Below are 72089 nucleotides of genomic sequence, written 5' to 3' on the forward strand. Positions count from 1 at the left end.
ACTAGGAAATCTTCCTGCCGGCAGTGTTGCCAGATACTGCTGACGTTTTCCAGCCCAAAATAAATTATGTTCAAACCCGCCAAAATGCACTTAAAACCGCTCAATCTGGCAACACTGCCCGGAAGTTCCTTTCAGCAGCGAGATGTCGCCTGGGATTGGTTGGCGAGTGCATGACGTTATTGTTTTTTTTTACCCTTAGGCAGCCTCTCCCGTTACTGCCTGAGGGACAGGGAGAAAAACACCAGAAAAGGTTTTAAACAAACACGAAACAAACGCAAGTCGGCAGATGACCATAAAATACTCGATAGTTAAGATATAATAATTTTATGTATCTCTCACATAATTTTCGGAGATATATCGAGTATATTCGATATAACGCACAGCCCTAGTCTGAATCTTCACTTCATATATATTTTTTATTTTCAACTAGCCAGCCAGGCTGCCTAGTGACAGGAATTACCCATCAAATGACAAATTAAATCGCCTCGGGCAACCGGACCACCGCGAATTTCGAGCCCTGCAGTTAGACACATAACCAGCGTTCTGTTCCAGCCCTTCTAACAGAATGACACCAGGCACTGATACACCTTTAGGACCAACTGGAAGAAGTCTGAGGCGTGAAAGAAGGACACTTACCCTTAATGAAGAGACGCACGTCACAGACCTCTGAAGCCTCACACTGACAGGTGTATATCCCTCTCGCAGTGTAATCAGCCGCAGCGATGGTGAGATATGGTTTCCCCTCCAGGTACTGATCATGGGAGAGATTAAATCCCTTCTCGGACCTGCAGGATGTCTGATCACACTGAGCCAGAACATGACCTGGTAGATGAAACCGGGTCCATTTAACCAAACCAGAACATTTCCAGTCACAGGGGAGAGTAGCGGCCTGATGAAGTTCAGCCGTTACAGGACACTGACTGAACACAGAGGGAGGAACTGAAAAGAGAAACAAGAAAAAGAAAGCATTAACTAAAAACCCATTCTTTAAATATCGGTGCGGGGGCGTGGTCAAGCGCCAGTCTGTGACTGGAGGGTGGAGTCAGGGAAGGTAAGTGGCAGAATCACTACACCTGATGTCAATTAACCTGTGTTTGTGTGTCTTCCCAGTGACCACGCCCTATATAAAGGGAGAGAGAGCAGAGAAAGTGAGCTCTCTCCTGAACAAGACGCCTTGTGTGTGTATGTATGGGAGTTATTTTTGTGTCTGAAAAGAACAAATAAACCATAAGTTATGGAACTTTATTCTGGCCTGCCGTCTTTCTGTGCTCCTCCCCCTCCTACGAACTGCCACAGTGGTGCCGAAACCCGGGACGGAGCACAGGAAAAGAACAACGCCATGGAGTCCTCCCCCTTCGCAGACCTGGTCCACACCCTCGCCACGGCCCAGCAGAGCCAGCACCAGGTGCTAGTCACCCTCCGGAAGGAGCAAGAGCGCCGGTTTGAGGCCCTGGTGCTGGCGCAGCAAGAAGATCGACAGGCGTTCCGGCACCACCTCGCATCGGCGGGGTCCACAATCTCCACCACCGCGGGCCCTTCTTCCCTCACCCTAGCCAAGATGGGCCCGCAGGACGACCCCGAGGCCTTCCTCACGCTCTTCGAGCAGACAGCAGAGGCCTCGGGCTGGCCGGTGGAACAGCAAGCGGTGCGCATCCTTCCCCTGCTAACGGGCAAGGCGCAGCTGGCCGCGCTACAGCTCCCCGCCGACTGCCGGCTGGCCTACGCGGACCTTCGCCGGGCCGTCCTCCAGTGGGTGGGGCGCACCCCCAAACAACAGCGACAGCGCTTCCACGCTCTGCGGCTGGAGGAAGTCGGCCGGCCGTTTGTGTTTGGCCAGCAGCTCTGGGACGCCTGCTGGCGGTGGTTGAGGGCCAACAGCGGTGACGCTGAGGGAATCCTTGATCAGGTGGTGCTGGAGCAGTTCATCGGCCGCCTGCCAGAGGGAACCGTGGAGTGGGTCCAGTGCCACTGCCTGGCGTCGCTGGATCAGGCCATCGAGTTGGCGGAAGACTATTTGGCGGCTGTTCCGACGGCAGGACAGCGGACATCCTCTTCTCTCCTCTCTCTCTCTCTCTCTCTCCTCCTGTCTCTCGTCCTTGCCCCGTTCCCCCACCGCGGAGGCAGGGGCTGGCCCCACCCCAGCCCGTCGCACCCGCGGTGCCCTCCCATTTTTCCCTTCTGTGTCTGTCTCTCTCCCCCCCCCCCCCCCCCCCCCCCCAGGTGAGTGAGCCCCAGGGTGCCGGTGCAGAGAGGAAGCCTGGGCCAGTTTGCTGGCGCTGCGGGGAGCCGGGCCACCTCCAACAGCAGTGTTTGGCAATGGAAGTGGGCGCGGTGGTTCGGATCCCCGACGTGCCAGGAGCTCCCCTCGATCGGGCCAGAGCGTATCGCATACCGGTGAGTATCCAAGGGGATACATATCAGGCGTTGGTGGATTCTGGTTGTAATCAGACCTCAATTCACCAAAGCCTGGTGCAAGATGAGGCATTGGGGGGAGCACAGGGGGTGAAGGTGTTGTGTGTGCACGGGGATGTTCACAGCTTCCCTTTGGTGTTGGGCCGCATTTTTTTCGAGGGGAAAAATTTATAGTTAAGGCGGCGGTTAATCCTCGCCTCACCCACTCGATAATTTTGGGGACTGATTGGCCAGGATTCGGGGAGTTGATGAGTCATTTAGTGAGGAGTGGGTCCTGCCGTTGTTCAGCAGGGGGAGGTCCTGGTGTCTCCTTGGCGGGAGCAGCTGTCACAGAGCCATCTACGTCATCTCCGCGTCAGAGTGAGGAGCCACAGGCTCCTCCTCCCTCTCTCAGGGAATCCCTGGCGGATTTCCCGTTAGAGCAATCGCGAGATGAGACTCTACGGCATGCGTTTGACCAAGTGAGAGTAATCGATGGTCAACCGCTCCAGCCAAACGCCACCCCGTCCTTCCCCTATTTTTCTATTATGAAAGATAGATTTTACCGAGTGACGCAGGACACTCAGACGAAAGAGCAAATCACACAGCTTTTGATTCCAAAAAGCCGCCAGGAATTGGTATTCCAGGCGGCTCACTTTAATCCCATGGCTGGACACTTAGGGCAGGATAAGACACTAGCCCGAATAATGGCCCGATTCTATTAGCCGGGGATTCATGGCAATGTCCGTAGGTGGTGTATGGCGTGCCGTGAATGCCAGTTAGTAAATCCAGTGGCCATTCCAAAAGCACCTTTGCGCCCTCTAGCATTAATCAAGACCCTGTTCGAACGAATTGGGATGGATCTCGTTGGGCCATTAGATCGGTCAACACGAGGGAACCACTTTATATTAGTTCTGGTGGACTATGCAACGCGATACCCGGAAGCAGTGCCTCTCCGCAATATCTCAGCACACAGTATTGCGGAGGCACTCTTCCGCGTCATCTCCCGAGTTGGAATCCCGAAAGAGATTCTGACTGATCAAGGTACCTCATTTATGTCACGAACACTGAACAAACTGTATGGGTTATTGGGGATTAAGCCGATCCGCACCAGCGTGCATCACCCACAAACACGGTTTAGTTGAACGGTTCAATCGCACCCTCAAGAATATAATTAAAAAATTCGTAAGTGAGGACGCACGTAACTGGGATAAATGGCTTGAACCCTTGTTATTTGCAGTGCAAGAGGTCCCCCAAGCCTCCACGGGGTTCTCCCCGTTTGAATTTTTATATGGGCGTAAGCTGCGCAGCATTTTAGATGTGCTGCGAGAAAATTGGGAGGAGGGACCTTTACCAAGTAAAAATGAAATTCAATACGTTATTGACCTGCACGCAAAACTCCACACATTCACACACCTAACCCAGGAGAATTTGCAGCAGGCCCAAGAACGGCAAACCCGCCTGTACGACAGGGGTACGTGCCTTAGGGAGTTCGCACCGGGAGATAAAGAACTTGCACTGTTGCCCACATCGAGCTCCAAATTGATCGCCAATTGGCAAGGACCCTTTGAGGTCACACGGCGAGTCGGGGACGTCGACTATGAGGTGAGGCGAACGGACAGGGGTGGGGCGCTACAGATTTACCACCTCAATCTACTCAAACTCTGGAACGAGGAGGTCCCCGTAGCATTGGTGTCGGTGGGTCTGGAGAAGGCAGAGCTGGGGCCGGAGGTTCAAAAGGGAACATTGGCATCGCATACCTCTCCGGTCCCCTGCGGAGACCACCTCTCCCCGACCCAACTCGCGGAGGTTGCCCAGTTGCAGACCGAGTTTTCGGATGTGTTCTCGCCCCTGCCCGGCTGTACCGACCTCATAGAGCACCACATTGAGACACCCCCGGGGGTGGTAGTGCATAGCCGCCCTTACAGGCTACCCGAACACAAGAAAAAAGTGGTTCGGGAAGAACTCGAGGCCATGCTCGAGATGGGCATTGTCGAATAGTCCCACAGTGACTGGAGCAGCCCAGTGGTCTTGGTTCCCAAGACCGACGGGTCGGTCCGGTTCTGTGTGGACTATAGGAAAGTCAACGCGGTGTCTAAATTCAATGCGTACTCAATGCCTCGTATTGACGAGTTGCTCGATCAGCTAGGCATGGCTCGCTTTTACTCAACGCTGGATTTGACAAAGGGTTATTGGCAGATCCCCTTGACTCCATTATCCCGAGAAAAAACGGCCTTTTCCACACTGTTCGGCTTACACCAGTTTGTCACACTTCCTTTTGGGCTGTTTGGGGCGCCCACTACATTTCAGCGGCTGATGGACAGGGTCCTCCACCCCCACGCCACCTATGCGGCCGCATACCTCGACGATATCATTATTTATAGTAATGACTGGCAGCAGCACCTACAACACCTGAGGGCCGTCCTTAGGTCGCTGAGGCGAGCGGGTCTCACAGCCAACCCAAAGAAGTGTGCGATTGGGCGGGTGGAAGTACAGTATCTGGGCTTCCACTTGGGCAATGGGCAGGTGCATCCCCAAATTAACAAGACAGCAGCAATTGCGGCCTGCCCGAGGCCCAAGACCAAAAAGGGGGTGAGACAGTTCCTGGGGCTGGCTGGCTACTATCGTAGGTTTATACCTAATTATTCGGACGTCACCAGCCCACTGACTGATCTCACTAAAAAGGGGGCACCAGATCCGGTCCAGTGGACGGAGCAATGCCAGCACGCTTTCTCTGAGGTAAAGGCTGCACTGTGCGGGGGGCCACCGTTACACTCCCCTGACTTTTCTCTCCCTTTTATGTTACAGACGGATGCGTCGGACAGGGGGCTGGGGGCCGTGTTGTCCCAGGAGGTGGAGGGGGAGGACCGTCCAGTGCTGTACATCAGCAGAAAGCTGTCAGTACGCGAAGGGCGCTACAGCACGATCGAAAAGGAGTGCCTCGCGATCAATTGGGCGGTCCTCGCCCTCTGCTACTACCTGCTGGGGCACCCTTTCACCCTCTGTTCGGACCACGCGCCCCTCCAGTGGCTCCACCGCATGAAGGATGCCAACGCGCGGATTACCCGTTGGTATCTGGCACTCCAACCCTTCAACTTCAAGGTGATTCATCGGCCGGGGGTGCAGATGGTGGCGGACTTTCTCTCCCGTCGGGGGGGGGTTGGCTGCAGGCCGGACTGCTGCCCGGCCTGAGTCGGGCGGTGGGGGTATGTGGCAGCGGGGGCGTGGTCAAACGCTGGTCTGTGACAGGAGAGCGGAGTCAGGGAAGGTAAGTGGCAGAATCACTACACCTGATGTCAATTAACCTGTGTTTGTGTGTCTTCCCAGTGACCGCGCCCTATATAAAGAGAGAGAGAGAGCAGAGGAAGTGAGCTCTCTCCTGAATGAGATGCCTTGTGTGTGTGTGTCTGTGTGTAAGACTGGGAGAGTTATTTTGTGTCTGAAAAGAACAAATAAACCATAAGTTATGGAACTTTTATTCTGGCCTGGCGTTTTTCTGTGCTCCTCCCCTTCCTACGAACTGCCATAATCGGCTATTAACCCAAACCAGCGGTTCGGTTCTGCTAACACACACCAACAGCCTGTCACAGGAACATCAATAAAAAAACAGAAAGTTAATTAGCGTAAAGACAATGACAGAAGAGTAAATCAGCAGATAGATCTGTGTGTGTGTGTGTGTGTGTGAGCACAGTGATGGTTGGAGGGTTAATACAGACTGTCAGAGTCCTGATTCTGTGCAGAAAACGTGTACGTGGTACTACAGAGAAAGAAAAACGTACTGGTGAGAACCTGCAGCGTGAACAGAAGGGCGTGGCTCTACATGGCTGCAGAAACACAGAACACACACACAGTTAATAATAATATAATAAGTTAAATTTATATAGCGCCTTTCACGAAACCCAAGGACGCTTTACAATTATAGACAAGGAAAAAATAAATAATTTAAAAAAAAAAAGTCCACCAAGTAAGGGTCAGGATGTAATTCCCATGGTGTAGCAGCCACAGTCCCACCAAGAGGCGCACAAAACCGAGTCCCACATCTCCAGCACTGCCGCCGTGACGCCGTCAGCAACATCACTCAGAACATCATGCCAAGCATTAAAGCACAGAGCGCTAGGCAACCACAATGTAAAATGAGCAACGAGCTCACTGCAGTCCATAGCTGGGAGCACAGGCATCACCCACAGGGAACCAAGGCCCGGAGCTACACTAAAACCAGCGGACAAAACCTTCAAACAAACATCAAACTACTCAAACACACAAAAAAAAATGAAAATAGAGAAAAAAATAAAATAAGTTCTGGTGAGAAGTGGCAGCCAGAACGTGCACGACGTACTCTCAACCGGAAACGAAAAAAAAAAAATCATTCACATTACACATTCACATTACACATCATTCACATTAAAACACCAGCTAACTCATTTCTGTCTCCATCAACTGAAAAAGAAAGAATTCTGCTCTTTCAGTTCTCAGATTTTATCATTCCTTTTCTCTCATATATCCTGAGCAGTGGGAGATGATTGGAGATTATAGAATATAGAAATATAGAACACAGGGAGATACACGTTCTAGCAGTAATCTTCATTCAAGTCCAAAGTCAACGCAGCGTCTCCCAGGAGATTTTACAGCTCTTCATGCTTCCATCTGCTGATGAGATTTATGGAGATGCTGATTTCCTTTTCCAGCAGGACTCAGCACCTGCCCATGGTGCCAAAACTTGTACCAAATGGTTTGCTGACTGTGATATTACTGGGCTTGATTGGCCAGGCAACTCGTCTGAGCTGAAGCCCAAACCCCTGAACCTTTCAAACTCTCCTTTAGACTCCTTTTCAATTTATCCTTCAATAAACCTTTTCAGAAAAATCCTTTATTAAATGTGTTGAATTATGAAATATGAACTGAAATAAGCTTTGTAATAAATTGAAAGATTTATTGGAGGATATATTTATGGATTTATTGATGGATCTACTGACAAATAATTAAAGAAAAGTCACAAAAACCCTCCATCTGCTTCCCCTAAAGTAAAATGTGCAGGATGAATTTTATTGTGAATGAAACCTCAGCCCTGGTTTCTGCTGTGCCACAGAGGGAACTGAACCCAGCACCTTCAGCAGAGGAACCTGAGGAGTAGTGGTGTCGTTAGGCCCTATCGCTCAGGGCTATATCCCTGGGCATTCTGAGTCTAACCCTGGGCATTCTCACCCTCAAAAAAAAGTGAGAGAGCGATAGAAAACAACTGGAACAGATCGGAACTTGACTTGCAGCGTCCAAAGACGGGGGGAGGGGGGACATAACCGAGCGCTGCACAATCAAACTGTTGGTAACCGCCAACAGAAGAACATTCAGAACTGACTGGAAGACGACTTCAAAAAACAATCCATTATTGTTGGGTTTTTGAAGATGTAAACAGATGGTAAGTCATCGAGCGTGTGTGTACGTGGGCGTGTGTACACGTGGGTGTGTTCAGACTATCAACAGAGTAACCTGTCAAACTGTTGCTGCACAGAATCCGCTCCGTGTAGCTGGTTCTGTTGGATTTACAGTGTCGGGTCTGTATGATTAGTGAGCCAGGCGAGCTCAAAAGTTCCGGTGAATATCTACAGCGGGGGTCTGTTTACCCCGACGGAGTTTTTGAATGTTGTAATATAATAATGAAGTTTAGAATGTGTCTTTGTGGTCCTAAAGGAGAGAGGTGTGAGTCAGAAATGAGATTTATTAAACTGATGATAAACTTCATTAATGATATTTAAGTCCATTGACACACACCTCAGTTTCCTGAGACCTTCTGGGTGATGATAATAACTTAATAGTAAAGAGACAGAAACTGAAGTGAGTGATGTACATTTAAAAAGAGCAGTGCAAAATCATAAAGGTGCCATAACCTGTGAATGTGTGTGGGTGATAATATTATCATGCAAAGTTAGATATATCCTCCCCAACCAATCGATACCCATCTCCCTTAAAAATACAGCCCCAGGAGAACTGAACTGAGCCCCTGGTGTTTTCAGTAGCTAGAAATGGGGGTATTTTACACTTTACTGAAACGCGCATTCAGAAATGTCAAGCGGTAAATGAACCACTTCTCTTTGTATTCATGTGCAGACATTCCCTCGATTCGAACAATTCACTAGATAAATCCCAAGTTAATTCACTTAATAAATTAAATAAAGTGCAATGCGACCTACTTTATATCTATAATCAAAAGGTTCAGTAGGCTGGGGACTGCTGGTTGTATGCTCGGCGCCTGTCATTTCTGTGATGGCACCTCGGGAGTCTCCCTTGATTTACGAGGATATTTTCCAAATTTGTTCCACTCGGGAAAGATCACACGGATGGTTCAGGTACAAAGGATTACTGGGGGACTTTTGTGGTGATGTACCCTTTTCTTTTTGCAAATTTTGATTCATCAATTTCAACTATGTGTCCTGGTCCACCAGTTGGTTCAGAATCCCTCTCCAAAATAACGACACGCACACTCCTGTGGCAAAACGGTCCCGGTCCACGATAGTCGCGTTGGAGACGATCCTTGGTTCCCTTTGAACAAACTGTTCTGAACAGCAGTGTACCCAATAATGTGGAAGCTTTACAATCTGCACAATATCCAGGTGAACCAGCTTCCTTCACGAACGGACACTTTGTGATGGCAGGAGTGACAGACAGCACCACACGAACCCGTCCTTCGGGTAACTTCTGTCTTTGATTAGACCCAAACCTTCTGCTCCACACTTACCACAAACCTCAGCACAGGGAGACTCCTGGCAGGTACCGAGCACACAGGCAGCATGGACTCACTCTACACACTGGAGAAGCAGTTTGGCACAGGCTCGGTTGGTCCAGCGGTACAGTAAAGTGTAAAATACCAGAAACGGGCCTGAGGAGGAACTGAGGAGGAACCTGAGGAGCTTCAACACTCTCAGCTCAACACTCAGCCAGGAAAGGCTCAGACTCACCCACACCAGGCTCAGTAAATCCGACCCGGGATGATATTATACTTATTATTCCCAGAGCACAGTTTGAGGAGAGAGTTCCTTTGTTTATGTAATTGTTTTCACAGCGCTGCAGTTCAGTGATGGAGCCGCGAACCTCATCTTCCTCCTTCAGGACCAAACTCACGGACAGGCTTGGACAGGACAGGATAAGACAGGACAGGATAGACTAGGCTAGGACAGGATAAGACAGGACAGGATAGGCTAGGCTAGGACAGGATAAGATAGGACATGATAAGATAGGCTAGGACAGGATAGGCTAGGACATGATAAGATAGCCTAGGACAGGATAGGCTAGGCTAGGACAGGATAAGACAGGACAGGATAAGATAGGCTAGGACAGGATAGGCTAGGACAGGATAAGATAGGCTAGGAAAGGATAGGCTAGGACAGGATAGGCTAGGCTAGGACAGGATAAGACAGGACAGGATAAGATAGGCTAGGACAGGATAAAATAGGCTAGGAAAGGATAGGCTAGGACAGGATAGGCTAGGGCAGGATAAGATAGGCTAGGACAGGATAAGCTAATTAAAACACAACTGCTCTACACTGTGCAGCTGTGTGAAAATGTGGAAATGAACGAGTCCGTAAATTAACTTCATCACCCCAATATAGCGAGTGAGTGTTTTCAGAGCTGCCCTGAGTCTCAGAGTCACTCGGGAAGAGAAAAATAAACTCAACACTGCGGCCCTGATACACACCCTCAACCCAACGCACACAGGAGGGGCGGGACTAGGACAGAGCGGCCAATCAAAACCTGCTTCTGACACAACTCGGGGGCCGCACGTGCTGTGGGGGTGTGGTTGTGTGCGTTTTGCTCCCTTTTCACCAGCATGCCATTAACAGACAGGCCACACGTTCAGACAGATGAATGGATGGATGGATGGATGGATGGATGGATGGATGGATGGATGGATGATGTTGATCTCTGACGTGAAGATAGTTTGAGGTTATTGCTCAGACACTCAGTGGGGATCCAGCAGCGGCTTCCTGCTGAGTTTCAGAGAACACGTTCTTCTCCTGGGCTCCTTCACAGCTTCACTTCAAACTCCTCAGTCTTTCACACAACGCCCAGTGTTTTACAACAAATGTTAAATTAAATCTAATAATCACTTTTGTGGCGGTACCAAGTGCACTTGTGTACAGTTTCCAGCTGAGTGTGTATTATTGCACACCTTGGTGTATAATGGCTGAATATTAAAAATAAATAAACAGATCAGCTCTTTGTATCGAAGCGAATCAGATCCAGTGTGATGAGTGGAACAGGTGGCACTACGTTCAGTCTGAGCACGTGGACACCAAACAACTCCAAAAGGCCACGAAAAGAAACTGGACCTGTGCTGAGTGTGAATAAACACAGTGTAAACACTGGGCGTTGTGTGAAAGACTGAGGAGTTTGAAGTGAAGCTGTGAAGGAGCCCAGGAGAAGAACGTGTTCTCTCAAACTCAGCAGGAAGCCGCTGCTGTCTGAGCAATAACCTCAAACTATCTTCACCTCGCTCACTTTCATGTAGCATTTCATTTCTGTTTGTTTGCAGAAAATAAATGAGTCATTAAAAGCACTTTTTCAAAGTCATTTTGCTGAGGAGAGTGCAGGAGCAGAGAGGAGAGAAGAGGAGAAGACTGGAGAGGAAGTGATGTAAGAAGAACAGATAAAACTAGAGTTGAGGAGAGGGATGGGTGATACCACCGATTCTTCTCGATCCCATACCAAGTAAAGCTAAGGCCAGAATCCTGCTTCCAATGCTGATGCTTTAAAAAGTCTTATTTACAAACAAAAAGGACATCTTTGATTTCTACAGTGAAAATTATTAAACGCAGACATCAAAAGTTGTATTTGAAAGCTTTAGGACTAGAGCGGCGGCTACAATTATCGACAGTCCATAATTATCGACACCTTTTCAGATTTACCAATAAAAAACAAAGGTGAGTTTCAGTTACAACAGTTATTACTGGTTAATTAACCGGAAGACACGCCCTGCCCACCCTTTGATCTTGTTGTCTGATGGCACAGCTCATTACCTGAGATGGAATTCAGATTCACCGGTATTTCATGATCTCCTCATCGAAACCTACTTTGCTTCTTACTCTTTCATTTGACAGCCGCCATTTTGTATCTAAACGCGCGTTTGAGAGTCACGTGAGGCGTCAATAATAGTGATCACTTTCACTGGTGTCCACCATTATTGACACCCTGGGGAATTAAGTGACATTTACAACTGTTATGGATCGATCTTTGTGTAATGTTGTTGAAGTCGATGAAGTACTTTAAAACAAATGAAAGTGCTGTGATTTATAATAATTTTTTTTCTGATTGATAACAGAATGGAATGTTTATAGAGTATATTACAATAAATAGAATTAGACCAGAATTACAACCCCGATTCCAAAAAAGTTGGGACAAAGTACAAATTGTAAATAAAAACGGAATGCAATAATTTACAAATCTCAAAAACTGATATTGTATTCACAATAGAACATAGACAACATATCAACTGTCGAAAGTGAGACATTTTGAAATTTCATGCCAAATATTGGCTCATTTGAAATTTCATGACAGCAACACATCTCAAAAAAGTTGGGACAGGGGCAATAAGAGGCTGGAAAAGTTAAAGGTACAAAAAAGGAACAGCTGGAGGACCAAATTGCAACTCATTAGGTCAATTGGCAATAGGTCATTAACATGACTGGGTATAAAAAGAGCATCTTGGAGTGGCAGCGGCTCTCAGAAGTAAAGATGGGAAGAGGATCACCAATCCCCCTAATTCTGCGCTGACAAATAGTGGAGCAATATCAGAAAGGAGTTCGACAGTGTAAAATTGGCAAGAGTTTGAACATATCATCATCTACAGTGCATAATATCATCAAAAGATTCAGAGAATCTGGAAGAATCTCTGTGCGTAAGGGTCAAGGCCGGAAAACCATACTGGGTGCCCGTGATCTTCGGGCCCTTAGACGGCACTGCATCACATACAGGCATGCTTCTGTATTGGAAATCACAAAATGGGCTCAGGAATATTTCCAGAGAACATTATCTGTGAACACAATTCACCGTGCCATCCGCTGTTGCCAGTTAAAACTCTATAGTTCAAAGAAGAAGCCGTATCTAAACACGATCCAGAAGCGCAGACGTCTTCTCTGGGCCAAGGGTCATTTTAAATGGACTGTGGCAAAGTGGAAAACTGTTCTGTGGTCAGACGAATCAAAATGTGAAGTTCTTTATGGAAATCAGGGATGCCGTGTCATTCGGACTAAAGAGGAGAAGGACGACCCAAGTTGTTATCAGCGCTCAGTTGAGAAGCCTGCATCTCTGATGGTATGGGGTTGCATTAGTGCGTGTGGCATGGGCAACTTACACATCTGGAAAGACACCATCAATGCTGAAAGATATATCCAGGTTCTAGAGCAACATATGCTCCCATCCAGACGACGTCTCTTTCAGGGAAGACCTTGCATTTTCCAACATGACAATGCCAAACCACATACTGCATCAATTACAGCATCATGGCTGCGTAGAAGAAGGGTCCGGGTACTGAACTGGCCAGCCTGCAGTCCAGATCTTTCACCCATAGAAAACATTTGGCGCATCATAAAACGGAAGATACGACAAAAAAAACCTAAGACAGTTGAGCAACTAGAATCCTACATTAGACAAGAATGGGTTAACATTCCTATCCCTAAACTTGAGCAACTTGTCTCCTCAGTCCCCAGACGTTTACAGACTGTTGTAAAGAGAAAAGGGGATGTCTCACAGTGGGAAGCATGGCCTTGTCCCAACTTTTTTGAGATGTGTTGTTGTCATGAAATTTAAAATCACCTAATTTTTCTCTTTAAATGATACATTTTCTCAGTTTAAACATTTGATATGCCATCTATGTTCTATTCTGAATAAAATATGGAATTTGAAACTTCCACATCATTGCATTCTGCTTTAATTTACAATTTGTACTTTGTCCCAACTTTTTTGGAATCGGGGTTGTAATAGGAACACATGTATGCGCAGTGTGCGACTGTTACACTCTTACATTCTTACAGCACGATGGCGTTGTGGCTAATGCCTCTATATCTTGACCTTTTTGATGACCTTGACCAGACAACTCCCAAAATGTTGGAGGTTCTGTTTGAGACTGTAGCAGTTCGGATGGGTGGGTGGAGCACAGAAGGACGGCAGGCCAGAACTGAGTTCACAAAACTCTTTTATTTTCACTTTTCAGCGTACTTTCACTCTCTCAGCCACACACGCACGCACACACTCCAGTCGTCTGGTTGGGGAGAGAGCTCCCTCTGCTCTCTCTCTCTCTCTCCTTAAATAGGGTGCGGTCACTGGGGAAGACACACAAACACATTAATTAACCTCAAGTGCAGTGATTCTGCCACTTACCTTCCCTGACTCCGCTCACAGACCGACGGTTGGCCACGCCCCCACTGCCACATACCCCCACCGCCTGACTCAGGCCGGGCAGCCGTCCGGCCTGCAGCCGACTCCCCCCCCTTGACAGGAGAGGAAATCCGCCACGACCATCTGCACCCCCGGCCTGTGGATCACCTTGAAGTTGAAGGGTTGGAGTGCCAGATACCAATGGGTGATCCGTGCGTTGGCATCCTTCATGCGGTGGAGCCACTGGAGGGGCGCGTGGTCCGAACAGAGGGTGAAAGGGCATCCCAGCAGGTAGTAACAGAGGGCGAGGACCGCCCAATTGATCGCGAGGCACTCCTTTTCAATGGTGCTGTAGCGCCCCTCATGCACCGACAGCTTCCTACTGATATACAACACTGGGCAGTCCTCCCCCTCCACCTCCTGGGACAAAACAGCCCCCAGCCCTCTGTCCGACGCATCCGTCTGTAACATAAAGGGGATAGAAAAGTCAGGGGAGTGTAAAAGTGGCCCCCACACAGTGCAGCCTTTACCTCAGAAAAAGCCCGCTGGCATTGCTCCATCCACTGGACCAGATCTGGTGCCCCCATTTTAGTCAGATCAGTCAGCGGGCTGGTGACATCCGAATAATTAGGTATAAACCTACGATAACAGCCAGCCAGCCCCGTCTTGGTCTTGGGCCTCGGGCAGGCCGCAATTGCCGCTATCTTGGTAATTTGGGGACGCACCTGCCCATTGCCCAAGTGGAAGCCCAGATACCATACTTCCACCCGCCCAATCGCACACTTCTTTGGGTTGGCTGTGAGACCCGCTCGCCTCAGCGACCTAAGGACGGCCCTCAGATGTTGGAGATGCCTCGGCCAGTCATTACTATAGATAATGACGTCGTCGAGGTAGGCGGCCGCATAGGTGGCGTCGGGGCGGAGGACCCTATCCATCAGCTGCTGAAATGTAGCGGGCGCCCCAAACAGCCCAAAAGGAAGTGTGACAAACTGGTGTAAGCCGAACGGTGTGGAAAAGGCCGTTTTTTCTCGGGATAATGGAGTCAAGGGGATCTGCCAATAACCCTTTGTTAAATCCAGTGTTGAGTAAAAGTGAGCTGTGCCTACTCGATCGAGCAACTCATCAATAAGAGGCATTGGGTACGCGTCGAATTTAGACACGGCGTTGACTTTCCTATAGTCTACACAGAACCGGACCGACCTGTCGGCCTTGGGTACCAAGACCACCGGACTGCTCCAGTCACTGTGGGACTCCTCGATGATGCCCATTTCAAGCATGGCCTCAAGTTCTTCCCGAACCACTTTTTTCTTGTGTTCGGGTAGCCTGTAAGGGCGGCTATGCACTAGGGATGTTAACCGATGACCGTTTGACTGATGGTTGACCGAATCAATGTCAACCGGTTAATTTTTTTTTTGGTTGTCGGTTAAAAAAAAAAATCAGTCGTTTTGAAGCTGCCGATTTTGGAGCGGAGAACCTGGAATTCTGTGTTGTAAATGCTTGGGGCATGCCATGCGGTGTAAGGACAACAGCTGACAAATCAGAAACACCCATTCAGTCATGTCACACCCTCCCACGCCAGTTGAAGACAGCTGCCACTCGGCAAAAGAAAAGTCTCAGTGTTGGATTACATTTTACTACGATGTTAACCAGGTACGTACAGTAACATCAAGGAAATTCTTGACTATCAAAGAAACAAGAACACGGCGCGTGAATGAAGTTGATGGTTGATTAGTCTGGTGAATATTAATGTCAACGTAATAATAATACACAAGATCTGAACTAAAACCTGGTTACTCACTGATGATACTTAGCATCAGACAGTTGCTATATTAGCTTAGCGGCTAATCAGCTCAGCTCCAGCTATCCCATTCCCAATGGCTGTACACAATTAGCAGTCATGTAACCGTAATATCAGTAGCTGCAAAACAATTGCAGTATGAGGTCTCTGTGTCTCACTTCGAAGAAAAGTGCCTAGTCCATAGCAGTATGCAATATCAACACACAGATTACTGCAGTTAACTGTAAAACACCAGGGGCCGTATTGCTAAAATGTCCTATCTTCAATGAAAAGTTAAGATGGGACAAGTGTATGATAGGATTGTTTTCAATAGGCTACTCAATGCAAGCACCGGTAGTGACTGAGCTAAAGCTTGCCGCTTAGAAAATGATGGCAATTTATTGAGAACATGTTCACACTGATATTTTTAATGCCAAGTTGCAACTTAACAAAAGTGCGTGCCCCTTGCAGACACGGCCATTTGTCCTCCGTTCCAATACAAACCCCTCGACATCAGTGCCGCGTTTGACTAAATGTTTCGTGCTGTAGAAAAGGTAATGTGAGTGGAGGGCAGCGACTGGGACTGAATGTGCAGATGCTCGCGGTTAGATTTAGAATAGATTCTAATAATTCCAATTCTAGAATTTTAAACTCATAGGTTAACCAACTTTAACCGGCTAATGAGGCTCGGTGGTTGGTCAAGATTTTTTTTAGTTTTCACCATCCCTACTACGCACTACCACCCCTGGGGGCGTCTCAATGTGGTGCTCTATGAGGTTGGTGCAGCTGGGCAGGGGCGAGAACATGTCCGAAAACTTGGTCTGCAACTGGGCAACCTCCGCGAGTTGGGTCGGGGAGAGGTGGTCTCCACAGGGGACCGGAGAGGTACGTGATGCCAATGTTCCCTTTTGAACCTCCGGCCCCAGCTCCACCTTTTCCGGAACCACCGACACCAATGCCATGGGGACCTCCTCGTTCCAGAGTTTGAGCAGATTGAGGTGGTAAACCTGTAGCGCCCCACCCCTGTCCGTTCGTCTCACCTCATAGTCAACATCCCCGACTCGCCGTGTGACCTCAAAGGGTCCTTGCCACTTGGCAACTAATTTGGAGCTCGATGTGGGCAACAGTACGAGTATATCTGTGAAGAATCTCAGTCATCCAGGTACATAGTAATCTGTGGTTGGTTGAAGAGAGCAACTGGACTTGCTTGAAGATTCTTGAAAACGCCTCTCATCCTAAAGGCTTCCTCAGTTCTGTCTGACTACTAGGGAGTATCCAGTATTTATCCTCTCATGGATCATCATAGAATCCGAATCAGAATGCTGATGGCTGCATTGTAGGTGGCTGATAAAAGATGTCATAGACACCCACCTCTGTTCAATGATGGTCGTTCCAGGTTGACGTTTTCAAGAATCTTCAAGCAAGTCCAGTTGCTCTCTTCAACCAACCACAGATTACTATGTACCTGGATGACTGAGATTCGTCACAGATATGTTTCTATGCACTTTGGGATGAGATCCCTTCGACTGGTACGGGAGTATGAGAGGACTTCCAGAAAACTGACAGACATCTTAGCCAGAGAGGATCCTTCATTTTTGTCAACCTGGAACGACCGTCATTGAACAGAGGTGGGTGTCTATGACATCTTTTATCAGCCACCTACAGTGCAGCCATCAGCATTCTGATTCGGATTCTATGATGATCCATGAGAGGATAAATACTGGATACTCCCTAGTAGTCAGACAGAACTGAGGATGCCTTTACAATGAGAGGCGAAACGTTTTCAAGAATCTTCAAGCAAGTCCAGTTGCTCTCTTCAACCAACAGTACAAGTACTTTATCTCCCGGTGCGAACTCCCTGAGGTGCATACCCTTGTCGTACAGGCGGTTTTGTCATTCTTGGGCCTGCTGCAAATTCTCCTGGGTTAGGTGGGTGAGTGTGTGGAGTTTTGCGCACAGGTCAATAACATATTGGATTTCATTTTTACTTGGTGAAGGTCCCTCCTCCCAATTTTCCCGCAGCACATCTAGAATGCCGCGTGGCTTACGCCCATATAAAATTCAAACGGGGAGAACCCCGTGGAGGCTTGGGGGACCTCTTGCACTGAAAACAAGGATTCAAGCCACTTATCCCAACGTGCGTCCTCACTTATGAATTTTTTAATTATATTCTTGAGGGTGCAATTGAACCATTTAACTAAACCATCCATTTGTGGGTGATACACGCTGGTGCGGATCGGCTTAATACCCAACAACCCATACAGTTCATTTAGTGTACGTGACATAAACGAGGTGCCTTGGTCAGTCAGAATCTCTTTCGGGATTCCAACTCGGGAGATAACTCGGAAGTGTGCCTCCACAATACTGCGTGCTGAGATATTGTGAAGAGGCACCGCTTCCGGGTATTGCGTTGCATAGTCCACCAGAACTAATATAAAGCGGTACCCTCGTGTTGACTGATTTAATGGCCCGATGAGATCCATCCCAATTCTTTCGAACAGGGTCTCGATTAATGGGAGAGGGTGCAAAGGCGCTTTTGGAATGGCCGCTGGATTTACTAACTGGCATTGGCGGCACGCCGTACACCACCTACGGACATCGCCGCGAATCCCCGGCCAATAGAACTGGGCCATTATTCAGGCTAGTGTTTTATCCTGCCCTAAGTGTCCAGCCATGGGATTAAAGTGAGCCGCCTGGAATACCAATTCCCGGCGGCTCTTCGGAATCAACAGCTGCGTGACTTGATCTTTAGTTTGAGTGTCCTGCGTCACTCGGTATAATCTAGCCTTCAAAATTGCGAAGTAGGGAAAGGACGGGGTGGCGTTTGGCTGGAGCGTTTGACCATCGATTACTCTCACTTGGTCAAATGCATGCCGCAGAGTCTTGTCTCGTGACTACTCTAATGGAAAATCCACGAGGGATTCCCCAATAGAGAGAGGAGGAGCCAGCAGCTCCTCACTCTGACGCGGAGATGACGTAGACGGCTCTGTGTCAGCTGCTCCTACCAACGCGACACCAGGACCTCCCCTTATCAAACTACAGCAGGACCCACTCTTCACTAGATGACTCATTAATTCCCAAAATCCCAGCCAATCCGTCCCCAAAATTATCGAGTGGGTAAGGCGAGGATTAACCGCTGCCTTCACTATAAATTTTTCCCCTCGAAAAAAAATGTGGACTGACACTAAAGGGTAGTTGTGAACATCCCCGTGCACACACAACACCTTCACCAATTGTGCTCCCCCCAATGCCTCGTCTTGCACCAGGTTTTGGTGGATTGAGGTCTGATTACAACCAGAATCCACCAACGCCTGATGTGTATCCCCTTAGATACTCACCGGTATGCGATACGCTCCGGCCCGATCGAGGGTGGCTCCTGGCACGTCGGGGATCCGAACCACCGTGCCCACCTCCATTACTGAGCACTGCTGTTGGAGGTGGCCCGGCTCCCTGCAGCGCCAGCAAACTGGCCCAGGCTTCCTCTCCGCACTGGTGCTCTGGGGCTCACTCACCTGAGGGGGGGGGGGGGGGGGGAGACAGACACAGAAGGGAGAAATGGGAGGGCACCGCGGGTGCTGCGGGCCGGCTGGGGTGGGGACGGCCCCCACCTCCGCGGTGGGGGAACGGGGTGAGGATGAGACACAGGAGGAGAGGGAGGGAGAGAGAGAGAGGGAGAGGAGAGGGGAGAAGAGGTTGTCTGCTGTCCTGCCATCGGGACAGCCGCCAAATGGTCCTCCGCCAGCTCGATTGCCTGATCCAGGAACGCCGGGCGGTGGCACTGGACCCACTCTGCAGCTCAGGATGGTAGGCGCGCGATGAATTGCTCCAGTACCACCTGGTTGATGATCACCTTGGCGTCGCGGTTGTCGGCTCTCAACCACCGCCTGCAGGCATCCCGGAGTTGCTAGCCAAACGCAAACAGCTGGCCGACTTCCTCCAAGCACAAAGCGCAGAAGCGCTGCCGTTGTTGCTCGGGGGTGCGCCCCACACGCTGGAGGACAGCCCGGCGAAGGTCCGCGTAGGCCAGCCGGCGGTTGGCGGGGAGCTGTAGTGTGGCCAGCTGTGCCTCTCCCGTTAGCAGGGGGAGGAGGCGCACCGCGCGCTGTTCCACCGGCCACCCCGAGGTCTCTGCTACCTACTCAAAGAGCGTGAGGAAGGCCTCGGGGTCGTCCTGTGGGCCCATCTTCGTCAGGGTGAGGGGGGACGGGCCCGCGGTGGTGGACCCCATCAACGCGAGGAGGTGCCGGAACGCCTGTCGCTCTTCCTGATGAGCCAACACCAGGGCCTCGAACCGCTGTTCCTGCTCCTTCCGGAGGGCAACTAGCGCCTGGTACTGGCTTTGCTGGGCCGTGGCGAGGGCGTGGACCAGGTCGGCGAAAGGGGAGGACTCCATGGGGCTGTTCTGCTTCTGCGCTCCAAGTCCCGGGTTTCAGCACCACTGTAGCAGTTTGGATGGGTGGGTGGAGCACAGAAGGACGGCAGGCCAGAACTGAGTTCACAAAACTCTTTTATTTTCACTTTTCAGCGTACTTTCACTCTCTCAGCCACACACGCACGCACGTACGCACACACTCCAGTCATCTGGTTGGGGAGAGAGCTCCCTCTGCTCTCGCTCTCTCTCCTTAAATAGGGCGCGGTCACTGGGGAAGACACACAAACACATTAATTAACCTCAAGTGCAATGATTCTGCCACTAACCTTCTCTGACTCTGCCCTCTGGTCACAGACCGACGCTTGGCCACGCCCCCACTGCCACAGAGACCAATGACCATCTATCCTGAAAGTTTCATGAAGACTGATCCAGCTGTTTTCCTGTAATATTGTAAACAAAGAAACCCCACCGAAAACAATATCTCACCTCCTGGTGGACTCTGTCCCAGGCCAGGTAATAAAATAATTAAAAAATATATATATTTAGCACTGCATAGATCACTCATATACATCCGGAGATATTTATTATGAATGGAGGTTACTGAGAAGATTGCAGCCTCATTACCATGTGCCAGTAATCATTTACAGAGAGTATTGTGACATTAAACATGGACCATGTTTTTATTGTGGAGGCTTCCAAATATTGCCACTGTTTGTGTTTATAAATGAACATTTACGAATAAGCCATGACAAAAATCCTTTCAGGGCGGCACGGTGGTGTAGTGGTTAGCGCTGTCGCCTCACAGCAAGAAGGTCCGGGTTCAAGCCCCATGGCCGGCGAGGGCCTTTCTGTGCGGAGTTTGCATGTTCTCCCCGTGTCCGCGTGGGTTTCCTCCGGGTGCTCCGGTTTCCCCCACAGTCCAAAGACATGCAGGTTAGGTTAACTGGTGACTCTAAATTGAGCGTAGGTGTGAGTGTGAGTGTGAATGGTTGTCTGTATCTATGTGTCAGCCCTGTGATGACCTGGCGACTTGTCCAGGGTGAAGCCCGCCTTTCGCCCGTAGTCAGCTGGGATAGGCTCCAGCTCGCCTGCAACCCTGTAGAACAGGATAAAGCGGCTACAGATAATGAGATGAGATGAAAAATCCTTTCAAAAATCCTGCCAGGTTAGCTTACAGTGCACCCCCAGTGTCAAGCAACATGGAACGATAAAAAGAGACCATAGATCAAGTTTCAGATCAATAGCATAATGCAAGCTGTCTGAAATGTCTGCCGAAATCTAACTGGCTGATGGCAGCCATGTTTCTAAAGTCATTCAGTCATCATTAAAAATCCACATACAGTGGTGCTTGAAAGTTTGTGAACCCTTTAGAATTTTCTATATTTCTGCATAAGTATGACCTAAAACATCATCAGATTTTCACACAAGTCCTAAAAGTAGATTTTTTTTAAAATTGGATTTCATCTACTCACTTTACACGATACAATAATAAAAACAAGAGACAGAGACATACAATAAAAAACTAACAAAACTTAAATATGCGCATAGATGAGGGGCGAACTAACGGACTTGAGGTCCCATAAGGTAAGCCCATAAAGATAAAAAGAACCCAGTTAAACAAATAAGAGAAAAATATTATACTTGGTCATTTATTTATTGAGGAAAATGATCCAATATTAGGCAGCACAGTGGTGTAGTGGTTAGCGCTGTCGCCTCACAGCAAGAAGGTCCGGGTTCGAGCCCCGTGGCCGGCGAGGGCCTTTCTGTGCGGAGTTTGCATGTTCTCCCCGTGTCCGCGTGGGTTTCCTCCGGGTGCTCCGGTTTCCCCCACAGTCCAAAGACATGCAGGTTAGGTTAACTGGTGACTCTAAATTGAGCGTAGGTGTGAATGTGAGTGTGAATGGTTGTCTGTGTCTATGTGCAGCCCTGTGATGACCTGGCGACTTGTCCAGGGTGAACCCCGCCTTTTGCCCATAGTCAGCTGGGATAGGATCCAGCTCGCCTGCGACCCTGTAGAAGGATAAAGCGGCTACAGATAATGAGATGAGATGAGATAATAATAATAATAATAATCCTGTCACATGCCTGCAGTTCACACTGCAAAAAATGAAAATCTGTACAAGTCTAATTTACTTGAATTCAGCATTTTAATCTCATTAAACCTGTTTTTGAATGTATTTTCTTAGTAAGACTGAATATTGTAAAGATTATTTGACTTGTTTCAAGAAAATTCATCTTGTAGCATCCTACCTAGATAATACAACTAATTCTGAGCAGCTTTTTTCTTAAAATTGGCCACATTGGTGACGGAGTTGTTTTAACGTTTAGACTGTAAGTACATTTTTACTTGTTTCAAGAGAATACGACAAGCCATATTAACCTGTTTTAGGAATTGACCCCATCTCATTAAGATATTCAGGCTAATCAGCTTTGATTGCATACAAATTCAGAATAGGGTCATTGAGACTGGTCAGTCATGATTTATAACTTTCATCTTGAGATTCTGAAGCATCTAGAGCTCATAGGCCCAACAGTGGCCCATTCACTGTTTGCAGAAAAAAACTCAACTACATCATAAGATTGCTATAACACTCTTTAGTAACAACAACTTCAAACAATCATGACCGTATTGGTAACAACAAGCTAATAGAAGCTCTTAAGCTAATAGAAGCTCTTAAGCTAATAGAAGCTCTTGACCAAACAACGGCCTTTAAACGTGCCAAAGCTGACCGGGAAGCCTTTCTTAGCTAGTGCAAGTGAGTGAGGTGTGCGTGCCCGAGACATTTATTGTGTGAAACAGAACAAAATTTGTTTTAACCACGGCCTTTAAACGTGCCAAAGCTGACTAGGCCTTTCTTAGCTAGTGCATGTGAGTGAGGTGTGCGTGCCTGAGACATTCATTGTGTGAAACAGAACAAAGTTTTATTTTTGTGTTCATTGAAGGCCCTCTTCTAATTCCTTGCTACCCCATAGCCTGCTATGCCCCTCATGCCAACTTGTGTTTTGCAGCATTTTGTTGATATAATAAAAATAAAAATGCAGATCTGAAGTTCTTGTCAAGTTTATTTTTCCCCTACATTCATCACACCTAAACAAGAAATTTATTCTAGATAAGAAAATAAGTATTCTAGCTAAGAAAAACAAACTTGTTTTGAGCCTTTAAATAAGCTGGAATCGAGCACATTTGCCTTGTTTTTAAGCCTATTAAATGCTTATTTTGAGCAATATTTGCTCAGATGAAATTGGTTTCTAAGCAATAATTACTGAAAATCAGAAGGAATGGCTTAGAATAAGAGAGAAAATCTTAACAAGTAAAATAAAAACTAGCTTTTTATGCTTAATTTAAGATTTTTGGTATGCTTACTACTTGCATATTTTTTTCTTGTTTTAAGAAATCTTACCAAGTCCCATTATCTTGCTGCACTGGCAGATTATTTTGCTTAAAATAAGTGATTTCCCCCCTAAATAAAAACCCTTTTTGTATCACTACCCTTCTAATACACAACATGGGTCAAAAACGACCTGCATTCTTTTTCCAGGTTATTTCATGTATGGCTGAGTGTTTCTATCATATACTTTTGAAATAAATTCATTTTGTCATTTACTTTTCCAAATATGCAGTAAATATCTTGTTTTTGTTTAGCACAAATCATCATTTTTATTTTTCCTTTCTTAAAGTTATGAACAAGCACAGCTTTTGTAATTCTACATCAAGTTTACACACATGGGTCAGAACCGACCCGCATGCATTTACTCCAGCGTTTGGTGGGAACTGTGAATTGTGCTTGTGTCGGACATTTCACAGCTCAGCCCGGCGCCCTTTGCCCATCTCATACATGCAAGTAATGTTTTTCAATTGTTCTAACATTACCTTAGAAAAAAATTGATTATGTTTAGGTTCCCTTGAGAGTGAGTAGATTACTTGTCAGAAAGTTACAGTAATTACTATTAGCTACCGAGCTGTTGACATATTCTACTTTAGTTAGCTAATTTTATTGTAGTTGGCTTAGCTAACTACATAGTTAATAAATAAATAATTGGCCCCATTCACTGCTAAAGTAATTACTTGAAACAAATTACTATTATAGTATTAAGACATTTAATTTTAAATCACACTTGGATGACCCATGTGTAGTAATATAAAAAGTATTTTTGTTCATAAAGTAGGAAAGAAAAAATTAAATTAATGATTTGTGGTAATTAAAAACAAGATATTTAAAGAATACTTGGAATATTCAATCATAAAATAAATTGATTTCAAAAGATAGAGCAAAGAAAAACTCAGTCAGCATGAAATAACCTGGAAAATGAATGCGGGTCATTGTTGACCCATGTTGTGCATTAGAAGGGGTGTGCATATGTTTTGCATCAAAGGGTTAAAGACCTGGGGATTGGTGAAACAGGACAGATCACGGCTCGCTGTAACCGCACGGCCGGGGAAGCAGTTTCGTGCTGATAACTAGTGAGCTCTGCTTTTGTGTTTCTGTGGATCGTCTCAATTATCTTCTCTCTAGTTCAGTGTAGGAGCTCAGTCTACATCATCGTCCCTGTAAAGATCACTCAGACATCCTGATAAATAAAGTGAAAACATACGCGCTAGTTTACAATATGGAGACCACGATCAAAGAGTAAACAAAAACACGTCTGAGGACCGAAGCTTCTCCTGAACTTCAAAACATCACGGAATAATAGAAAATGGTGAGAAAAGTGATTTGTGAATCCAAACGAAATAAATCCGAGGAATTTACAAACCTTTCCCGAAGCGACTGCTGCAGACTCGAGTGTTCTTCGACTCGGCTCCCTTCCGTCACAGCGAAAGGTTCAAGACCCACCTTTCTCACCGTCTTTTGGTCAAATCCTTTGCTCTTTCCTTTTTTATCACTTCACGGGGAATCCGGAAGAAACTTTTATCAGTTTCACGGTTTGTTTGATTCGAGCAGCGCAAAACAATGCAAGCGTAGAGCATTTTAACGACGAGCAAGGAGCCGCAGTGATAGTAACGCTTTGTGAACAGTGAGTTCAGCTGACCACCACTTCATGTCTCATATAGCTGATGAGGAGGACGTGATGTCAGATGCAGCCCAGCCATTGTACCTGACTAAAAATGAGGCTCAACTTGAAAAAACTTTGTGGCCCACTAGATGGCGCTTGGCCAAGTGGTTGAGAAACACTGTCATAACGCCTGGGTCTCAAGAGTGCGCACAATGCACTCCGTGAGCGACCGTGGCCACTCGAGCTGCACCAGGCTCGAGCGTGTGAAGGTGTGACAGCCAAGTGTTCACCTGCTGTGTAACCACAACTTTTAGGTCATCTGTATCTCGCCATGTGTTGCCACCAAAACTCCTCGTTTTCATCGATAACCCATCACAAAGCATGGCGAGCTGAGGTGTGCCTGTAGCTAAGGGAGGATTTCCTCACCACAGCAATACCAAATGACTTTGGTATTACTTCTACATGCCCCACTAGCCTCCGAAGTTTTCAAAATGTTTCTTCCTCTCGTCAAGAAAATTGTCGTCATCCTCAACGAAGTCTTGTTCTTTGGATCCCATTCCCACATCGATCCTGAAAGTCTCTATTGATGAGCCTCTTCCTCATATTACAACCATGATGGACACTTCTCTGATGCAAGGAATTTTCCCATCAAACTTCAAGAACTCCCTCGTACGTACGTCCATAAAGACGACGACCCTCGACCAAGAAGACTTCAAGTTATCGCCCAATCTCTAACCTGCCTTTTATTTCTAAGGTGTTAGAAAGAATAGTGGCTATCCAGCTGAATGAATATCTTAACACCAACCAACTTTACACCAAAATACAACCTGCCTACCGTAAATTTCACAGCACTGAGACGACCCTCATACATGTGATCAACGATATAACTGCAAGGTTCTGTTTTGGGGTCTCTCCTTTTCTCCTTGTACCGGTCACCGCTTGAAGACGTCATCACCGCACACTCCTTGAATGTGATGTTTTATGCTGATGACTCAATTGTATAGATCCTTCAAGTGCAGCCAACAGCATGATGGTATCAATAAACTCCAACTTTGTGAGAGGTTATGGAATGGATGAAGTAAAACATGTTGGTTTTTAATCCGTCGAAGACTGAAGTTATTCAGTTTACCTCCCAGTTCTCTAATTCACCCACCAATGTAGAATTTCTGACAATTGGTAATCTAAAGATCAAACCCACTTTGGAGGTGAGAGACCTTGGTATCATACTCGACCATCATCTAAATGTTTAAGACCCGTGTCAGTACAGTATGCCAGTCAGAGTACCAGTCCCAGTCCCTAATGACCACTGGGAGAATCAGAAAATATCTTTCTGATCATGAATGTGAACGTTTACTTCATCGAAAGTGGAGTCCTGCAATGCCGTTCTCTTCGGCCTCCCAGCAACAGAGATCAAGAAACTACAGCGTCTACAGAACACAGCGGCCTGAACCAATCATCTCAAGAACCAACAATTCCCAACATATTACACCAGTCTGAAGAGAGCTTCACTGGCTGCCGCTAGAAGAAAGGATTTGATATAAAATCTTGTTCACAACATGCAAAGTTATAAATAGCATTGCTCCTGATTACATCATGGATCTTCTCCATGAATACAATCCAGCACGTGCTCTACGGTCTGCATCGAGTAATAACTTAATTCCCAAAACTAGACTTTCCACATACAGTGGCAAAGCGTTTAGTGCCGCAGCTCCAAAGCGATGGAACGGTCTTCCATCTTAAACAAGCCACTCCGCCTGAAGTGGCTCGGGTGGGCTGGTGGGTATATCCATTTGAGTAACGTGCTTGTGTGTAAATATATTTATGAATGTGTCTGTGTGGTCCATGTCCACGTCTTCTTCACTCATGTTCTCTGAATACCTGCTGCACACCAAATTTCCTTTTTTAAAGGATAATAAATCTGAAACTTGAACTTGAAGCATTTAAATCTCGACTAAAGACTTTCCTCTTTCACAAAGCCTACGGATTATAACTCGTACAACTTTTAGTTAATTCTACAATTATTTTATAAATGTCTTGAGACTTGGTGTAATGCATCTCTCAATATTTTATCATCACCACAGCCACCTCTGGTTTGCTCATCACAGATAAATCTAAATGTGGGTTTGTGTAAAGCTGCTCTGTGACAGTGTCTACTGTTAAAAATACTATCAATAAAAGAATTTAATTGAACACAGTGAATAAACAGATTTCTCATGGCTTTATTTCTCAAGTTTACTCAGCTGGAAAATAAATTTATACAGTACAGTTTAACATTTTTTTTTTCCAAGTGAAAAATAAAGCAAAGATAATGACTAGAGTGATTTAAAATACTCCCAAAGCCACCGGATCGGTAACACAATGCGGTAAAGAGTCCTGATGGGAGGATGCTGTAGTCCACTGTACATGGTTCCCTGAGCTATCTGCCAAAATCTGGCAACCCCGAGTTTTAATCTCTTCATTCAGAAGTTAAATTAAAAGCAGTGCAAAGTTCAGATCCTGTAAAAGTCATCAACAATTTGTGCTCTTAATAACTTAAGAAATGGGGTTTAAAACTACAGCATCATAAAATACATTCAGAGTTGGGATTAACACTCAACACATTTTCACTGAACCCTTCAAGTTACTGGTGACCAGGAGACGAGCAGAGTACAGATCAGATTCACTCAGTGTGTGTGAAGACAATAGTGCAGTCCGCACTGCTACGAATATAAAGGACATTCCTATTACACATGGGAAACTGGAACTGTGCACAAAATCTAACATTCTACTGGGAACACAACGCACCCCGATAAAGAAATATCTTCAAAAAGCACTTGTTTTTGTATCGTTACATGATAAGAAGCAGACTTTAATGTTTAAGCTCCAGCTAGGTATTTTCCATTATTATTATTATTATTACTTTCAGTTTTATACAGGGATGAGAATGGACATTTAAAAAAAACTCTGAAATGCCTGGCCGGTCTAGGGGGCATTTGCTCAATTCACAATCCCCCTTTCCCACACATACATCCATCCATACATACATGAATGAATGTTTTCAAATTCAATGATGGTTTAAAATGTTTATAAACTTATATAAGTTTATAAACATTTTAAACCATCATTGAATTTGAAAACATTCATTCATATTGTTGCAAGGATGGACGGCGGTGGAGCAGACAGAGAGCCGGAAAACTTCTTCCTCCAAAAATATATATTTTTTTTCTATTTTCAAAACTTTTCTTAAAATAGTGCAAATGTTTACAGTGCACCAACCAAAGGTTCAAATTGCCAAAAAGAAAACTATACAAACAAAATAAGAAAACACAAAAATAAAGGAGGTTTCAAGTTTGCCAGACTAAATTAAAAAGACCCTCACCATAGTCAGCCAAACCACAGCACCTTCAAACAAGACGTTCCAACCAGACCTGAGGCTCTGGAGCTACTGCAGAGCTTTCATCCCCGCAGCCCCGCCCACAGCTCAGCCCATATTGCAAAATTAATCAATCAACTAAATAATGACATCCTAAACACAAAATAACAATTTAAAGAAACAAACACAAAATATACAAACATCCAAAATAATTTTCTTTAACCAAAAACCCTTCAGTGCATCGTAAAATACATGTTTCCCCAACACCAGTAAAACACCCCCGTTAAAATAGTCCGTTCTACCAAACACCCGCGAAACCCCTCCATAACAAGCCAATGGTACAGTCCCTCGGTTTCTCACAACAAACAGGAAGTATGTGGAGTTCGCGTGATGAGTTACTGAAAACTGTTTTGTGTTATAAAAATGCTAGAACTAAATAAACTTGACGTTAGAAATAACCGGTTTGTACGTGCGTTTCCTAGACCAGAGACAATGCTTAACAGATGGGAGATGAAAATGCTTAGAAAATGTGTGATGCGTTTTACATACGAGTGGAGCCAAACAAATGTTACTAGAATGCCGGTAGGCCTTTCCCCGCACTCGCAACAAATGCTGCTCTCGTTAGAAACTACGGCAAACGGTGGAGTATGAAATGCTTGAAAACCAGTAATCATACCTGTCAACCCTCCCGTTTTTCCCAGGAAACTCACTTATTTTGACTTATTTCCCGCTGTCTTCCCGTTTTTTTATTTTCCCCAAAAATATCCCGTATTTTCACAATATATAAAAGTCCCGTATTTTCACAATATAAAAAAGTCGGTAGGTCCAGAATTCATGACGCACCTCTGACAGGAGTTTACAGCAGGAAGTCGCGCCATGAATTCGCGTCCCCGCCCTCTCCAGTACAGCAGGTGACAGTCTAGTAATTACACATTGATTTTAATTGCATGTCTGTGAAGACTGTCAGAACCATAGCGCTAGTCTGACCAAGGTCACTGCTCGGAACTTCTCACAAAACTAAAAGATGGCCGTAATTCTTTCCTCAGGGAGCGAGTTTCAGTAGATGGCGAGACTAGAGACATGAATAAAGAAAGGAGCGAGGCAAAACCAAAAAAGGTGTATTGCCGCTACTTGCCCAAATGGCAGTACAAATTTAATTTTGTGAAGAAAAGTCAGTTCGATTACCACGCATTTTGTGTGTTATGCCGTTGTGACTTTAGTGTGCGCCATGGTGGGAGGACCGACATTACACAGCATCAAAAATCGGCAAAACACCAGAGGGCTAAAGAAAGCATTAAAAACACCTCAGGCATCAGTAATTACAGAACTCCATCCGGAGGCGAGGCTGAACAAGTGATTAGGTCTGAGGTGCAGACGGCGATGCTAATAGCTAAGAAAAACATTAGCCTCTCTTTCTTTGATGATTTCAACAAGTGCGTGGCTGGAATGTTCCCAGACTCTTCCATCGCAAAGAAATTTTCCATGGGGAAAACGAAAGCCTCCCAAATAATCAAAGGTAAGCTACACATGTTTACATTAAGTATGTCCTGGCTAAGACCTCATAAATAGCCGAGTGTAAACTAATTGGTGTATTAACTGTTTTATCCACTCATTGTTTATTTTATTTTCTATCTGAAACTTACCCATTTTAAATCACTCTTGGTTTAATATCTTATAGTACTCTCTATCTATCTATCTATCTATCTATCTATCTATCTATCTATCTATCTATCTATCTATCTATCTATCCATCCATCCCGAGGCCATGACTATGGTAAAACCATAAATTGCAATGGAATTGAATGTATTGACTGGTTATATAATGACCTTTCTTATTTTAACATAAGATACGTATTTTAGCCCTTAATTTGGGAAATAACTGGTACCACTGAAAGCAAATAAAAATAAATGTATAGTTTATTCACAAATGCACTCTATAAACCATAAGCATATTGAGTTTGGGTCTTGGCTATCACCAACATGCACCAGAGTACAGGAAATCACAAATACTAGATAGAAAATTGCCCCCCATTCAACTACACACCCACTTTTGGTGAAGGGTATGACTTTCCGAAATTTTCCCTTATTTTGAGTTAAAAATCTGGGAAATATCCCTTTTTTTCAAACCTCAAAGTTGACAGGTATGCCAGTGTAGCACTTGTAACACTGTAAATGCGATAATTAATAAATAATGCTACTGGACCAGCTCTAGATTCGTTAGTGGTGTGTGTTGTATAGAGGAAGAGACATGAAACATGGATACAAATAAGCCGGCAGTTTACTGAATAATAATGAATATGAAAAGGATCAGTAAGTTGGATTGGTTGAATGTAAATAGTTCAATAAATATATCAATGTAAATAGTTCAATAATCAATCAACCTTTATTTCAGACACAAGAGTGGTCCATAGATACATAACTACATAAAGACATACAAACATTATAGATTTAGTAAAAAATAAACTTAAAAAAAAAAAAAGTCATAGACATCCATGGAAAACTCAAGTTGTCACATACAATACTGCATCTCCAATGGTTCCACAATGTGGAAGTAAATCTAACTGCACTCATTGCAGGATTCACTAAGGCTACAATTATACCATTGCTAGACGCTGTTAACCTACACATACATCTGTACATAAGATTCCTGAGTACAGCAGGACATGTGGGGACATCAACTTGCACAAAAAGATAACTAGCACTACTCCATCTGGGCACTTTAATAACAGCCTCATTCCATCATTATATGCCGCATAGAGCTTATGGATGCTACTACTCTTATATCTCCTCCACAGATGGGCAGTGTACAGCGGCATACAAAATGCTTTAAAAAGTGCTACTTTAACATAGGATGAACACATTCCAAATTTCCTTATAAGCATGTTAGCTTGAGCATATACCATTCAATACTGTCCATAGATATCACAATCATCAGACAAATCATCAGTTATGTAATGGCCCAGATACTTAGCCTCACTGCATATGCTGAGAGCTATACCAGACAAGAAAAAATTAGGAATGGGCAATTTCTTATCTTTACTTCTAATAATCATTATATTACTCTTCTTGGCATTGTATTTAATGTCGAAGTCATAGCCATACTGACAGCATATTCTCAACAGCTGTTGAAACCCAGCACTGCATATGGACAGAATCACCAAATCATCTGCATACATCAGGTGATTGATGCGGTCACCAATCATGCAGCCTGTTCTACAGCTGTTTAGAAGTGTTGAGAGACCATTCATATTTTATATATATATATATATATATATATATATATATATATATATATATATATATATATATATATATATATGTTAAAGAGAAAAGGGGACAACAAACTCCCCTGCCTGACTCCATTTCCAACTTTAAAAGGGTCAGACATATTGTTACCCCATTTCACAAACATAGACTGCTGCCCATACCAGTACACTAAGATTCTAATTAGAACCTTGGGAACTCCTCTATTTAGTAGCTTTAAGAACAATTTCTCATGGTTTACACGATCAAAGGCCTTAGAAGCATCAATGAAGCACATAAAAATGGTTGTGTTGTGCCTATTATACAGATCAAGGATCTCTTTTAGTGCAAAAATGCACATCAGTGCCATGTTTAGGTTTAAAGCCAAATTGGTTGTCCGAGGTCACAGCAACCTCCTCCAACTGATTCAGCAAAATCCTCTCCAAGACCTTTGACAGTATGTTAGCTAAGGCTATGGGTCGGTAATTATCCAGAGAGTTTATCTTACCCGCCTTGTCTTTAATAATGGGCAACAGCATAACAGAAAGCATTGAGTCAGGTAAAACTCCATGAACTAAAAAACCAGAGAAGCACATAAATATTCACAGTACAAGAGATAAATGAATAAATAGATCAATAAATATTTGCAGTGCAAAATGTGTATTTAAATAAGTCCTAGGAGTTTAATCTTTTCTTGTTGAATAAATTTAAATAAGTTTGAATATGGGTTTATTCTAGCTTTTCTTGACCGATCTGTTATAGTCTGAATAGCTTATTTCAGTAACAATCGCTTTAGCTATGTTTAAGCTATTTGAGTCTATTCGTTTCTAGTTTTCTTTGAGTTAGCTCTCTCTTTAACAGGTAAGTATTTTAAATGTTTCTTCTGTTTGATTAATTGTTTAGCCTTTCAGTTTACTTTGACAGGAAACCATAAAAGGAAAAACACACATTCACCCATTCACACTTCACAAGTTTCTATTCTATTTGAAGGCCCTCAATAGATTACTGTGTTGCAACACTAACTTTTCGGTCCAATGGATCCGTCCAAGTCAATTTGTTCAATAGCTCAGTCAATATTCAAAGAATAGCTCAGTTTGAGTCAAACCGTGTATGGAATGCTGGTTTCAATCCTTGCAGGGGTTAGAATCTCTTGGGTAGGCTCGCCACCTAGTGTCCACTTCAATTATTGTTCAGTTTGATGCTGCCTCGCAAACGCTGAATAGTAAAGGGTCCGATCCGTCGAGCTGTCCTCAAACTCTCCCGGGGGCCTGCACACAGGCCATAAAAACACATTAAATAAATAAATATTCCTCTCACCAGTAAAACTGTATACTCTAATTTTACATAGCGATAGCAGAGGAATGCTAAACTATTCCTCTCACTACTGACTGTCACCATAGCAACGTAAAATGAACTCGGGCTTAGCGAATACTCAAAAGCACAAATTAACCGACAAAATGTCGAGGAATAGGGAATAATCTATCCTACATTTCCCTTCTTTAACATTCAGAAGCTAGTGAAAACACCTTAAATAACTGTTTTAACAAATATAAACATAGGCTTCACCTCGCTAGCTTATTACATTGTAATACATTCATTCAACTCGAACATACAAAAACAAAGTAAAACTCACCAAAACACTCTTCAAAACACTCATCCCTGTTTAGAAATTTCATACAGACTTCAGCAAGGTGGTTTCAGGAGGATCGGGGTCCTTCCCCAGAGGACGGTTGTGGTCCTTCCCCAGAGGACGGTGGTCACACTCTGGACTCTTTGGCCCTTGTTTCTTGACACAACTCCAGCCTGTAAGTATCCACGGCCAGACAAACTGACGCAGGAGAACGCCAGTCACCAAACCCACACAGAACACGAGTCCGACAGTCCAGCTGCTGTACACATGTTCACCTGAACACAGAACACACACCTCTCACAAACAAGTCCAATCACAAGGTCATTAACTCGAGCTCACCTATCCATCAGGGAATCTAAACAGCTTGTGATGAACACGCACCTTTCACTGGAGGCGAGGTTTCATCATCCGTCTTCTTCGCTGTAGTGGTGAAGAGAACATGAACATTCAGAACACCATTAACCAGGATCTCAACTTTACATCAACAGCTAACACATTCTGCAGAGGTAAAACCCAGACGCAGATAAAGTCGTACCTGTGACAGCGAGCGTGTCAGGGTTGGAAATTAACTTTATTACTCTCCTGCCACTGTGGCTGCTCGAGTCTGAGATCTACCACACACTCAGATGGGGTTTTTACCCACCCGCCCCGTTCCTGTTTGAGCTGATGGAAGTTGTGTTTGAGGAGCTGGGCAGATTAAAATCATGAACCATTCACAGGACTCCCTGTTGTTGTCGTCTTTTCTCCACTTCTCATTAAATAAATATTGTTTGACCTTCCCTTCTTTGGCCTGCGTCTCCTGGGAGGTTTGGAACACTTTGCTGCAGTGGGAGCCCAGACTGCTCGACCTCAGCTAATTCTCTTTAACGGTCAGTCAGTCGTGAGCATTTTACACTCAAGCTGCCACATTAAAGCCGAGTCTTGTTTCACTTGGACACTTTAAAGAGGAGACGGTCTTTAACTGTCTTTAACGAGGACACAAATCTTCTCATTAGTGTCCGAGTGGAACAAGCAGACTCGTGATTCAGTCTGTGCTGTGGAACGTCAAACACCTCAGTTACAACTGCATTATTTCTTCCTTATGCTACGTTTATTTATCCACCATCGTGGCTGGTAGGTTGAGTAAATTCACCTGCATTTGGTGGGTAGTGCGTGCCACTCTCTCACACACACACACACACTGTCTCAGCTCGTACAGTTTTAATCCCAGTCTGTTTCTGTTTAAAGCTGGACTCCGGATCGAATTCATTATTCAGTACAACTGTTTCCCAAACATCACGTTTATTTACAGTTCTATTGAGGTTTTTCACCTGATGTCACAGGGTCACGTGACGCCCCGGTGTCCGCCATTTTGAAGGTCAAGCTAGCTAACGTCAACAACAGTAGCTGGTATGTTACTGTAGCAATGTTTACGTTCAGTCATTTGGATGACTCTTAAAACCTTTCAGTCTCAAGTTTTTCCTTTACTGGATTTACTAGTTTACTGAGCTAGCGTGCTCGGGCAGGCTGGGAGTGACCACACTTCAAAAGAGCTCTACAAAGTACTTCATTTCTTTTCCTTGACAGGCATTCACACACTCAGAACACAATACAAGGAGGATCGGATAAACTTGTAACTATGTGACAATCAGAATGCAGTCACAATGTTTGAATCCAAGGCCATCCTTAAAAAAAATCCGTTTCCTGTCCACCGGGTGAGCAAAAAAATTCAGTCGGGAGGGAGGGATTTTTTTTAATGGATGGATAAGAAATCGCAATGCTGTGTTTGCTTTTTCTTTCAGTACTTTATTACAAAAGCAGACATTTAATAAAATGACAGTTTAATCAACTGAAACTTGTACAAAAACTGTAAGTTAGCATTTTAAATGCTGACTGCAACATTTGCAAAACTTTTACAAAGGTACTTAAAATGTCCGACACACGGACTTTTTGTAGTTCTAAATCGAGCGTTAGGCCAAGTTCGGATGAAATTACACTATTAAAATGATCACTGAATGATTTGTTTTTCTGAATCTTTACTATTTTGTTGTTCGCTAGAATACCATTTTGCGATTTCACACTTAAGCAAATGTTTGAAAACTCCGGATCTCCTTCCTTCATGGTGGCGGACATTTTTTTGTGCCGCACGGCGCATGCGCAGAGCTGATTCGACAGGGCTTTCCACAAGCGCCGGCTGCCGCCATACAGCCGACTACACAATTAATCCAGCCCGCTACTTTAATGACTTATTTTTGTAGCCCACAGGCTCTAAATACTAATTTTCGATTTTAATAAAATTAAATGTTTATCTAACGGACTGACAATAATGTCAAACTGAACCGCACTCATTTAAGTTGTGATTCGCGCCGTTTGTACCGATAATAACCACAAATTCCCCGCCGACTTCGTTGATCAGGGGGAGAGTCAGGGAGCAGAGAGGGGCGGGGCTGCACTCAGGGAGCAGAGAGGGGCGGGGCTGCACTCTCTCTCACACGATAGGACTTAAGGCCTCTGCATGCTCTTGCAACAAGGCTTTCGCAGACAGCTTTTCGCAGACAGTTGTAATTTATTGTTGAGCGGGGAGTATAGGCGTGCGCGATGTTATTCACCGGCACAACGCAAGGGGGCACGAAGTCACTAGGAGTAGTTGGTGGGTGTGGTTAGTGGAGTGTTAATCCTCCGGTTACTTATAATAACTAGAACTTTTTTTTTTTATAATGACTAGAACTGGAGTCGTATAGATGTCCGTACTTCCTCACTTCCTCGATCAACCGCTCTTCGTGCTGCTCCATCTTCGCTCGTGTTTTTAAAAATGCCGGTCGTGAAAACAAAACAAACCGGGAAAGTAGGGAAGCGGAAGTGCGTGTACAGCGGATGTAGAGTGGACCAATCAGAGCCCTCTTGTCTGCGGCGCCGTCTGCGAGGCTTCTGCGGTGGTCACAATTTTTGGGAGGTGCGCGCAGAGCGTCTGCGAAGGTGGGGGGGCTACGCAGACACTGTCTGCGACACCGTCTGCGAGGACTGCGTTGTCAGCATAAATTGGCCTTTACACAACAGATCAGGCACTGAGTGGTTGTCAAGCACGCGCGTGTCTAGCAACCGGTGGATTCGGAGCCTGCGCGGTATAACTGAGAATCAAAAACAATTAAACTTTTTCCCCATCCAAAGTGTACCACATTTTAACGATATGACTGAGTAAAATCTCCATAAATTTAAGATTGAAAATTTAAGACCACGGGGTTTGAAATTTAAGACTTTTTAATGGCCTTATTTTAGGACAATTAAATTTAAGACTTTAAGACTTTTTAAGGACCCACGGACACCCTGAAGCAGGTAAACGTCGTTCTCTAAGCCTGCTAACCTCAATTTTTGCAAATACCTCTCCCTCTGCTCGCCCTGTAAATGCCCTACATCGCTGGATAGTGAAGGTGTTTTCTGCATCTCGCTCCTTTTTCTTTTATGTTTATCGTTTGTCGCCTTCCTCGCATTCAAACTGATTCGAGCCGTGACGTCCAAAATGGCAGCATCACATGACTTGGTCACGTGGGTGAAAAACCTCTATAGCGCGAGTGCTGATTGACTCTCTCACCTCCCACATGGACCTGTATGACGGTGATGGTCTCATCGTTCTCGCTGTCCCGGACTGTGTAGTTCCCGCTGTCGGACGCATTCCCATCTTTAATCTGGAGCGTGTTGATGCGAGACACTCTCTCTCTGTACTCTGGACTGCACTCCATCCTCTCGTTGACCACGGTGCAGATCTGCAGGGGTGATGGGTGTAGAGCGTCGCTCGCACTAAAACGCACCTCCACCATGTCACTGAGGGGTAAGAGCACGTCGATGGGCTCACCTGGGGTAACCACACGGGTCACCTCCACAGCTAAGGAGAGGAAAGGAGGAAATTAGAAATATGAGCAGAAAGCGTGTGGAGTTGAGGTTCATGCCCACATTACACCGGGCCAGTGGTGTAGAACACTACAGAAATAAAACTATAAACACAAAACCACACGCAACAGCACCACAGCATGAGCACAACACAACGGAACACAGCTAAAGAGAAATATTCCTTTACAACGATTAGACAAGAACACACTCGGGGTTCTGCTGCTACAGAGAACACGACAACACTGAGTGATGATCAGGAACACAACTCAACACTGGTACTAAACCACAGGACGGCCAGCCAGGGGGCGCTCTCTTCATTATTAATACTGTGCGTGTTACTTTTAGACACTGAAAATTAAGCTACAACTATTTTTATTATATTAGGAATACTCATGCATCTCAAACAATTACAATATCGTGAAAAAGTTCAATTATTTCCATCAGTTATTTAAGAATTTAAAATGTCACTTTTCTAGACTAATTACATGTAAACTAAAATACTTCAGGCATTTTTCTCTTAATTTTGATAATTATGGCCTACAGTGCAAAAAAAAGTCTCCAAATATTAGACCATTTAATTTTGAGTAAAACAGTATAAATGCTGTGTATCTCTCGTTTTAGTTCAGTCCACACAACCCCAACCATGGAGAAGACTGCTGACTCGACAGTTGTCCAGAAGACAGTCAGCGCCTCCCTCCATAAGGAGAGTAAGCCACAGAAGGTCGTTGCTGAAAAGGCTGGCTGGAAAAGGTGCACAAGCAACAGGGATGAGCAAAGCCTTGAGAGGACCGTCAAGAAAAGTCAATTCAAGAACTCGGGAGAGCTTCATAAGGAGTGGACTGAGGCTGGTGTCAGTGCATCAAGAGCCACCACGCACAGACGTCTTCAGGAAAGGGGCTGCATCTGTCCCATTCCTCATATCAAGCCCCTCTTGAACCAGAGACTGAACTGGAGGAAGAGTGGAGAGGCACAGAATCCAAGGTGTTTGAAGTCCAGTGTGAAGTTTCCACAGTCTGTGATGATTTGGGGTGCCATGTCATCTGCTGGTGTTGGTCCACTGGGTTTTATCAAGTCCAAAGTCAATGCAGCGTCTACCAGGAGATTCTAGAGCACTTCATGCTTCCATCTGCTGACAAGCTTTATGGAGATGCTGATTTCCTTTTCCTGCAAGACTCAGCACCTTCCCACAGTGACAAAACTTCTACCAAATGGTTTGTTGATATTACTGCGCTTGATTGGCCAGCCGACTCACATGAGCTGAACCCCAGAGAGAATCTATGGGCGACTGTCAAGAGGAAGATGAGAAACACCCGACCCAAAAATACAGACGAGCTGAAGGCCGCCATCAAAGCAGCCTGGGCTTCAGTAACACCTCAGCAGCGCCACAGGCTGATCGCCTCCATGCCACGCCCCTTCGAAGCAGTAATTCATGGTAAAGGAGCCTCAACCGAGTACTGAGTGTATAAATGAACAGACTTTTCAGAAGTGGGACATTTCTGGATTGTAAATCCTGTTTTGATTGATCTTAGGAAATATTCTAATAATCTGAGAGACTGGATTTCTGATTTCCATGAGCTATAAGCTATAATCATCAAAATTACAACAAAAAGAAGGCTTGAAATATTTCACTTTACATGTAATGAACATAGAAGATATTAAAGTTCAATATTTTTAATTAAATTATGAAAAAAGGGAGAACTTTTTCACGAGATCCTAATTGTTTTTAGATTCACTACTATTCTGACTGTCCAGTGCAGTTTAGCAACAAGTTCTGTTTTTCACACAAATACCTTCTTAATGTGTCCGGGTCAGTGCTGGCTGGGAACAACAAGGAACACAGACACAGTTAGACACACAACCAGCGTTCTGTTCCAGCCCTTCTAACAGAATGACACGAGGCGCTGATGCACCTTTAGGACCAACTGGAAGAAGTCTGAGCAGGGATGTGATTTGGGGCTGGTGAAATTATCTGAAAATTTTAGCCGGGGGTCCAGGGCAGCGCCCTGGTGGGGGGACAAAGTAGTCAATGAACCAAAGTAGTCAAATTTTGAAATGCAAGCTAGAACTGATAATGTTTTATCATACGAGACGATAAAAAGGTTTTAGAAATCTCAAAATGTAAACAAAACACGTCCGGACAAAAAAAAAAAAAAAAAAAAAACACGTTTTCTGTGAAATTGACTCATATACAGAGCTGTACAGTGTTCACTCATTTGAGGATTTTCATATACCAAAATAAAAATCACTTTCACTAAACATTCACAAAAAATGTGTTTGCTGAATCCATTCAATCCAATCAGAAGTCTGTGAAGAAGCCAATATCTCTAATATTTCTACTCATATTTCTGAAAGGCGGGGTTCACCCTGGACAAGTCGCCAGATCATCACAGGGCTGACACATAGACACAGACAACCATTCACACTCACATTCACACCTACGCTCAATTTAGAGTCACCAGTTAACCTAACCTGCATGTCTTTGGACTGTGGGGGAAACCGGAGCACCCGGAGGAAACCCACGCGGACACGGGGAGAACATGCAAACTCCGCACAGAAAGGCCCTCGCCAGCCACGGGGCTCGAACCCAGGACCTTCTTGCTGTGAGGCGACAGCGTTAACCACTACACCACCGTGCCGCCCTTAATTTTTTTTTATTGCTGTAAATTTTGTTAATTATGCCTTAGATATCACGGTAATGTGTAAATAATGTAATGTATCTACATTGGTTGTAAATTTAATTAAGTTCATTTCATTCATTCATTCATCATACTTTTTTAAAAAGCAATTTAAAAAATAATAAATAAATAAATTTAACAACCTGGCTGATAACACTGGTCAAGATGATGTTGACACTTCTCTAAAACGAAACCAACTTTATATAGTAGCCTCCATATACACACACTGAAGGCTCAATCCCAAATCACTTCCTCCTTCTTATTTATACAAGTGCCCTACACAGGGGGCCCCTGTCGTCTCTCTAGTGCACTCTATATGCCTTATGGAGCGGTTTGGTCTTCAGCGCAACAGATTTCCTCTTCATCAGCGCGGTGGAGCAACAGGACAGGGGGCGTTTCCAGCTACACAGCGCTCACTTTCACTTAGCCTGTTAGCCAGAGCAGGCAGCTGCAACACATATTTTGACTTCCTATGCAGCCAGAAGAAGCTATACATGCTCCAAAATAGGATTAAATTATAAATAAATGGCCTTGACAGACCTGTGTTTAAGCGGTGCATTAAAGCTCTTGCTAGCTACATGGCTAAGTAGCAACAAGCCTGAGTGTAAAGTAACAGAACTTCACTGCTACTAGCAAGCCGTGCTAACTCAGGAGCTAACTCTGGTGTCGGGTCTGTTCCCTGAGCAAATGTTCCAGTCATTTTACACCCAAAGTGGAAATATTTCCGCAGACTAAATGATGAACAGCATCTCCTCCTCCCTCTCCGCCCAGCGCGCCGGTACGTGAAGTCATTCCGGGTGACCGTCAGCCAACCTCTCACCTCCCTAAACACACACACAAAGGCCACTAGCTCGACCCAGACAACCATGTCCTGTCAAACACACTCGGCTCTGCCACGTCGGACAAAACGCACACATAAAAAGCTGAGTTTGTTCGTGACCGAACGCCCCACACTCACAGATAACACGCTGATCCGTAGAGGGGCTCCAGCAAGCACGCCATCTCTCTCTGCCCCTGAGCGAGAGACGATCCGCCCCGACCTGAACAAATGTCTCACGGTATTATGTCCAATGTCTGTAGCAACCTCTTTCTCCAACCATTCCCAGCGGAACTTGTTTTTCACTATTCTGTCGATTTCTTTAACTCAATTTGCATCTTTACGCTCGATCATGGAGGCTGCCATCTTTCAACTCTTTGTTTGAAGCGAGCTTACGTACAGCTATGGTATCTAACAAGCGCGTTCATTGGTTGTTACAGAGCGATGGGCCAATCACGTACCTCGTTTCATCTCAATGACAGAATTTCTGAAAGTCAGAACGAATAGGATATGAATGCGGATATTTGAGCGAAAAATCGGAAAATTTTTCTTCAAATTTTGAGGTGAAAAAAGTGGAATTCCGTGAATTCGCGGAAAAATCACATCCCTGGAAGTCTGAAGCGTGAAAGAAGGACACTTACCTTTAATTCAAAATAATTAGTTTTCTTTTATTTCAGACATGTAAAAGTTTTTTCCTTTACCTGACATGTTTCGACGGTGTAACTTCCGTCTTCATCAGAGGGTCACCCGGATGTTGGTGTGTGACGTGCCTTTATAATCAGCTGATGTTATGGAGGCGTGACCTCCCTGTCAATATTGACAGGTCGGTCACGCCACCTGCTGTCAGTGTTGCCCCCTCAGGACGGCGCTCCCGGTGTGGGAGAGCATGTACGCCCCCTCATCCCTGTTTATTGTTCTTGGGCTCCGCTTTCTGATTTCTATTGACTCCTTAATCCAACGGTGGTATCTGTTGTTCTCTTGCTGTATGATCTGAGCATTGTCCCAGTCCATTATGATTTTCCCTTCTGCAGTGGGCCGTTATTGCTGATTTCAGGTTCTCTTGTGTGGCTTTTTCTTTTATTGCTCTTGTTTGTCTCTGTTCTGTTTCTTTTTCACATTCCTTTTTGTGTTCCTTTTTCCTATGCTAAAACTCCTTCCTGTCTCCCCAATGTAGCGGGGAGGTGTGACCTGACAGTGGGAGGCGTGACCGACCTGTCAATATTGACAGGGAGGTCACACTTCCGTAACATCAGCTGATTATAAAGGCACATCACACACCAACATCCGGGTGACTCTCTGATGAAGACGGAAGTTACACCGTCGAAACATGTCAGGTAAAGGAAAAAACTTTTACATGTCTGAAACAAAAGAAAACTAACACTACGTTCAGACTGCAACCTGAAACGACCCATATCCGATTTGTTGTGAAATCCGATTTTTTTGTTAGGCCGTTCACATTACCAATTATATGAGACTTGTATGCGATCTCCAATATGAATGGAAAACGACCCAAAAGTGTCCCGCATGCGCAAATTGACACGTAATAAGCACACCGTGTGCTGTGTGTGTGTGTGTGTGTGTGTGTGTGTGTGTGTGTGTGTGAGAGAGAGTGAGTGAGTGAGGGGCCGTGGCAGCAACCTCCGTTGAAAGATTGACTGATTGAAGTGCGCATGCTCTCTACATAAACACTGTCTAGTGCAGACATCCCAAGTGTCCCGGAAGTTCCGGGAGTCTCCTGCATATTGATAGCGGCTCCCTGATGCCCACAAATTGGAGAATATCTCCCGAAATCTAGAGCAAGTGAGCAAGAGCGTGCACGCGAAACATTAATTTCTGCATCGCACATATGACGGAGTGCGCGAGGGAGTGCAAGAGAGAGACTGCGTGCGCGCCTGTTCATGTAGCGCATTATGTCATTGTTGTTGTTTTCCACCAAAGAGGCGGGATTAGCCAACGCAGAATAGTGACGTTTGTCTCTTGTTGATGACGTGTAAGTCGCATGAATGCGACCTGTCCGGTCAGACTGCAGTCGCATGTGAAAATATCGGATATGAATCGGAATTAGGACCACATATCCAAGCAGCCTGGGTCGCATGTGAAAAAAATCGGATCTGTGTCGTTCAGATTGTCAATAACAAATCGGATACAGGTCGCATACGGGCAAAAAAATTGGATATGGGTCGTTTCAGGGTGCAGTCTGAACGGAGTCTAATTATTTTGATTTAAGAAGACATAATGAACGTAATATATTTACTTACCCTTAATGAAGAGACGCACGTCACAGACGTCTGAACCCTCACACTGACAGGTGTATATCCCTCTCGCAGTGTAATCAGCCGCAGCGATGGTGAGATATGGTTTCCCCTCCAGGTACTGATCATGGGAGATATTAAATCCCTTCTCGGACCTGCAGGATGTCTGATCACACTGAGCCAGAACATGACCTGGTAGATGAATCCGGGTCCATTTAACCAAACCAGAACATTTCCAGTCGCAGGGGAGAGTAGCGGCCTGATGAAGTTCAGCCGTTACAGAACGCTGACTGAACACAGAGGGAGGAACTGAAAAGAGAAACAAGAAAAAGAAAGCATTAACTAAAAACCCATCCTTTAAATATCGGCTATTAACCCAAACCAGCGGTTCGGTTCTGCTAACACACACCAACAGCCTGTCACAGGAAACATCAATAAAGAAACAACAGAAAGTTAATTAGCGTAAAGACAATGACAGAAGTGTAAATCAGCAGATAGATCTGTGTGTGTGTGTGTGTGTGTGTGTGTGTGTGTTAAAGCACAGTGATGGTTGGAGGGTTAATACAGACTGTCAGAGTCCGGATTCTGTGCAGAAAACGTGTACGTGGCACTACAGAGAGAGAAAAACGTACTGGTGAGAATCTGCAGAGTGAACAGAAGGGCGTGGCTCCACATGGCTGCAGAAACACAGAACACACACACAGTTACACATCATTCACATTAAAACACCAGCTAACTCATTTCTGTCTCCATCAACTGCAAAAGAAAGAATTATTCTGCTTTCAGTTCTCAGATTTTATCATTCCTTTTCTCTCATATTTCCTGAGCAGTGGGAGATGAGTGGAGATTATAGAATATAGAAATATAGAACACAGGGAGATACACATTCTAGCAGTAATCTTCATTCAAGTCCAAAGTCAACGCAGCGTCTCCCAGGAGATTTTACAGCTCTTCATGCTTCCGTCTGCTGACAAGCTTTATGGAGATGCTGATTTCCTTTTCCAGCAGGACTCAGCACCTGCCCACGGTGCCAAAACTTGTACCAAATGGTTTGCTGACTGTGATATTACTGGGCTTGATTGGCCAGGCAACTCGCCTGAGCTGAAGCCCAAACCCCTGAACCTTTCAAACTCTCCTTCAGACTCATTTTCAATTTATCCTTCAATAAACCTTTTCAGAAAAATCCTTTATTAAATGTGTCGAATTATGAAATATGAACTGAAATAAGCTTTGTAATAAATTGAAAGATTTATTGGATGATATATTTATGGATTTATTGATGGATCTACTGACAAATAATTAAAGAAAAGTCACAAAAACCCTCCATCTGCTTCCCTTAAAGTAAAATGTGCAGGATGAAGTTTATTGTGAATGAAACCTCAGCCCTGGTTTCTGCTGTGCCACAGAGGGAACTGAACCCAGCACCTTCAGCAGGGGAACCTGAGGAGTAGTGGTGTCGTTAGGCCCTATCGCTCAGGGCTATATCCCTGGGCATTCTGAGTCTAACCCTGGGCATTCTCACCCTCAAAAAAAGTGAGAGCGCGATAGAAAACAACTGGAACAGATCGGAACTTGACTTGCAGCGTCCAAAGACGGGGGGAGGGGGGACATAACGGAGCGCTGCACAATCAAACTGTTGGTAACCGCCAACAGAAGAACATTCAGAACTGACTGGAAGACGACTTCAAAAAACAATCCATTATTGTTGGGTTTTTGAAGATGTAAACAGATGGTAAGTCATCGAGCGTGAGTGTGTGTACGTGGGCGTGTGTACACGTGGGTGTGTTCAGACTATCAACAGAGTAACCTGTCAAACTGTTGCTGCACAGAATCCGCTCCGTGTAGCTGGTTCTGTTGGATTTACAGTGTCGGGTCTGTATGATTAGTGAGCCAGGCGAGCTCAAAAGTCCCGGTGAATATCTACAGCGGGGGTCTGTTTACCCCGACGGAGTTTACTGAGCAGGTCGACAACAATCTGTATTCATATAGACACCAACAGCTGTCCTGACATCATTTAATCCCATGTTTTAATGCTCCATGTAGCCGACGCAGAAGCAGCCAGCCTTTGGTATGACAGTCACAGAGAGGGATAAAATCGCTTTGTTTTGCCTCGCAATATTAAATGTCAATCTAAACGTGCTGTCCAGATCCTACACATGAGCTGCTGCAGTCCACGGAGCCTGGACGTGTTGGAGAAAATGGTGTTTGTGTTTGAGAGAGAAACTTGGAAGACATATGATCATGGTCTTGTGAGATGGGACGTCCTCTGGGATTGTGGATGTTGTCATATAATAATGGAGCTCAGAGCGTCTTTGTGGTCCGAAAGGAGAGAGATGGGAGTCAGAAACCACACATTTCTATTAAACTGATAAAGTTTACTAGAGATATTTAGGTCAATTGACACATGCCTCGGTTTCCTGAGAAATGATGGGTGGTGATGATAATAATAATAATAATAATAATAATAATAATAATGAAGAAGCATTAAGACAAACTGTAGTACATAAATTTAACAGAGCAGTGCAAAAATCATTAATAAAGATGTTATACCCTCTGAATGTGTGTGGGTGATAATATGTACAGTTAGCTATAACCTCCCCAACCTATCTATCGATACCAATCTCCCTTAAAATAAATAAATAAAACTCCGCCCCAGGAAAACCTGACGGAGCCCCTGGTCTCTTCAGTAGCGAGAAACGGCCCGGGCCCGGACCCCATTCCCCACCAAGCTTCAAAACACTCAAGCCAATTTCTGCCCTGAAGTACAGAAGCAGACCCACAGACAACAGGCTACATGTGAACGAACCTGCTGAAATCAGCGCTGTTACTTTTTTCTAAGAAGATTTTGCTTCAATCTTGAAGTGGCTGTTCAGCTCAGTTCGACCTAAAAGAGCACTTCGTGTGTTTTCCTCCGAGGATGTTCCAGCTTTACGGATAAAAGGAATGTCGATCTGTGCAAATACCAAGACCAAATGTTTACTGCGCTTTGTTTCATGTTCGTCCAGTAGAGGCGCTGTATTTCTGCCAGCTCGCGCTACAATGATTTTGTATCGTTACAAAACACCTTTGTTTATTTAATTAATAAATAAAGTGAACTGATTTAATCAGGTAAAAAGCGCGAGTGCTGTACGGCCTATTCTTAGACAGGTGATGACGGTTTCCTCTCTTCTGTTTCTCCCCACCTTTCTCCCAGCACCCACACGCTTTTGTACATTGTAGAGAGGTCTTCCTGCATCTCTGGTGTCCCAGTTCTCCTGCCATACTTTTTCTGTTCTTTGACTTTTAGTGATGGGTTTCGCCTCAGCTTTACATCATGGAATCTGCAGATGGACTGGTTGTGATTTCACTGACTGTTTTGCCAATATGTCCACGCCCTCGTTTCCTTCCACCCCTACATGAGCAGGAACAATTAAACCCGCCATGACTTCCCTGACCTGATGCTCATGAGTGCTGATAACCTCTGTTGCTATTAGTGTATTGTTCTGGTTGTTTTCCTCCACCCATAGTAATCCGAGCATTATGGCCACAAGCTCTACTGTGTACACTGAAAGATGGTCTCTTCTCCTTTTTATCGCCGTGCCATACTGTGGGATATTTACTGCAGCACCAGTGCGTCCAGACTCAGGGTTTTTGAACCATCTGTAAATAACACTGTCTTATCTGCAGAGAGTTGTTGTATGTAGCTTTAGACAATGATCTTTATAAATGATCTCCCAGAGTTATCAACTCTGATTGGGTCACTGTCAGCCCCTGCAGAACTTGATCAGGCAACTGAATGCTTAGAGTCAATGTTCCACTATAGACCCTTTTCAGTCACGTGACCTTCGTAAACGCGACCGCCATTTTGGACATGTAGTGGACTTCGGCTCGAATCAGTTTGAATGTGAGGAAGGCGACAAACGAGAAACATAAGAAAAAGGAGCAAGATGCAGAAAACACCTTCACTATCCAGCGACGTAGGGCATTTACAGGGCGAGCAGAGGGAGAGGTATTTGCAAAAATTGAGGTTAGCAGGCTTAGAGAACGACGTTTACCTGCTTCCACCAGGATTGTTCACTGATGTACAGAAGTACACGAAGCCCTCGTCTTTACCTGACTTCGGCCCACATGATCTGTATACCTATGTCGTTAAAAACCCATCGCCATACACATACACGCCAACGTCCGAGGTTCTGGAGCGCGCTCCGGCTTGCTCCAGGAGTGCTCCGGCCGAGGTTCCGGAGCGCGCTCCGGCTTGCTCTCCCTCAAATTAAGCAGTGCGCTCTGGCTTGCTTGCCCTCGAATTAAGCAGCACACTCCGGCTTGCTCCTTAATTTAAAGTGCTGTTTAATTTGAGGGGGAGCAAGCCGGAGCGCGCTCCGGAACCTCGGCCGGAACACTCTGGGAGCAAGCCAGAGCGCGCTGCTTAATTCTCGGACGTTGGCTCCGGTAGCTATTTACACTGGATCCAGTGTAAATAGCTGCCGGATCATAATTACAGTAAACTAGTAAATCCAGTAAAGGAAAAACTTGAGACTGTAAGGTTTTAACAGTCATCCAAATGACTGAACGTAAACATTGCTACAGTAACATACTAGCTACTGTGTTGTTGACATTAGCTAGTCAACAATAGCTACTACAGAAGAACAAAGAGGTTACAATGGGTTATTTTAACCTATTTGGTTACACACTCGCCGCCACAGAATGTTAACAGCAATGTAATGCCTTTTCTGGCTAATTTTATTTGTCTTACCTCCAACAAAGTGGTCACTACACAAGCGCTGGTATGCCGAGGGCTGCATCTGTTAATGGCCGCTATCCATCTTCTCCGTCGGGATCTGATAAAATGATAACCCTTGCCTTGTTTGTTGATGGTTACTACATCCAGGTGCACAACAATATAGTGGCATGATGGAAGTCTTGCTGAAAACAAACATTTTCTTTGCTGCCGTTCCTCAATGCTGGCTGTGGTAAACTACTGGTAGTACACGTCCAAAATGGCAGCCGCGTTTGTCGTGACGTCATGTGAAAAGGGTCTATACTTTAGATAATGTAGCTCCTCTTAAAAGGAAAATGGTCAGAGACAAAAAATTAGCACCCTGGTATAATGATGACACTCACACATTAAAACAGACCACTCGAAAATTGGAACGTAAATGGCGTCAAACAAAATTGATAGCGTTCAAATTAGCGTGGAAGGAGAGCTTCCTGAAGTATAGAAAAGCTCTTAGTGCTGCGAGATCAACATATCTCTCCTCCCTAATAGAAGATAACAAAAATAATCCTAGATTCCTATTTAATACTGTAGCAAAATTAACCAGGAATAAGTCCACTATCAACACATGCACACCTGCAGTATGGAGTAGCAACGACTTCATGAATTTTTTTAATGACAAAATTGAGAATATCCGACAAAAAATTCAAACTACTAATTTAAGGTCAGACAATGTAAGTGACCCTGTGGTTAACAATATAACTATCAGATCAGCAATTAGAATGTTTTACTCCCCTTAGAGAAACTGAATTACTTTCATTAATCTCGGCATCAAAAGCCTCAGCTTGTGCACTAGATCCCTTACCGACACATCTATTCAAACAGAGAATACCTGAAGTAATTGAACCGCTTCTAAAAATAATAAATTCTTCTCTTACGATTGGCTATGTACCCAAATCCTTTAAACTAGCAGTTATCAAACCCCTGATTAAAAAAACCTGACCTTGATCCGTCAGCTGTCCAATTATCGGCCAATATCAAACCTCCCCTTTATCTCCAAGATCCTTGAAAAAGCTGTGGCACAGCAGTTATGCTCATATTTACATAGGAATAACATCCATGAAATGTATCAGTCAGGATTTAGACCTCATCATAGCACAGAGACAGCTCTGGTTAAAGTAGTAAACGACCTACTGTTGGCGTCTGATCAGGGCTGTGTCTCGCTACTTGTGTTGCTTGACCTTAGGGCAGCATTTGATACCATTGATCATTCCATTCTTCTGGATAGACTAGAAAATGTTGTGGGAGTGAAGGGAACGGCCCTCTCCTGGCTCAGCTCTTATCTAACTGATTGTTATCAGTATGTTGATATAGGGCTGGGCGATATGGGAAAAAGTCATATCACGATATTTTTTATATCAGTTGATATTGATACATCACAATATAAACAGGAATGAGAATGAGAAATTGTATTTTCAGCTAGGGCTGGGCGATTCACCCCAAAAAAAAAACCTTCGATTTTTTAATAAAAAACTCGATTCACGATTCATGATTCGATTCAATGACCACCTTCAAAATAAAATGACTGCTCACGGTAAATGTATTTCCAAAACACATTTATTTTCATAAGAGGCTTCAATAACTGTATTCAGCAAAAAAAAGTGCTTGTGCACTGTAGTTTTATGGACCCGCACTCCAATGAGCTATTAAAGAGCCCAAAGCCTGAGGTAACACATCCAATAAAAAAACTCAACTGTTAATTTTAAAGAAGTGCAAACATTCTTCATAAGGAGCCTAGCAATAACAGCAGGCTTCAAACATTCCATAAACATCTTAATAGAAATGTAAAAAAGTAAGTGCAGACATTCTTTGTGAGGAAAAGGAGCCTAGCAGCAACAGCAGGCTTCAAACATTCCATTAACATCTTAATTGAAAACAAAAAAATACTCTTGATGAACTGTATGTGTGTGAAAGTGCACGTGTGTGTGTGGGAGGGAGGGAGAGAGAGAACTCTGCCTCTGTGTGTATGTGTGTGCATGAGAGAGAGAATTGTGTGTGTGTGTGTGGGGGGGGGGGGGGGGGGGACTCTGCCTCTGTGTGTATGTGTGTGCATGAGAGAGAGAGAGAGAGAATTGTGTGTGTGAGAGTGTGTGCGTGTATGAGAGAGAGAGAATTGTGTGTGTGTGAGTGTGTATGAGAGATGTGCGTGTATGAGAGAGAGAGAGAGAGAGAGAGAGAGAGAGAGTTGTGTGTGTGTGAGTGTGTATGAGAGATGTGCGTGTATGAGAGAGAGAGAGAGAGAGAGAGAGAGAGAGAGAGAGAATTGTGTGTGTGTGAGTGTGTGTATGAGAGATGTGCGTGTATGAGAGAGAGAGAGAGAGAGAGAGAGAGAGAGAGAGAGAGAATTGTGTGTGTGTGAGTGTGTGTATGAGAGATGTGCGTGTATGAGAGAGAGAGAGAGAGAGAGAGAGAGAGAGAGAGAATTGTGTGTGTGTGAGTGTGTGTATGAGAGATGTGCGTGTATGAGAGAGAGAGAGAGAGAGAGAGAGAATTGTGTGTGTGTGAGTGTGTGTATGAGAGATGTGCGTGTATGAGAGAGAGAGAGAGAGAGAGAGAGAGAGAGAGAATTGTGTGTGTGTGAGTGTGTGTATGAGAGCTGTGCGTGTATGAGAGAGAGAGAGAGAGAGAGAGAGAGAGAGAGAGAGAATTGTGTGTGTGTGAGTGTGTGTATGAGAGATGTGCGTGTATGAGAGAGAGAGAGAGAGAGAGAGAGAGTGGGCAAGCATACTGTGTGTATGGATACTGTAGTGAATCCTTCCTCTTGTTGCAAAAATTTCAAAAGCTAGTGCAGACATTCTTTTTAAACATTTTTCGCAAGAAAAATGAGCCTATCCACAACATCAGGCTTCAGACAACCTATTTTGGGCAGGAGCCTCTCTCATCGTCTTCACTCGCCATGTTTGTTTGAACTAGAGAAACTGCAGGACGTGTACGGAAAGCCTCGAGGGTTCTTTGGCGAATGTAAAAATGCGTGCGCTGCGGGCTTGCGGCCTGGAAATTGATGTCGGGACAGTGGATTGGTGAATATAAAAATGACATGCGTGCACCATGATCTTGGAAACATGAACGACAAAGGATAGTGCATTGGCGAATGTAAAAAATGATATGCCTGCGCCGTGGGCTATAAAACATGAGCGACACATAGACAGTGGATAAATAAATAAATAAACCGTAAAACTCGAGTTTCTTAAAAAATGAATCGATTTCACGTGCCCACTCGATTTTAAAACCGCATCGATTTTTTGCCCAGGCCTATTTTCAGCTGAAAATTTAATCGGGGGTCTGGGGGCCATCGGCCCCCAGCCAGGTCCAGGGCGGAGCCTGGTCGGGGGTCCAGGGGGCCGAAGGCCCCCGGAAGCTAATGAGTTTTATACATTTTAGACCACTAGAAATGGTCTCAGATTGCTCAGTTGAATAATATTTTCAGTCCAAAGAAGCTTGAGTTTTGGACACTAAAACAAAAATAGTCTCAATAATGCTCAGCTAAAAAGAATTTTTAACTTCATGCTAGAATGAAAGGAATGATGAATATAAATTAAACACAGACAGAATATTTGACATAATCCTGTAAATGTTTGTTACTTTGAATGCAGTAGGGTTGGGCGGTATCCAAATTTTGATACCTTTAAACTGTCTCTGTGTTTTCCCGGGGTATACGGTATTACCGAGAAAAAAATATTTTGTTTCGGCCTACTGTGTAACGTGTGCCTATACCGGCGGACTTTGTCCAGACCTGCGCCTATGCAGCATAGCGAATTGTGTGCATTGTGGTATGGATTAAGTAGCAAAGCGAATTTTGTGCATTGATGAATGGATTAAGATATATTTCAAAGCATCACGCAACTCTTCCTTCATCTTGAAAATAGCATTCAACTGTCGTTTACACATGTCTGCGTTGAAACGCCATTTGCAGCACTATTTCACCTACTCCATCAAAAAAAAAGTACACGATGAGCAGGATCATACCCTTTCAAGCATGGGAAATAAAAAAAAAGAAAAGAAAATCAACCAACACCCAAGTCCATTTAGACTGCGCAATAAACCATATTCTTCAGCGCAAATGAGGCGAACCTAATTCAAATGCGTGATAGCTGCACAAGGCAAAAATCATATGGGCCCACGTCATGCCATGGCAGGGAAATTAATAATCAAATGGCCTTACCTAGCTTAAAACGTTGCCTTGATCACATAACTCCTTACAATTATTCCACTTAAATCCATACAGTTTAACACACCCAACAAAGATAGCAAGCGCATTGCTAATTCCCACCAGAAACCTAACAGTTTACGCTACGATGTTTTCTTCCGTTTCTTCAGTAGATGACATTTCAAACGTTTATTACCCACATCCCAAATGTCATACGTTATATTATTTTATAACGGCTAAACCGCCAAACTCAGCCTTGAAGCCGTCAATGGATGGTTTATCCGTAGGTGAGCTCTCAGATTGGAGGTGTTCCCCTCTCGCGCCATGACCGTCTTCTTACATACTTTACACACAGCTTCATCTGTGTTTGCTGGCTCTCCCTTTTCGTTTGGTTTGAAACCAAAATACTGCCACACTGCCGATGTTGTATTTTTTTTTGCCACTAACTCGTTATCTTGACTTGCCATCTTTCAACCGCGGTCTCAGTCTCTTGCGAAGCTTTCTGTCAGACTCCAAATGTCAGGGTTGCCATGGTAACGACATAAATAACCCTGCACGCGATGAGAACTTCTTTAGGAAATTGATAGAATTGGTGAAAATACGATCACACAGTTATTCGGGATGATCTTCAATTTATTATTTTATATTATGACCTATGGGCGGCACGGTGGTGTAGTGGTTAGCGCTGTCGCCTCACAGCAAGAAGGTCCTGGGTTCGAGCCCCGGGGCCGGCGAGGGCCTTTCTGTGCGGAGTTTGCATGTTCTCCCCGTGTCCGCGTGGGTTTCCTCCGGGTGCTCCGGTTTCCCCCACAGTCCAAAGACAGGCAGGTTAGGTTAACTGGTGACTCTAAATTGAGCGTAGGTGTGAATGTGAGTGTGAATGGTCGTCTGTGTCTATGTGTCAGCCCTGTGATGACCTGGCGACTTGTCCAGGGTGTACCCCGCCTTTCGCCTGTAGTCAGCTGGGATAGGCTGATAGGCTCCAGCTTGCCTGCGACCCTGTAGAAGGATAAAGCGGCTACAGATAATGAGATGAGATATTATGACCTCATGTACTCCATATTTATTTAGATATTATACATTTTTTCAAAATGACGGTAATGAGACCGATACCGTTGGTACTTTTGGATACCTCGGGATACCTTCTTACCGTAATACCGCCCAACCCTAGAATGCAGTTAGCTCTTTTGCAGTGAACTCGTCTCAACAGAAACACAATTTCCCTGTTGAACAGTTCTCTCAGCTCCCAAAGTCACAATCACATATAACTAGCAACACTAAGTTTTCAACATATTTACAAAGTACTTGTTCTTTTTCTAGGAATGCTTCATTGCAGAGATGTTTTTTTCCTTTCAGCAGCTAATCTGAATAAGCGATTCGTTTTCTTTTGTGATAATTTTCACCATTTTGAAGCTCTTATTCGCTGTTACATCCTCAATCTCCGGCCTCGTGGAGCGCCATGTTGAATGAGTAAGAAAGCGAAATGCGAAGAACCAATCAGAACGAAGCTTACATGTGACATTTTGGCCTTTCCTATCTATGCTCGTTTACCATTGGTCAAATTGCGATATTTCTCTCTCAACGGCCAATCAAACACAGTGTACGTTCTGAACTGCCGATGTAAACAGAGCCTTGTTCCCGATGGTTGACCGGGTCAACACATACCTAACCTCCCTAAATATTTTCTACTCGGATTTAGACGATTCACAAAAATGACCCCTGGGTTGATAAAATCCGCGGAATTCCGCGGAAAATTCCCATCCCTGTATAAAACAAATATCACTATTTTGTGAATTTTAAAATGTTCCCTGTTACTCTTAATTGAGATTTGAAGATATCAGAAGGTTAATTTTTAATTAAATATTTATTTTCTATCAAAATTGAACACTACATGTAACACTATACAACTGTTTCAGATAAATACAGAACAGACATTTTAAATTAAAATCCTATATCTGACCGTGAACTCCAAAATCAATAAAAAATCCTAAAACTTAAATCTTTCAAGTTTAACAGGAGAACACAAACAAAACAGACATTATTTTGTCAACGTCAAATGATTAAAATAGTATCAAAATATAATTAAATTTTCAAAATCTCTCCTTCATATAGTTTTAAATATTGTTTAAGAACAATAAAATAGAACAATAAATAGCCAAAAGAATGTGTTCTACTCTCAGTGCAGTTTCAAAGACAGAAATAAAACAGACCTCGGCTCAACTGTTCTCAGCTTATGGTGAGAAAAAGGCCCGAGAACTGCCAGTGAGTGCAGTGCTGTCTCAGTGCGGTCAGTGTGTTTGTCAGACAGACAGAAGCTGCTGCATCTGTAATATCACGGTGTCTCGGAGCTGTTTTGCCACACGGCGTGGCGCTGGATAAAGCGCACTCTCTGCTCTCCTGTTGCTGCTGCACAGGCGGTGTTACTGGGGGAAGATTAGCACTTGTTCCGGGCCGTGTTTGTGAAAGTTTGCGTTCTCCGTGCTCGAACAGGTGGCGCTGCTTCAGGTGATAAAAACATTAGTGGTATTCCCCGTCTTGTTCGGAACATGTGCTCGACACGATTTGCAGTGCACACTACTCTGTTTCGTGTCGGACTTCAAAAAACCAAAATACCTCCACACCACCGAACTTTTCGGGCCCTTCTTATCAACAAGGTCATCAACAATGCCATCCCTTACGCCTTGGGCTGTGTCTTCTGCCGTTTCTTCCGAGGGAGCACTCATTTTCTTTTTTTATACGGCTGCAGCAGCACAAACAAACAAACACGCCACGACTAGCTGCTGGCACGGCTCTGTTCCAGCCACGTGATTGGCTCAGCGCGGCGCAACTCTCATTGTCATTGGCTATTCGTATTGTCTGTCAAAAGATGGACGAATGTAATCTATTGAAAAGTATATCGGCCATGTTTCATAGTTAGTTGCCGGAGTCCCTGCTTGCAGTGCAGTATGTGCTCAGTGCAGTATGCGCTATGCCGTCCCTAAGTCAACAGGCAAAGTCGAGGTTCCGTTTTACTGATGTTTATTACGCACAAACACAAGCACACCAACACTGTCGTGTAGACACTGTAAATACCGTAGAACTAAAGAAACACAAAGAAACAATAGGCTAAATCATATACCAGGGATTAAAGCAAAAAAAAAATCCTGAGCCTGAACTTTGTCGACACAGGCAAGAAACTAATATATATATATATATATATATATATATATATATATATATATATATATATATATATATATATGTGTGTGTGTGTGCACGTGTTTTGGATTGTGTGTTTATTTTCAAGCCATACCAGGGGGTTTGTGGGGGCATGGGATCAGAGATTGCATGAATGGAAAATTAAATTTGACTTTTGAAAATCCAATACCAAAAACGGCCAGAAGATGGCAAAAGTGCATCTACTATATCTACCACCTGTATGTACCACATTTCTTTTGATATCCAGTTTTGGTGCTCAGCGTTGTCCTTAACAAGTAATAAATTAACCTACAGTCACAAGGTGAACTGTTACAAAGGTAGATGAAATTCAGTATGGCATTTAGAGAGCATTAAAAGTTTCAATAATTGAAATAATTTAACAATTTCACCATTTCAATAACTTTGAACATCAGTAGTAGAATGGCAAATTAAATACACAAATGTTATTTAAACCAATAGAACGTTAACATCAAAAACATTAAATACTACATAAAATGATAACTTAAATCAGATAAAGCCCTCTCTCTCCCTCGCCCTTCTCTCCAACACAAAAGTTCATTTATTTTATTTTTTTTACCCTCTCTCCGTTGAATGGAGCCGTAACGGCGCGAGGTGACTTTCCGTGTCGATCTTCAGCACTGCACCGCATCGAAGCAAGGAAGAAATGAGAGGAGGGGGTAAAGGCTTTCCTTAGACCCGCCCCATTCTTCTTCTGATTGGCTAATACTGTCAGTTTCAGAGCGCTCCTTTACTACCATTGGCTGACAAACACAAGAGGGATTTCGACGGTCATTTTTTTTTTTTTTTTTAATTGCCGTCAATTTATTTTCGATTTATTATTTTTTTAAATCCACGGGCAATCACTACAAACCGGAAATCCGGCATGGTGCCGGAGAACTTTAATCCCTGATATACTCTCACACACAAACTTAAGATGTAAACAAAATCATAATTCCACAAAAACGCACCACTCTTCCCGCTTGTTGAGTAAGGAAGGGTTCGCGGACTTGGTTGAGTCGCCCGTCTGAATGTTACAGTTGTCTTGACTTAAAACCTTCCAACTTTAGTCTGGATACTGAGAAACGCGACAATCAGAACGCTTCGTAAACTCTTCTTACAAAACAGGAAGTGACATAATAGGACGTAACACAAAAGACAAAACCATGTCAAAATAATTACACCATCAATGAATATCGTGACAGGAAATGTATACATAGATATTAAATACAGTACAAAAATATAAACTCTTTATACAATTAAATGTTAAATATGACTAAGTGTACAAAATAAAATGTTTTACTTCATTCATGCCGAACAGCCTGAGCAGCTCAGAGGATGCAGAGACAGAGTTTCCTGAATGCTGCAGGAATGATGTAATGAGAGGGTTGTGTTGGACTTGCCTTGCTCTCTGGGCCGTTTCTCTCCCGTGGCGGATGTTGTGGGCGAACGGAATCGGAGTTTGATGATATTAAGAGTCAGTTTCAAGGAAAGTCTTCGTAAGAGTCCAAAGTTCAAAAACAGAAGACGGGTCTGTCAGTTCAGGAAGTTCACATGCAATAATTATAAAGTTTAAGGCGAAATAATCCGCTATCACCGGCTAAGCATGCGGACTCCTGATTGGTCAAAAAAGCTTGCATGATTTTAGGAGGAGTCTGATTAGCTGAGAAGTGTCGCCTCACCTTTATGAGGTTACTAAAGTTCAAAATGTGGCATTAGGCAGCTGGGCCATAGAAGGTTCATGCTGCACGCTACACGTTCACGTGAAGAACCGGACCCTGGGCCATTAAACTTCATGCTTGGATGTTCACGTGTTGCGTCTGTTCTACTTTGACCGAGTAACCAACAATATGGACTCTTCGGATGACGACGATTGCCTCATTCTGCTTTTACTGAGACAGAGGAAGAGAAAAAGGAACAGAATTTGGAGCCGAGAACACTTCCTTCTGAGAGAAACCCGTGGTGAATTTCACCAAACATTCTATAATCTGCTTAACAATCCCGATGAAGAACTATTTTTCAATTATACCATTCAATTATATTTTTTCTGAAGTTTTCCCCTGAAAGCATAGCGTTATCTCCCTAGACCCGTTCTGATTGGCTGGCGCGGCGGTGACCGCATGCATTGACTGGAATTTCCATCTTCACGCCTAGAAAAAAGTGTGCATGTTCATTTCATGCTTCACGCGTGAAGTGTGCAGCGTGCAACGTGAACGCCGTTCTATGGCCCAGAGCAAGTCATGCTACGTTTGTCCACTTTTCTTTACACGCGTGTAGCGTGAAGCGTGCAGCGTGAACCTTCTATGGCCCAGCTGCCTTAGGTTCGTCGAGAGGAGTGGCTCGTGAGGAGGAGTCTGAAGGGAGGCGGTTGGCAACAGCTGGGCTGTGACGATTCAGGAAGTGAGAGAGGTGTGTTTGAGTTTGGTGGCGCCAAAGATATACATGGAAGACTAGATGCCTCACTGCGTATTCCAGGACGTCCGCACAGGCGGCCATCTTACCACAGACAAGCTTTTCCACAGAATTTGTGGTAAACTGAGGTAAGACCATTGAGGTGCTTAAATGTTTATACTCTTATCTCGCTGAAATTTTGACGTGTATATACAAATGGTTTGATTTCTTAAAACATTATTAATGTGGTTGTAATTCTGGGTGCTTGAACATGCTAAAATCGTACCTTTTCTCTTCAAAAACGACATATGCCACTTTTCCACTACCAACGCGGCTGAGCCGTGCCGTGCTGAGTTGGGCTGAGTCGAGCTGAGCGGGGCTGTTGGAGTTGCATTTCGACTACAACCGCGCTGAACCGTGCTGGCTGGAAGTGGGTGGACACATTGGGTGGAGTTAGCGAAAGTGGGTGGACGTCACGTGATGTCGTTAGGTGGCGCAAACAGTGACATCAGTGATCTTTTCAGCGGTAGTCTCACGACCCAGATAGTAAACAATAAACATGGAGGACATGGAGTCGTTAGTGTTGCTGGTCTTGGTGCTGTGGCTTGTTGTCACCGACAACGCCAACAGATACTGGCAAGAGCGTATAGATGAGGCGAGGCACATAAGGCTTCAGAAATTCTCGTAATTCGTAATTCTCCTTCTTCCGGGTTTATGGTGTTTACAGATCCCAGCGTGCTCGCGGGGCGTGTGTGGGCGTGTGAGGACACTCCTCCTCACCAATCAGTGCACAGGGGAGTGTCTCCTCACGCCCCCAGCCTCACTCGGCTCGGTTTGGCTCGCTTCAGCCCCACTCCAAAACCGTGCGAGTTTTAGGGGCTAAGCAGGGCTGAAGCGAGCTGAGTCGTGCTGGTTTTGGATAGTCGAAACGCGAGCCGTGTCGGGCTGAAGTGAGCTGAAGCGAGCTGAAAAAGGGTAGTGGAAAAGGGCCATTACTGCAGCTTTTAGTCAAAGTTGTGTTTCATGCTAAGCTAGCTCGTAGCACCAAGTAATTTTACATGGAAGGTCATGAGATAATACTTTCAATAACTGAAGTTGCACTTGCACATGATTTTCATTTTCGGGTTGGTTATTTGAAAACACTGGTTGTGTCCCTATTTTTTAAGCTTAAACTCCACCACATTGCCAAGATGACAACCCTTTCCTTCCAGAACAACAGCATGAGACAGAAGCACAACAAAGCAGTACTGTTTAAAGGGCATTAGCCAAATATACAGTATAAAAATTTTCAAGGGGTATGAAGACTTACGCAAGCACAGCCCAGCACTCACATTATGATTTACAGGCAATCAAAGTACTGACTTTCATGACAAGATGATGTGTGTGTGTGTGTTTTAATTGTAGATGTTTATATCAGTATGTTTAGTTTTATTTTAACTGCACATTGGAGCCTAGTCAAATGAAATTTCAATCTTCTGTGCTAACATATATTGACTTTGACATGATAATCAGCTTTGAATGTTCTTTTTGTAAATGTAAAGATATATTTTTATCCTTGGAAGTATAACCACATGTGATTTAATTAAGTGCTTTTTTTTTTTTTTTGTCACAAACTACCGTGAGTCGCTGTCACGGTTTTATACTATTACTTACTCAGGCAGTGCATTTGTTATTATGCTATGATGTGAGTTTGCATTTGTTATTATGCTATGATGTGAGTTTACATTTATTATGCTATGATGTGAGTTTGCATTTGTTATTTTGCTATGATGAGTTTACATTTATTATGCTATGATGTGAGTTTGCATTTGTTATGCCATGATGTGAGTTTACATTTGTTATTATGCTATGATGTGAGTGCATTAGGTTTTTGAGGTGGATGAAGTATTTCTGAAGTTTCAGAAGTGAGTAAGCTGTTTTATTTAACTTTAGCTTCCCCTACGGCCCTATCACATGTAAAAATATTTTCACTAAAAATTGGAAATAAATTGTATGGTTATTTGTCCTAAGGCCGCAGTTATCCATAAGTATGCAGTGTTAGGCTTCTCAGCATAGGAATTTCAGCATGTATTTTTTTTAAAACATAAAATGATTATTCATCATTAATATCATAAATACATACTTCCTTTTTTTTATTTTTATATATAAAAAATCTCAAACAAACCAAACCGTTTGAATATCGATTGAAATTTGAGGAAGTTACGGTCATCTGAAAAGTACATATCGCTACCAACACAATGTAATGGGTAAGCCAGCTGTCTGAGGAAAGATGGCCGCCATGTGCGGACGTTCGACTTCATTGACGGGCAACGGGGACGAGGCATCTAGTCTTCTATGGTGGGGTTTACATTAGACCGTATCAGCAGATCATCAGATTAACGTTTTTAAAACGATTAGTGTGCACACAGCAACACCAATACACGATTCGCGTGCACACAGCAACACCAATACACGATACGCTCGGCTCCGCAGGCATCCTGCGCTCCAAATCACTCCGCCCTGAACAGCGAGTGCCCTCTGGAGGGTGCGCACTCCGGCCCTGCGCAGCTCACAGAGCGCGCGAGTGAAGTGCACGAGCAGTGATTCCGGACTGAGCCGCTGTGTGTGTGATCCCAGCGCATATCACTTACCACTTGCAAGTGGAAGGATGGCAAGCCTAAAGACAATCATAACTACACAATGGGCAGTATTTGCAGTATTTTCATACTTTTATACTCTTTAATGAAAGGTGATACAAGGCGGAAGTCCGCGCCGTTTTTCAGCAGTCGCGTCACATGACCAACGCCAGCAAATCAGGAAGGTGGATGTCACAGTGACGTTGTCCAATGACGATGCCAGCTAGAGCTCAGCTCCGCGTATCCTCAATGTTTACACAGCACCGGACCAGACACGACCTAGATTGAATACGTGGACCCTGACGGATTCCTGTTTCCAGGCGTTTTAATGTAAAGGGACAGTGCATCCGCGAAGAAAACGAGACAGATACGGTCTAATGTAAACTTGGCCTATGTATATCTATGGCGCCAATGCTCAACAGAGCGAGGCATGGAAATTTTATCGAAAGAAAAAGAGGAAAAAGCCAGATACTGTGGACTCTAGATCTGATTCAGAAAGGGATGAAAGGGAAAGTCATAAGGTTTTTATTAAGTTGATGCAGACATATACCACTTTTAAAGAGCGGAATCCAATCCAACTCACAAAGGGTTTAAATAAGAAAATAGGAGAGATAAGGAGCACAAAGGTTTTGCAGAGTGGACAATTGTTAGTATTGTGTAATAATGCCGAATGTAGGTGCAATCAGTTAATTATTGAAATTAAGTGATCAATCTCATTAAATCAGTCTCATTAAATTTGAAGGTTAATAATTAAAATGAATCAATCCCATTGAATCGTTTACTTTGACTCATTTGAATTGAATCATACCATAGAATCAGTCTCATTTAAGTGAATCATTCAGTGAATCATACCATTAATCCTGGATAAATTACCAAACAGCTAGATTATGGTATATTTCCAAATTATTATTGACCACTTACTATATTACATAAATCTGCACCTTTTTGAATTCTTTGCGATTGGGGACTTCAGATATTGTTCACACCAACAAGATGAATATACAGCTTTGATAATAAATGAATTTATTATACAAAGATAAAAATAATAATCAATATATACAAGCAGTGAGGGGTGTGTGTGTGTGTGTGTGTGTGTGTGTGTGTGTATATATATACACATATATATGTGTATATGTATGTGTGTTTGTGTGGTGTGTGTGTGTTAGGCCCCTAGGCCTAAGCCAAGGTGTGTGTATGAGGGAGCTATAAAATTTGGAATGTTCTTATCTGATGTCTTGGTATGTTGAGTGTGGAGGAGGGGCTTGACCATGTGTTTAGACAAAAGGCTAGTTCCGTATAGCTAACCAAAATGTGTTTGAGCACGAGGTAGGCCCAGATTAGCTTCGTGTTGCTAAGCTAAGACAAAAGGGAAGCTATCTAAAGTATATCAGGCCTGGTCAGGCCTGTTGAGCACGTGTTTCTAAGTAACAAAAGGATTCCACACTCATAACATTACCAAACTCCTGAACTCTTAATAAGATCAAAATGTGTGTTAAGAGAATTATGTTAGTAAGAAGAATAAGAGAAAGAGAGACATGCACAGCCTATTAAAACAAATGAGATTACACAAACAGAACAATTCAATTCGACACGCTGCATGTCTAATAGTGTAATGAATAAACCTGGGTTTAAATTCACACTTTCAATAAAGCAACTTCCTAAAACTAGCTTAATTATGCCCAAATATATTTTACTCAATATCTTGCCTCTAGCAAAGTTCTGAGAAGATGTTCGCCGTTGCAGGGCTTCGCTGTTCATGAAGCACGTGAGTCGATTCTGTGAGTCGATTCCGTGGACAGAGAACTTCTATTGATCCGACGCGTCGTTCGTGATGAAAGGAAAGTCTCTGATTAATGTGCACAGAACTTCAATCAGGAGGAATTCTGGTCGTTCCTAATTACAAATTAAAACTGCGTTTGAGCTGCAGTCGTGACGTCACTTCTAATACGAATAAACCGGTTGTAACTCAGGTTGAGTTTAAAGATCGCGCTATTCTGGACTTTTACCTTGGCCAGTGGTTAAGCACAGAACGCGCTGGATGGTGAATCTTGCAAGAAGGAAGTGTTTTCGGGTTTGAGAGCATCTCTTTTGTGTATCTAGACTCCTTGGAATCCGGACACGAGAGACAAAGAGCGGAGCTTCCGCCTGGACTTATGCGCGCATGGCGGACTGATGTAGATGATCCCGCCCACGCGTGACGTAGGTCACGCGGAAGAGGACTGGGAGTTGTAGTTCTTAGACACAGAATGGCGGCATGATACCTACACCGAACATTATGAGAAAGCTTTAAAGGTACAAAAGATCAATGGAAAGTCTGTACAGTGTTCAAGGGCTAATAATCAAAAGCTCACCAGGGGTGTCATTACAGGAATTCCAACTGATATAACTGCAGAAATGCTGAAAGAAAACATCAAGAAAGTTAAAGTGAATGCAATTAAGCGTCTTAAGACCAAGAGAAATGGTGGACTCTGTGATAGCCTTTCTGTAATGATTACATTTGAAGAGAAGGAACTACCAGATAAAGTGTTTGTTGGATTCATGTGTTATGATGTTAAACTATACATCCCACCACCACTCCAGTGTTATAAATGCCAAAGGTTTGGGCATGTAGCAGCTGTATGTAAGGGCAAGATGAGATGTAGCAAATGTGGTGGAGAACACGAGTACGAGAACTGTGATAAAGATTACAAACGATGCTGTAACTGCGGTGGTGAACACAGTGCAGCCTATCAAGGTTGCAAGTTTAGCAAGCGAGCTAAAGAGGTGCAGAAAGTTAAAGCCTCCCAAGGTTTTAGCTATTCAGAAGCCATAAAGAAAGTCCCTAAAATCTCACCGTTACTAAAACAAAATGAACGTAGAGAAATCAATAATGACAAGTCCACTAATAACTGTGAGGGGTGTAATAAGTTGGAAAGGGTCTAGCTATCAATAAGAGCAACTTTGTGCTCTTTATGGCAGAGATTATTAATTGTTCAGCTCAGACTCAGAGTCAAATGGAAAGGATAAAGATAATTGTGAGGTTGGCTGAAAAGTATCTGGGTATCAAAGGATTACTCTGGGAGACAGAGATAATCTAAACACGGATAATCAATCTTCTCAAGTTATGTCAAGCTATGATTAGTTTAATGCTGTTAATAATATTACAGTGGAATGCCAGAAGCTTGATTGCTAATGGTCAAGAGTTCAAGAAGTACATTGATAAATTAAAGGAAAAACCTAACATAATTTGTGTGCAGGAAACTTGGTTGAAGCCTGAATTAGATTTTATCATTAAGGGATATACTGCAATTAGAAGGGATAGAGGAAATGGTAGAGGAGGAGGAGTTGCAACTTTTATCCAAAATGGAATCAGCTATAAAGTTCTTGGGGTCAACAAGAATCATGAGTCAATTGTGACTAAGGTATGGACTAAAAGAGGCCCAGTGAATATAGTGAACTATTACAATCCCTGTGGGAAGCTAGATGAAAATATCCTGGAAAATATTTTGGGGCCAGTACAAGGTAATATGGTTTGGTGTGGAGATTTTAATTCACACCATCTGCTTTGGGGCAGTGATCACACAGACTCAAATGGTTATATAATTGAAGAGTTTATTGATGATAAATGTTTGGTATGCATTAACAATGGGGAAGGTACACAATACAATGGTATCAACAACACAGAATCTGTCATTGATTTGACATTCTTATCTAGCAAGCTAGCAGGTACTAGTTCATGGAAGGTAGTAAAGAAAACTACAATTGGTAGTGATCATCCAGTATTAACTAAAACAGGATTAGAAGTGTGCTGTGAAAAGATTAAAAGAACACCAAGATGGAAAATGCAAACTGGGAAAACTTTCAAGTATTATGTGCATTAAGATGCCTTAAGCTAAGGGAGGTGAAAAAAATAGATGCTAATGAATTTAAGTGTGTTGGTTGATGAAATAATATCAGCTGAGGAATCTATACCTAAAGTTAAAGGAAATGGGAGAAGTAAGAATGTTCCATGGTGGAATAAGGACTGCAGTAAACCAGTCAAGGCAAGAAATAAAGCTTTTAAGGATCTTAAAAAGTGTCATTCTCAACATGCTTTGATTGAATATAAGAGAGCTCAGGCAGCTGTTAGAAAAACAATTAAAGCAAGAAAGCGTACCTTTTGGAGGGAATACTGTAATAGTATAGGAAGGACTGTGAAGCTGTCTGATGTATGGGGCATGATAAGAAGAATGGGAGGGATTAGAAGGAATCATGAGTTACCAGTTTTGAATAGTGGAAATATAGTAGCCATTAATAATCTGGAAAAAGCTAAACTTTTAGCACAAACATTTAGGAAGGTGCACAGCTCTGAAAACCTAACTAAAGAGGCTAGGGCAGTTAGAGGCAACATTTTAAGAAAGCACCCAAATGTCTTAATAAGGAAGGAAAGCTCAGAAAACCCATTGGATCTGCCTCTTACTATGTTTGAGTTGAGGAAAGCCATATCTGCCAAACAGACTACTCCAGGGAAAGACATGGTATGCTACAAAATGTTAGCAAATATGACAGACGATACACTAAGGATAGTACTGAGATTATTTAACAGCATATGGGATTCTGGGCATCTTCCATCAGTGTGGAAGCATTCAATAATAGTTCCTGTACTTAAGTCAGGGAAAGAACCCTCTGATCCTGGTAGTTATAGGCCTATAGTGTTAACATCACAACTGGGCAAAGTTATGGAGAGGATAGTCACAGAAAGAATAACCTACCATATGGAAAGTAAAGGATTCTTCTCTCCCTATCAGAGTGGTTTCCGTAAAGGCTGTAACACAATGGATTCAGTCCTATGTTTAGAGTCTGACATTAGGAAGGCTCAGACCAATAAGGAGATAGTAATAGCAGTATTCTTTGACATAGAAAAAGCCTATGACATGCTCTGGAAGGAGGGTCTGCTAATTAAGTTAGAGTCCATGGGAATAGGTGGTAAGGCATACAACTGGATTTTGGATTTTCTATTTGACAGGAAGATACAGGTAAAAGTAGGTACAGAGTATTCTGAAATATATACAGTGGAGAATGGTACACCGCAAGGTAGTGTATGTAGCCCATTATTGTTTAATATCATGATTAATGACCTCTTTTTAAACATAGAGCAAGGTATAGGCAAATCCTTATATGCAGATGATGGAGCATTATGGGTCAGAGGATGTAATATTTCACACATCAAAACAAAAATGCAAGCAGCAATAAAGAAAGTGGAAAAGTGGGCAAACGAATGGGGTTTTAGGCTATCAGTGTCAAAGACTCAAGTAATATGTTTTTCAAGAAGGCGCAAAATCACTCCTTTTTCTTTAAAACTTTATGAACATCCTCTTGAGCAAGTCAAAGCGATCCGATTTCTTGGGGTATGGTTTGACGAAAAGTTAACATGGAAAGTACACATGAGTAAGGTAGGAAACAAGTGTAAAAAGGTTATTAACATCCTTTGCTGTTTATCAGGACAGTCCTGGGGAGCCAGCAGAGCAGCTTTGCTTAATGTATACTGGGCACTTATGAGGTCTGTCTTTGATTATGGCTGCATGGCATATATGTCTTCAGCTGAATCTAGCATAAAGGTCTTAGATGTACTGCAAGCTCAGGCTTTGAGGATCTGTAGTGGATCCTTTAAAACATCCCCTGCACCTGCAATGCAGGTGGAAATGGGTGAGATGCCACTAAGGATTAGAAGAATACAACTTATGTTGACATATTGGGTTAACCTTAGAGGGCAATATGCGGATCATCCAGCCAAAAATATTTTAAATGACTGTTGGGGGCATAACAAGTCCAACTTTAGAAGCTTTGGGTGGATATGTGATGCTAAAGCAGAGTGTTTAGGGCTACATCAGTTGCAGTACAGTCCTGTTGTACCTTTATCCTCTATTCAGCCATGGTTTTTCCCATTACCTTCTGTAGACCTGGGCATTCACTTAGGAATTAAAAAGAAACCAAAAGCGGTGACAGCAGAAGCCATAGTGCAGCCAAGTACATTCATATTCACAGATGGATCCAAAGATCCAGAAAGAGAGTGTGCTGGTTCAGCAGTACACATTCCAGCAAATGATGTGAGCATTTTGAAAAGAATAGATGGCAACTTATCTGTTTACACTACAGAGTTAGTAGCTATCTGGTTGGCCCTGGAATGGATAAAAGAAAACAAAATTCACAATACTGTCATCATCTCAGATAGTTATTCAGCTCTACAAAGCATACAGTCAGGTAGATCATTCAGGCGCGACCTCATCAATGAAATATACAGTACATGATTCCATCTAGAAGCAGTAGGAATAGGAATTCATTTTCTTTGGGTACCGGCACATGCTGGTGTTGAGGGTAATGAGCAGGTGGACAAGTTAGCCAAACAAACACTCAAGCATGAAGAGGTAGATTTACTAATCCCTGTGAGTAGGGCGGAGGCGAAGGTCCTTATAAAGAATCATGCCATATCAATCTGGCAGGAATACTGGGGTGATAATGGAAAGGGCAGACATCTGTACAACATCCAAAAACAGGTGGACAAAGGAAGAATGGAAGGCAGAAGTAGGAAAGATGAGAGCATGATAGCCCGTTTAAGAATTGGTCACACAGGGCTTAACGGTACACTAAAAATAATGGGTAAACATCACACAGGACACTGGGATTACTGTAGCCAGCTAGAAACAGTAGAGCATGTTTTATTTCACTGCAAACAGTATGAGGAAGAAATAAACAACCTTTGTCAGTCATTAAGCACAGTGAAACACAGCAGTTTTAATCTACCTGGCATCTTGGGTAAGGCATCCAGCCATATATATCATTTTGTTCTCAGATTTCTCAAAGAAACTGGGCTAGCCCAGAGGATATAAGTTGTTTTTTTTTTTTTTTTTAAATTAATCCAATATCTACCTGTTCCACACTCCAGCCCAGTTGGTGGCGGTAATGCTCCTTTAAGTTGGTTGCCAACCGCCATAAAACCCTAAAGAAGAAGAAGAAATGTGGCATTACTACATATTTTACATCTGTGGGACAGAGAGAGAGAGAGGGGAAAAAATGTAAGGAGAATGTGTGTGTGTGAGACAAAGAAAGAAAGAAAGAAAGAAAGATGGACAGAAATATTTGTTTATTTGACAGGTAAAACGTCACTCTGTCCACCGGTGGAACTCACTGAAAGTTGTTGAGTGCACACACACACACACACACACAGAGTCTCTGGAAACTCAGTGCCATGGTGATGTTGTGAGTCGTCTCTCCTCTCTGTCTTATCACATAAAGGTCAACACTGTGTGTTTTATTTTACTGCTGTATCTCCACTGCAGCTCAACTCTTCCTACACACACACACACACACACACACTGGTGTGTTCATCTGCTTTATTTTAATTTGTGTGACATTATTCTCTCCTGATTATGTGTTAGAAAGAGTGACACACGACGGACCTTCAAGGTCTCAGTCACTGTAACTGTAATTCAAGAAAAAGTGAGAGTTTATTTCCAAAACACTGACAAACAGGGACACTGATACAGGACACGAGAGAGCAGGAAACTAATCAACCACTGAACAGAGTAACAAACAGAATGCTGATCAACAAGACAATGAAACAAGACAATGAAACACTGCACATCAGACTCCAGGAGACAGTGTAGCTCAGACTCCAGGAGACAGTGTAGCTCAGACTCCAGGAGACAGTGTAGCTCAGACTCCAGGACATGGTGTAGGTCAGCTACACCCCTCAGGCCATTACCCTTCAAGTTTGCTGACGACACCACAGTGGCCGGACTCATCTCAAAGGGAGACAAGACAGCCTACAGAGAGGAGGTCCTGAAGTTGGCAGCCTGGTGTTTAGAAAATAACATCGCTCTGAACGCCAAGAAAACCAAAGAGCTCATTGTTGACTTCAGGAAGCACAGCACCGACCTAGCCCCCCTCTACATCAACAACGTGTATGTGGAGAGGGTCCATACCTTCCGGTTTCTCGGTGTCCTCATCTCCGCCAACATCTCCTGGTCAGCAAACATTACAGCAGTCATTAAGAAGGCTCAGCAGTGGCTACACTTCCTGAGAGTCCTTAGGAAGTACAACTTAAGCTCCAACCTGCTGCTGACCTTCTACCGCTCATCCATCGAGTATACCCCCCTAACACCCCCCTTTTTTCTCCTCCCCTTCCTCTCTCTCTCTCTCTCTACATGCTGTTTGCACTGTTATTGGAGATGCTTTAATCTCATTGTACATGTGTATAGTGACAATAAAGGCATTCTATTTGCTGTGATTTGGACCCCACAGAGGTGAACCGTGCCCTACAAACTGTTCCTTCATTAGCACTCCAAGGCGCATTGGAAGAGGAGGCGGAGTAGCTCTTGTTTACAAAAATGTCTTCAAAATACAGGCGCTTCCTGTAGAGACATTTTCTATTTTTGAACTTCAGTGCATAACAGTGGAATCTAAAACCAACCCATTGGTGTGTGTATTGATATACAGACCCCCAAAGCCAGATAAAGATTTTATTGCTGAATTCTCAGGCTTTCTTTCTTATTATGTGTCAGTGCATGACCGATTATTAATATTGGGTGATTTTAATATTCATGTTTGCTGCCCAGACAAACCCTTAGTAAGGGAATTCTGTGATGTATTGGACTCTTTTGGCTGCACTCAACACATAGCTCAACCCACCCATACACTGGGCCACACCCTTGACCTCATTTTGTCATTTGGTTTCACTGTAGATAACATTATTACTGAGGAGGCTACTTTCTCTGACCACACACCTATCCTATTCAACACAATCCTTCCCAATCCTGTGCAGACCGTCAGAGCTCTTGGTCACTATTCTAGACGCATAAACTCACTCACTACAGCTCAGTTCTCAGACTGTTTTCTCAGTAAGGCTGTTGCTACTACTTTGTCTACAGCTGCATCTGCCTCATCTTACCCAGATGAACTGATTGCTTTATTCCATTCCTCCTGCACATCTATTCTCGATTTAGTGGCTCCTCTTAGTTACAGACTACCACATTTCAAATCTCAGGTCAGATTAGATAAAGTTACCTGCTCTCTTAGGCAGGCCTGTCAGAGAGCTGAAGGAAAATGGAGGAAAGATGGTCTCACTATTTCCTTTGAAATCTTTAAATCTTCACTAAAATCCTTTCAGGCACCTGCCAAAACTGCCAGAGCTAAGTATTTCTCTGATATTATTAATCAGCACTCCAACAGACCTAAAATTCTGTTTAACACTATAAACTCAATCATAAACCCAGCACTCTCACCAGCTTCTATCACCAATACTGATGCTTGTGAGAAATTCTTGGAATTTTTCATTGACAAGATTGAGAATATCAGAGCTCAGTTCCCCGTCCCACCGCCAACCCCCCTTTATGTCTCCCCTGGCCCTATAGACCCTTTTCACGTGAAGTCACGACAAACGCGGCCGCCATTTTGGACATGTACTACTAGTAGTTTACCACAGCCAACATTGAGGAACGGCAGCAAAGAAAGTTTTTACTTTCAGCAAGACTTCCATCATGCCACTATATTGTTGTGCACCTGGATGTAGTAACCATCAACAAACAAGGCAAGGTTTATTATTTTATCAGATCCCGACAGATGCTGACCAACGGAGAAGATGGATAGCAGCATACCAGCGCTTGTGTAGTGACCACTTTGTTGGAGGTAAAACGAATAAAATTAGCCAGAAAAGGCATTACATTGCTGTTAACATTCTGTGGCGGCGAGTGTGTAACCAAATAGGTTAAAATAACCCATTGTAACCTCTTTGTTCTTCTGTAGTAGCTATTGTTGACTAGCTAATGTCAACAACACAGTAGCTAGTATGTTACTGTAGCAATGTTTACGTTCAGTCATTTGGGTGACTGTTAAAACCTTACAGTCTCAAGTTTTTCCTTTACTGTATTTACTAGTTTACTGTAATTATGATCCGGCAGCTATTTACACCGGATCCAGTGTAAATAGCTGCCGGAGCCAACGTCCGAGCTTGCCGGAGCGCGCTCTGGCTTGCTCCCCCTCAAATTAAGCCCTGTACGGGGCTTAATTTGAGGGGGAGCAAGCCGGAGTGCGCTCCGGCAAGCTCGGACGTTGGCTCCGGCAGCTATTTACCTGTATAGGGCTTAATTTGAAGGGGAGCAAGCCGGAGCGCGCTCCGGAACCTCGGACGTTGGCTCCGGCAGCTATTTACCTGTACAGGGCTTAATTTGAGGGGGAGCAAGCCGGAGCATGCTCCGGAACCTCGGACGTTGCTCATTGGGGATAGATTAGGGATAAAATTGGCTCATGTTTTAAGTCGTTCAAATTCTGTAAAGCTGCTTTGCGACAATGTTTATTGTTAAAAACGCTATACAAATAAACTTGATTTGATTTGATTTGACGTTGGCTCTGGCAGCTATTTACACTGGATCCGGTGTAAATAGCTGCCGGATCATAATTACAGTAAACTAGTAAATACAGTAAAGGAAAAACTTGAGACTGAAAGGTTTTAACAGTCATCCAAATGACTGAATGTAAACATTGCTACAGTAACATACTAGCTACTGTGTTGTAGGCACTGTAGCGCCCCACACAATGCAGCCTTCAACTCAGAGAAAGCCCGCTGGCATTGCTCCGTCCACTGGACCGGATCTGGTGCCCCCTTTTTAGTGAGATCAGTCAGTGGGCTTGTGATGTCCGAATAATTAGGTATAAACCTACGATAGTAGCCAGCCAGCCCCAGGAACTGTCTCACCCCCTTTTTGGTCTTGGGCCTTGGGCAGGCCGCAATCGCTGCTGTCTTATTAATTTGGGGATGCACCTGCCCATTGCCCAAGTGGAAGCCCAGATACCGTACTTCCACTCACCCAATCGCACATTTCTTCGGGTTGGCTGTGAGACCTGCTCGCCTCAGCGACCCAAGGACGGCCTCAGGTGTTGCAGGTGCCACGGCCAGTCGTTACTATAGATTATGATGTCATCTAAGTACGCAGCTGCATAGGTGGCGTGGGGGCGGAGGATCCTGTCCATAAGCCGCTGGAACATAGCGGGCGCCCCAAACAACCCAAAAGGAAGTGTGACAAATGGTGACAAAGTAAGCCAAACGGTGTGGAAAAGGCCGTTTTCTCTCGGGATAGTGGAGTCAAGGGGATCTGCCAATAACCCTTTATCAAATCCAGTGTCGAATAAGAGCGAGCTGTGCCTAGTCGATCCAGCAACTCGTCAATATGAGGCATTGGGTACGCATCGAATTTAGACACCGCGTTGACTTTTCTATAGTCCACACAGAACTAGACCGACCCGTCGGCCTTGGGAACCAAGACCACCGGGCTGCTCCAGTCACTGTGGGACTCCTCAACGATGCTGATTTCGAGCATGGCCTTGAGTTCTTCCCGAACCACCTTTTTCTTGTGTTCGGGCAGCCTGTAAGGGCGGCTGCGCACTACCACCCCCGGGGGCGTCTCAATGTGGTGTTCTATGAGCTGGGTGTGGCCAGGCAGGGGCGAGAACACATCCTAAAATTCAGTCTGCAAGTGGGCGACCTCCGTGAGTTGGGTCGGGGAGAGGTGGTCTCCACAGTGGACCGGAGAGGTACGTGATGTCAATGTTCCCTTTTGAACCTCCGGCCCCAGCTCCGCCTTCTCCGGAACCAACGCCACCAACGCCACGGGGACCTCCTCGTTCCAGAGTTTGAGTAGATTGAGGTGGTAAATCTGTAGCGCCCCGCCCCTGTCCGTCCGCCTCACCTCATAGTTAACGTCTCTGACTCGCCGTGTGACCTCAAAGGGTCCTTGCCACTTGGCGATCAATTTGGAGCTCGACATAGGCAACAGTATGAGTACTTTATCTCCCGGTGCAAACTCCCTAAGGCGCGTACCCGTGTCGTACAGGCAGATTTGACGTTCTTGGGTCTGCCGCAAATTCTCCTGGGTTAGGTGTGTGAGTGTGTGGAGTTTTGCGCGCAGGTCGATAATGTATTGGGTTTCATTTTTGCTCAATGAAGGTCCCTCCTCCCAATTTTCCCGCAGTACATCTAAGATGCCGCGCGGCTTACGCCCATATAATAATTTGAATGGGGAGAACCCCGTGGAGGCTTGTGGGACCTCTCGCACTGCGAATAACAGGGGTTCAAGCCATTTATCCCAATTACGTGCGTCCTCACGTACAAACTTTTTAATTATGTTCTTGAGGGTGCGATTGAACCGTTCAACTAAACCATCCATTTGTGGGTGATAAACGCTGGTGCGGATCGGCTTAATTCCCAATAGCCCATACAGTTCGCGCAGGGTGCGTGACATAAACAAAG

The 72089-nt window shown here is 44.1% G+C and overlaps 1 protein-coding gene across 6 annotated transcripts; it reads right to left on the reverse strand.

Annotated features, from left to right (window-relative positions):
- Positions 1–30612: 30612 nt before the first annotated feature.
- On the reverse strand, positions 30613–56439 carry LOC132872706 (uncharacterized). Of its 6 annotated transcripts, none has more exons than XM_060907702.1 (7): positions 56228–56439; positions 43362–43406; positions 42736–43038; positions 36690–36980; positions 33503–33541; positions 33125–33396; positions 30613–32759 (listed from the first exon to the last, which is right to left on the reverse strand). In XM_060907702.1, exons 2-6 carry the CDS (start codon positions 43402–43404, stop codon positions 33164–33166), a joined length of 909 nt encoding a protein of 302 aa, XP_060763685.1. In that variant the 5' UTR covers positions 43405–43406; positions 56228–56439; the 3' UTR covers positions 30613–32759; positions 33125–33163. The 6 variants fall into 6 exon arrangements, with proteins under 6 accessions (XP_060763685.1, XP_060763689.1, XP_060763688.1 ...); XM_060907706.1 differs by lacking the exon at positions 56228–56439 and adding an exon at positions 56128–56169; XM_060907705.1 differs by lacking the exon at positions 56228–56439 and adding an exon at positions 55796–55978.
- Positions 56440–72089: the final 15650 nt, after the last annotated feature.

Source organism: Neoarius graeffei, chromosome 24 (assembly GCF_027579695.1).
Source record: "Neoarius graeffei isolate fNeoGra1 chromosome 24, fNeoGra1.pri, whole genome shotgun sequence".
Taxonomy (NCBI): domain Eukaryota; kingdom Metazoa; phylum Chordata; class Actinopteri; order Siluriformes; family Ariidae; genus Neoarius; species Neoarius graeffei.

Bases quoted from the DNA above. Each gene is read 5' to 3' on its own strand.
- LOC132872706 (XM_060907700.1), bottom strand. From the start codon at position 47,510: ATGCAGCCCTCGGCATACCAGCGCTTGTGTAGTGACCACTTTGTTGGA. The intron at 43,407-47,461 runs GTAAGACAAATA...GTGTTTCTGCAG, and splicing joins TAGTGACCACTTTGTTGGAG to CCATGTGGAGCCACGCCCTT. The intron at 33,397-33,502 runs GTGCGTGTTCAT...TTCTGTGTTCAG, and splicing joins AACCTCGCCTCCAGTGAAAG to GTGAACATGTGTACAGCAGC.